Source organism: Poeciliopsis prolifica, unplaced genomic scaffold (genome assembly GCF_027474105.1).
Source record: "Poeciliopsis prolifica strain line A6 unplaced genomic scaffold, Auburn_PproV2 SCAFFOLD002, whole genome shotgun sequence".
NCBI lineage: Eukaryota > Metazoa > Chordata > Actinopteri > Cyprinodontiformes > Poeciliidae > Poeciliopsis > Poeciliopsis prolifica.
In genome coordinates, this window is record NW_026562377.1 from 2,424,910 (window position 1) to 2,485,857 (window position 60,948).

The 60,948-nt window shown below is 37.7% G+C and overlaps 1 protein-coding gene across 10 annotated transcripts; it reads right to left on the reverse strand.

Moving 5' to 3' along the window:
• Window positions 1-1,795: 1,795 nt before the first annotated feature.
• atp11b (ATPase phospholipid transporting 11B (putative)) lies at window positions 1,796-58,919 on the reverse strand. 10 transcript variants are annotated; one of them, XM_055046394.1, is made up of 33 exons: window positions 58,210-58,354; window positions 48,983-49,132; window positions 47,513-47,629; window positions 46,833-46,922; window positions 44,003-44,083; window positions 43,582-43,689; window positions 42,441-42,569; window positions 40,592-40,695; window positions 40,152-40,199; window positions 39,265-39,329; window positions 38,650-38,731; window positions 38,421-38,571; window positions 37,515-37,712; window positions 36,921-37,079; window positions 36,084-36,268; window positions 34,421-34,489; window positions 33,687-33,760; window positions 33,480-33,583; window positions 32,488-32,669; window positions 30,918-31,121; window positions 29,668-29,821; window positions 29,151-29,253; window positions 28,917-29,062; window positions 28,738-28,797; window positions 28,058-28,185; window positions 27,539-27,677; window positions 27,106-27,129; window positions 25,280-25,345; window positions 24,910-25,013; window positions 23,390-23,555; window positions 12,390-12,553; window positions 7,052-7,166; window positions 1,796-6,177 (listed from the first exon to the last, which is right to left on the reverse strand). In XM_055046394.1, the coding sequence occupies exons 2-32, from the start codon at window positions 49,079-49,081 to the stop codon at window positions 7,085-7,087; spliced, it is 3,585 nt and encodes a 1,194-aa protein (XP_054902369.1). In that variant the 5' UTR covers window positions 49,082-49,132; window positions 58,210-58,354; the 3' UTR covers window positions 1,796-6,177; window positions 7,052-7,084. The 10 variants fall into 10 exon arrangements, 9 of the variants coding, with proteins under 9 accessions (XP_054902369.1, XP_054902360.1, XP_054902347.1 ...); XR_008607056.1 differs by lacking the exon at window positions 1,796-6,177 and adding an exon at window positions 21,796-21,878 and having other exon boundaries at window positions 7,075-7,166; XM_055046443.1 differs by lacking the exons at window positions 1,796-6,177; window positions 7,052-7,166 and adding exons at window positions 16,316-16,388; window positions 16,553-16,617 and having other exon boundaries at window positions 12,466-12,553.
• Window positions 58,920-60,948: the final 2,029 nt, after the last annotated feature.

A 60,948-nucleotide genomic window follows, 5' to 3' on the forward strand; every position in this document is an offset into this window, starting at 1 on the left:
TACAACTGCCTGCATCGTACAACAGTCTGAATGCCTGCCATTGTTTTCACAAATTGGTTTCCAGTAAAGCCAGTATAGACGTGGCTTCTACTTGTTTATGTCAAGCTAATTTCTCTGTGAAAGTAAAACACAGACTAGCTGGGACTCAAAGACATGCAGGCATTTTTACAGCAGCTTATGTTGCATTGCAGTTACCTTGGAAATCTGAACTTTGGTCTGAAACAATTAATCGGATTAATCAATTATCAAAATAATCGTCAACTGATTTAGAAATTGATTGTTAGCTTAAGAATACAGACTCAGTAAAAGCCATTTGTTCAAAGAATGACACACTGCAGCAATTAAGCTAAGATTATACGTTTTGTATTTAGCATTTTTTAAAAGTTTTTTATTAACAAGCTTTTCATGTTACCACTGCTCATGTCAGCAGCTGAAACAAATTTTCCATTGTGAAACAAAAGGCAGCAATATAAATACTTTCTTGCCTCTTTTTTTACTGTATTAAATTGCTGACTTACAAAATTCTGTTTTGAATGGCGTCATAACTTACAACAGAAAAAGTATAAAACTTCTAGATGATTAACTTTTTTTTGGAAAGGAGGCCTACATGATGATGGGGCATCTTCTCCATGGTAAACATTAATTAAGACACACAGTTCCTCCATAATGCAGTATTTGTTTGCATCCTACAAATCTTACTTATGAAGTATGAAAGTTGATGTTCTTACCTTGTAAGTGTTCTTTGCTGCCATTCTTAGATCAATGGCGGCTGTCCACCGCCATTTTCTTTCTTTATCAAAAAGTTAAGATAAAATTAACTTTTTGGTTCGCATCCATATCTGTTTGCGTAGATCCAGACGCCATTTTTAAAATGTAATCAATTAACTAGTAATAAATTAACTAGAATATGAATTGACGCACAAATAGGTTGTTTTAATGTCCATCATGGCGGAGTGGGCCGCTTTCGTCACTAAGACTCTGATGTCTGATTGGCTGCTTTAAACAGCGAGGAAAAACAGTTAGCTAAGACTCCGAGGTCAAGACCTTTCCTGCAAGTGCATAAATAACTTCAACAATACAATTAGATATAAGCAGTTTATTTACCACACACCCGGGGAGAGCAACTCCGGCTTCGTTTTAGTCTGAAATGTAGTTAGCTTGTGTTAGCCAGCGTTAGCCGCTGTTAGCAAGGCTAACGTCCTGTCTTTAAGTCTGCTGCAGCAATTTTGGAAACTTATATTTCAGACCAAATTTGAATGATAAAGTTGCAGTTTCCCACCTAGAGTTTGTAATAAATAAATGGCAACTATTGATTGTAGTTATTTTGACATTACCAGTGAAAATGACCCGAGTCTACCAAACTGGAGGAGCAACTTCCTCCATGTTTGGATCCTGACATCCAATCAGATGTCAGGATCTCCCCTAATCCCGCCCACAATTTGAAGTTGACTGTTTTATTCATGATGGGCTTCAGCACATAAATTATTAAAATATGAAATTATTCTATCTAGTTTTTCAAATGAAATGAATACATTTAATTAAGGCACATATACTTACCAATTATACATTTTTTAAAAAATTAATCAAACTTCATGTCTGAAAACTTTTAATCTCAAAAACACTCCAACAAAATCCATGTGCAAAGTTTAACTGTCTGGGTCTTGCAGGTTTTTTATCAGTTTTTCTTGATAATCTGCCACTTAACATAAAAACTCTGAAATGGAATATAATTTGGATTTGTTTGGTAAATTGGCGTTTCCATCAGATTAGCAGTGAAAAAAAACAACTACAACAATTGTTCTCATAAAAATGTATTTATTTCGTAAATAATATTTCACCTCTAATGAATACAGACAGGAGGGACAGAATAATTTATCAGTGGACAGAAGTGATAACTCAGGACACGGAGCAGCACAGATCTGATGGCTTTGACATTTTCACTCTGATCCTCATGATTCAATTAAGGAAACGTTCATTTGATTCAACTTTAAAATGCATTTTGCTTGTTTGGGGCCATAAAGTTCAAACTTGGCTTGATTCTATTTCACAAATATCTAAATTTAATCAAAGATAACAGAGGGGAGAAGTCAGCAGCTGATAAAAAGAAGCACAATTTATTTCTGATGGATGATTAAATATTGAACGACAATCTTAAGTAATCTCCTAAATGTGTTCAAGACATTTTAAGGTCATTATGAATGCAATTTAAGACCCATGTCTTCCGAGAAATGTACCAAATAGCAAATAATTTGCCCTAGCCCTTGATAGAGATCTAGCAAACTCTAGTAACAACTAGCTGCTAACAAAGCTAAATACAATAGTTACTAGTTAGCGGTAGCATCAACCGTATCGAGTCACTGAACAACTCGAACTTTTGCCTGACAATAAAAATCTTACAAGAAAAGAAAACCCAGAATATACGAAATAAAAATGTTCACAAAATTCAAGAAGAGCAATTAATATATCAAAGGCCAACTTAAAAAAAAGAAGAAAAAATTATGACATTTTAATACAACAGAGTATTAAGGCCATATAAAAATAAATTATAAGTAATGAGGACAAAGCCAATGTTACAAAATTAAAAAAAAAACAACATGAGCATAAAGTCGTAAGAATGAGAAAAAGTGATTATTACCAGAAGTTATACAAATCACTTTATTGTGTTTTTATCGTCTTACTTTCAATTGATAAATTATAATAAGGAAAATAAAAATAAAACATTTAAGAGAATAAAGTCAGAAATCTGACGTATGCGTTTGACTCAATTCTCATAATCTTTATTTCCTTAGCATGACCCCAATACTCCATTGTACTTAAAAGCCTTAATTTAGATAGATTTAAACATTTTACGCATGTGTGCACAACTGGCAATATTTATTTGTAGCTTTTTTGGCCAGCAGCTCTACTCACTCTGACCACAAGGGGGCAATAGATCTGCAGTTTCATGTATGGTTCTGCCCTCCTCATGCAGAAAAAGGTCCAGCAGCAACATCAATGCAGAAACGAGACAAACATCCAGACCTGGAGATGGTTCTACAGTCCTGATGGATTTCTGAGATGGAGACATTTTGAAGCAAATCTTTTTGTTTTTCACACAGCCAAAAGAAAAGAGCTGGATTTCTGATCACATTGAAGAAGGAAAAGGAACGATCCTTGATCTCTTTCATCATTCAGATGCAAATACTGTGATAAAAGGGGAACCAACCATTTAAACAGAAGTGCTTAACAAGAAATGAGGAACAGGAAACGACCGCCTGTCAGATAAAAGATGCTTTTGAGTTGCATGATGGGAACTACAGCTCAAACGTTGCATCTTAAACTGAGCCATCATGTTTTTAAACTGTCCAAATCCATACAGTAAAACTAAAAAGGTTCAAATTTGAACAGCTTGTAAAAATTTAAACCAATTGAAATTAGAAAAGTGAAACTCCAGATGTTTTATGAAAAATGTGTTCTGTTGGTTTATTCAGCTTCTCCGAAAACAAGAATATCAAAACCTAAAATGCTTGACATTTCTCCAGCTGTTAGTCACTGCTACCATCTACAGAAAGGGTAAAGCCATAAAAGATAACTGCAAAAAATAACAACAAAAAAAAACTGGCTCTTTCAGGGTATGTAAGATTTATTAATGGATAGTTTAGTGGAAGGAAAACGTGTGGCAGGGAGAAAAAAAAAAAAGTCAAACTTTCTGCCGGTTTTATGAACTCAAGACATTTTAAGACCCTTGTAAATTAAATTTAAGAAATAAAATTACTAATTTTATATGGCAGTGTCACGCTTTTTTAATTTATTTTTTACTCAGAATGAACATTAGCATCGTACGGGCCAACAGAAACGAGAAAGTGGAGAAAACAAGCAACATCTGATCAACTGTCAGAAAATTCTCACAGACATAACAAAATTTAAGACGTGTTTAACAGCAAACTTTCAAAAAATTCACTAATTGAAGACATTTTCGATAAACGAATTCAAGGATGTGCAGACACTAAAAATGCCCTTTACACCTTTTTCCTTCCACTAAACTTTCCCTTAATGTAATTGGATGGATCATTCAGAGCAACTAGCTTCTTTAGAAACAATCTTAGGGCGGCTAATTGATGACAACATTTCTGTACTAAATGTTCTTTTTAATCGTCTTTTGTAATATTTTCGTTTTCTGTGAAACTGTTTTAAATGGATTAAATCACAACACTTCCCACCAATGGAGCATCTACATCTTCCTTCAGGCAGGCAAGATTGTAAGAATGGTTCACGTTAACTACAATACCCATGATGCAACTCAGTCAGCTGGTTCTGCTGTGGAAACATTGGCTTCAAGTCCACTTTAACAGCTTTCCAAAAGTCACAAAAATACTTTCAGGAGACTTGATTCAACTGCAAATAAACTTGATAATTTTATTGAACATCAATAAATGAAGGTCCATCCTGGTCGATCAGCAACTATGAGGTCAGCTGGTTAAAAGAGCATTTTAGTAAATTATCATTTAATTATTCAAACTGGACATTTGTCTTTAAACTCCATGAACCAATAATGTGATATATGCAAGAAAAACAACAAAAAAACCTTTTACAGCTATAATAAATACACCTTCGCATCATCAGTCGCACCTGTTTGTGTTTCTTACAGAAAGTAAACAACAATATTCAAATAATTAGCAAATGGAAACCTGTTCTTCCTGGGTGTGCTGAGGCTACTGGTGTCCAGTTTAAACCAGTTAGACGTCTTGGTGGGAATTAGTAGCCTTCAGGAAGCCTCAACACTCACATTCACACACAGAGGAAACGAATGCGGCGAAAAGAAAACAGCAAAAACGTGGCATGAATGATTTCTGAGGTGTTAATGAATTTCTTTTGAAGCAATGAGAAGCAAGAAAATGTGATATTTCTGATATGTGGTTTGTGGAAACGCTCAGCTTTTCTTTCTGAAGGAATTTTCCTGAACATGAAAACATTCTTCAGTCTACTTTCACCGCAAAAACGCAGAATATCACCAACTGATGTGGTTTAATTTCTAGTGCAAACATCTGAGTTCATTTAATGTGAGACAAAACTAACTTACAGGAAACAGAAGTTTGTTGTGAGTCGATTCCTAAACATTGATGAAAAAGTTTCACTTCTGACCTGGGCTGAGCTTGGCTGGCGTTGCTAGCTAACGGCGCAGCGCTGTTCGTATTTATTATTAAGGAATTATAATAAATATATTATAATAAATGTTGGAGCTTGTTGTAGCAAGCTCCAACATTTTGCCAACAAGTTAACTGTGAATCAGTTTTGTCTTAATTAAATATCTGCACTAGAAACTAAACCAAACTTGATTTTGTTTTTGCAGCGTTAAAGAGCATCAACGCCAACTTCCAAAAGCTCCTCGCCGTTACGCTTGTCGATAAATTATTTCTCTGGGAAACGTTCAGGAACCTGGTTATGCGTTTTCCCGCCTTGCATCTTTAAAATAATCCCTGCGGTTTGTGGTTCTGTAACTAAGAGGCTTTTGGTCGCTGGGCTGATGGAGAAAAGGCATTTTTCACTTCAAAAACACAAAATCCCATGAAGTATTTTGGTCTCGTTTCCAGCGCAAATGTTACTAATTTACAAGCAACTTTTCAGCACAATATATGAGCTTGTTTTAAGACAATAACTCTTTAATATAAAAGTGAGACAATTGAAGTTTTTCCATCTTAAATGTCGGTTTTACTGGAAGATTAGTTCCCTCACAACTTGCACTTTTTCATCAATATCAAGGCGTCGGAGTTAAAAACGCTCCCATATCTCCCTGAAGAGCCTCTAGTCAGTTAGGTTTGTCTCATCTTACGTATACTGAGATATTTGTATTAGAAACCAAAAATACTTGGTGAGAGTTTGTGTTTTTGCAGTGCAGGGAACAAGAACAAGGAAACAAGAGGCTCCAACAGGTTTGATCTGCAGTTCCATCACTTGTATTAACTATATGGCTTTTTTAAAACATCCGGCTCATCCGGGGGACGAGAGGGCACAAAATATTAACTACAACTATAAGAGCTTCAATCAGGCACAAAAATAAAGAGCTACACTCCAGTCTTGATCCGGGCGGTCTTTGGTACCACAGTAGTTTATGTTGCGGGTCCCGGCAGAACCTCTGGATGCTACAGAACTCGTTCCCGTCTCACCGGCAGTTTAAAGGTGCAGCAGCGGATCAGATTCCTGGAAGCAGCGGGATCTTCAGCTGAGCTTCGAGCATTTCTCACCGCAAAAACCAAACCTTGCCAAGCATTTCTGTCCAATTTCTACTGCAAACGTCTTAGATCACTTGAATTAAGACAAAACTAACTTAGAAGCAACTTTCCAGCAAGAAGTAGGAGCTTTTTCTAAGTCAATATTTCAGTAATTTTAATGAGAGTTCCACTTTATCTTCTGAAAAATGTCTAACAATTGAAATAATCTGCTTAAAATGGGCCAAACTAAGAAAAATATTAAAATAAAATGTTGAAAATAAATTTGGATATGAATGAAGTTAGAATAATACAACTTTATTCCCGTAGTTTAATCTTTCCATAGTGTGGCTCTGATATCGTATCGAACTTTTACGTCAATCAACATGAAGGCATTATTTACTTTATAAAAGCTCCTACATCTTGATGAGAACTTTCTTGTAAGGTAGTTTTGTCTTAATTCAAATGTACTAAGACATTTGCAGCTGAAACTTGACCAAAAACACCCGGTTAGATTTTGTGTTTTTGCAGCGTTAGCAACATTTGTAGAAAAAAAAAATAGTCTGGATAGAGTAAGTTTGCTAATATTCAGGTCTGTTTTCTGTTCAGAGGAAAGAAACCGATGTCTTCCTTGTTTTTAAATATGTTTCTCGGATCATCTTTCAGGAATCTGATATTTCCTGTCCGTGCGCTGATCGTATCTTCCGACGGGAGACGGCAAAACCAGGCCGACCCGTTTCATTTCCTCTGATGCTCGTCTCGTTCTTTCTAAGAATCGGTGAGCCGCAGGGACACAAAGACGCTACGGACCCGATCCTGGCTGGTTCCCACTGATTTTAAACTGGAGTGGGCTCGTAAAACGGTACCGGTGTGTGTGTTAGGGGTGGCGGCCGTGGGAGTCAACAGCGGCTGGCCTCGATGGGCGACAGAGTCAGGATGGTTCGGTCATTGGAGTAGAAGTTCTCTGTGTCGCTCCAAGACCTGGAAACAGCAGTGACTGAAGGTTAGGAGACAGGCGCAGTGTGTGTGTGTGTGTGTGTGTGTGTGTGTGTGTGTGTGTGTGTGTGTGTGTGTGTGTGTGTGTGTGTGTGTGTGTGAAGCAGGAGAGCTGAGGTGTCAGTAGCTATAAAAACCAAAAATGATCCCAATCAGTCAGGCTGGAGGAAGCAGAGCGGATGGGTGGATGATGAGTTAGTGAAGGGTGGATGAGTTAGCGGCGAGTTCCTGAAGTCTCTCCTCATTAAACCGTCGTTCAGCTTTTACTTCAGACGTACGTTTAGTGTGAGAAGCGTTAGCAACCATTAAAAATTAAATGAATCGGTAATTAAGCTTCTGCAGCAATTGGAAGTAATTACAACTGTAACTAATCGATTATTCAGACAATTAATCGGATACAAAATTGCTGTGTAATGCTGAGTTTTTCATTCACTTCAATTCCTTTTTTAAAATAAAAAGCAAACATTTAAATAATTGTCACTGTTTGAACAACAGGAATCAATAACCAGATCAATGCCTCCTGCACAACCAGCAAGATTTATGTGAACCATAAGTCAACAAGAGCCTCTTGTTGACCTCTTGTCTTTTCCAGCAGCCATTGTACAGCAGTAAAACCAGCTGCTGTGGTTGCTACGTGACAGGCTTCACTGGGGTTGCTCGGTAACAAATGACAGTTAAAAACTGGGAGGTTTTTGAAAGGGCTCATTTTCCAGACACCAAAACACAGCTGGTGTTTCTTTTAAGTGCTTGGGTTGATTTTAGAAGCAGTTGAAACTCAAATGGAGGCATGAAGACAAACAAAATGTGAATTTTGCTTAATAGTTCCCCTTTAAGAGTCGGTGAGGGGAAGAAGGAGGCCGGCCAGGGGCCTTCACCTGGCCTGTGACTCAGATGGTGAATTAACTGGAGGCGCTTACATCACATACGCTACATCAGCATCTCAGCTCGTCTAACGGAGGAAAACAAAAAACAAACATCTGAGCTCAGAAACCATCTCTAAGTTCAGACAGAAAGCTTCAGGGAACCGAGAACAGGACACGCCGATTTCTGGCATTAGCAGCACATGAATAATTAATCTGAGATTAATGCAGACTTTAGGAACAAAGGGACAAAAAACACAGAGGAGGAGAAGGAGAGTGACTGTGACATAAGCAGATCCAGGTGACATTGTATACAAAATACCACAGGAAGCCTCAACGCAACAAAACGGTTGGAGTGTTCTTGTTTTGTACTTCCTGTCGAATGGGGGTAGTTTTTCAACTCCGCTCGGCTGGAACATCAGGAACTATAAAACAAGCGCTCCCTTTGTGTTGGCCTCTTCTCAGAAGCAGACGTGAGGCTTCAGGATCCAATAAAAAGCAGTCAGTAGATGCAGGAAGTAACAAAAGAAAAGAAAAACCCTCCAGACGTAAAACTACACTTCCCAGAAGCCACATTCCTTCTCACTCCGATTTTCACCAAACTTTGGTTCTTAAAACAACAGGAACCGGTTATGACTCAGGTGATGCACCAGTAATACAGTCAATAAATAAATATTTCTGCTACATGGTTTGTTCAGTTCTGACACAAAGAATACTTTTCCGCTATGGCAGTATCAATTCACTCCAATTACCTTTTAAACAAACCATTAATAATCTGTTTTCACAATCTGAAAGGGGAATTGTAGATGAAAGAAGGTATTTGGTTTGCATATTAGGATACTACTCTTCCTCCATCTGCAGAGAGTTAGGAGAGACAAAGCAATGCAGAGGGATAAAACAACTGCAGATTCCATTTATTAACTTCATTGTTTCCATTATAGTAAAAAGCCGACCGCTGCAATATACATTACGTCCTCCGGTTTTTTCTTAAATCCTGTGGGATGGAACAAATTGGTTGTGATTTGTCACTTGGAGGAAACCAATTGGTTGCTTTGTGCCAAGGTCAGAAAACAAATCAATCAACCCCACAGGAGGCAATTCGTCTAAAGTGAATCATTCTTTAATGGGAAAATCTCAGCCTGAAGGTTTGTGTTTGTTTCAGAGAACTGACCCTGACAGCGACACCGCGCAGCCGCAAGTAGGGAAACATGTTCACCCACAAATACTGACAATATACATCTGCAGTAACGCACACAGAGAGATGCACCAATCACAAATGGAGACCAATTTCAGGTCTGCAGGTTTTTGTTTCGTTCTTTAAAAAACTGCATTCGTAAAACTGTTTTTACAGTCGTTTTAGCAGAGGAAAGGAATGTAAAGGAGTGTAAAGTCACTTTAGTACAAGTTTCTACTGGTAATTTAAACAAAGACAATTTTCCATCGATCTTTACCAAAATCAAAGTTGTTTAAACAGCTGATAGTTGGTTGATTTGCTCTGATTGGGGACCAAAGGTGCAGCATTTGTTTTATTTTTAGCTGCTGTGGTTCTCTTTCAAACGATCCAAATCTTTTGAGAAACCTGTTCCCCTCCTCGCCTGTGGGGGCGCTGCACCAGCATCCACTGAAGAAGACGCTTGGCGCCACTTCCTTCTTCACGACATATAAACAAAAATGGAGTAGCGACAGAAATTAGCGATTGTAGGGTTTCTCTTGACAATGACAATTTCTCCTGCTACCGCTAGCTCAGCACGTTTGTTTACCCAGAATGCTCTGTTGTAGCGCTCTTCCTGATTTGGAGAAGTCTCTGGTCTGCTTTGTGTTCACATATGCATTTCCATTAACCAAATTAAAATTACGAAAACACATTTATTTAACAGAAATGTGCCAATTTTGAGAAGTTTTTACACTTTTTTCTCAGCTGCATCAAAGTTTGTGTTGCGATAGAAAAACTTTTTTACCTCATGCTAATTTGTCAATAGCAGCAGAGAGCTTATTTATGGACACTGGACTCTGTGGACAATGTGGAAAAGTGTTTGCATCCGTCGTTATTTTAAGTTTTCTCTCTCACAGCTGTAAGAAAGACAGTATCAATAAAAATGACGAAAACTATGATCAATAATTAAGCTACAAACTGATCAAATTGGTCAAATTCTTGGGCATTCTTTAATTTCCACTGCATATTTTTTCCTTTTCTAATACACACATCAATTAAAAGAGAGGAAATTTGGCAACAAAAGACATGAATGTAACATCTTCATTACTGATCAAATCAATATCTGGAGTCCTGAGACATTTTGAGAAGAATCGACAGCTCAGCAGAAAGGGCTGATCACTTCGTCTGATCAATAACCCCACAGAGTCGCTGGGATTCAGGTGGACTCTGATAGAAACTGCAAACCGAGAGCTCAGCCTCCAAACCGCCAAGTAAAACCTCAACATTTCATAAAACCACCTGGATCTGCAGCGCTGATTAACTGAAAGCTACCAAGCTGCACTGAACGGACGTCATGCTACGTTAGCATCGTTCCTAAATATCAGCCGGGGACCCACAATGCATTGCTGCTCAGTGAAATAAAAACATTAATAAGAAAAGAGTCCACTTCCCACTGCTGTTTGTAGCTAAATATTTAATGTGTATAGTGTCAGTAAGCATTTAATATTTGGATACTTTATGATTATACCAGCCGGCCATTATCACTGCGATGAGGTTTCGGCTACAGATACAGTGTTGGCCGAAGCCGACCGGCTACTTCATGATGTAGTAATGTTGTCTGTTAAAGTGCATAACAAACTACAGCATTTTCCCTAAAAGACCCGCTCCCCGTCTGGACATCAGACGTTCGTTTGAGGAAGGATCACAGAAGAACAGGAGAATCAAGACAGACGACACAACAGATCACAGCACATGGCAGACAGACAAACGGCAAATACATTTGCAAAGGCGTCGGATTTACAGACGAGACACTCAAGAAGCTGCGTTTCCATCGAAACCGCGCAGAGTGGAATTTATTCGCTTAATGGGAGATACTGATTTCCAAATACTCAATAAAACTTTTACCATTTTCACTGTTTTTCAGACGCATCAAATTTTGTTTTTCACAAAACTGGAAATATTTTTTGTGTCATGCTGGTTTGATTCCTGCAGAAAGTTGAAAACTGGGTCTAACTGGGTTCCTTAGAAGAGATGCGCTGTTTACATTCATCGCTGCCATGATTTTTAATGATTTATTATGGGAACAAACCTATTCATGTGTGATTTTAATTTAAAATACATTTGCAAAGTTGTACTTTTTTTTAAATAAGTGGAAGTTTTCGCACATATTCATTGGAAACGCAGCATTACATGCATTTTTGCAAGGCACAAATATCAAATGTGCGAAAATGTCGAAAGAATACAGTTTTGTTCCGTTAAATAAGTTCAATTAAAATTACATGTGAATAAGTTTGTTGACGTGATAAATCATTAAGCAGCAGCGTCATCCTGCTGCTACTTCCTGTCACTGCCTCGTCCTTCTGCCAGCAGCAAGACCCGCTTCATCAGGTGATTCGTTTCATGATAAACTGGCCCAGAAGTTATTGCAATAAACGATAATAATGTTGTTTTGCAGTAACATAAGAACACATTGACTGGAACTGGAAGACATTTTAAATATCCAAAATAAATAAAACAGAAAAATATTTGAAGGAAGGAATCACGAATTTTCTGTTTTCTTCAAAACAGAAAATTGTTTTCCTTTTTTAACGGTGAGAAAAGGAAAACAATAAATCATGCTTATGGAAATCACTGAGCTTTAATTTATCATGCAATTAAATGTTTGATTTTTTCATTGCGACAGGCTTAAGAAGTGTTTCCACTGCAGTTTTGTGAATTACAGCTGAAAAAAAAACACTAGCACAAAAAGGTTTTTTCTAAATTGACTGGTTTCCATTAAGCAGATTTATTTTCATAATCCCAATTATTCCAGTCGTTCGGTCAATGGAAACGCAGCTGCTGATGTGCGAACCGTGATCAATAAATAAAAATATCGTACCAAAGTCTCCCTGGTCACAGAACAACCATCGTACTCTGAAGCGTTAACCTCTAAATTTTTGGTTTCATTGCCTTTCCGACTCCAAACTCCGCCGGATGTGTGTGTTTAATCATGCCGCAACAGAAGAAGTCTGTAAGTGTTTCATCTTCAGCCTCCAACTCCTTCCTAAAACCAGCCTTTAAAAACCACCGACGCTCTGCTTCCCCGCAGTGCGGCCGGATCGCGGGCTAAAACACTCGGCGCTGCTGCCCAAATCAAAAGACGGTTCATCAGGATTGATAATCATCGATTCTCGGCGACGCTGCAGTCCTCCCCACCTGTTGCTGCGGCTGGATGAGTGGCAATTGTTGACGCCGGCCTTGCATTGTCCCGTCATTTGTTCCAGGAGGCGGGCCAGGCGGGAACAGCCGCTTTGCCCATGTTGGTAGCAGCACAGGGACTCCACACAGCTGAGGGCCTGCGCCTGGGGGGCGGATAGAGACTGCAGGAGAGCAGAGACGGTGAGAGCAGGAGGAGCCAGAACAAATGTGTGAAAAACAGGAAGCATGGGTTAGTGAAACATCATGAGCAGAGGGAAGAGAACAAGACAGCAGGAGAGATTGGTGGATAAAAACGAGAAGAAAAAAAAACATGTTAGATCAAATAGATGCAGTTGAACAGTTTCTGTGATTGTTCAGTAAGAGTGACGGGAAGATGATGCTGCATGCTGTCTGGTGGCGATGAATTACAGGGAATACACACAACATGCAACAACAACACGGGAAAAACAGCAATGTACAAACTTTTACTCCTAAATAAATCCCGGAACGTATGAAGGAGGGCGATGGAAAGAAAATATAAAACTAAAATAATGAGAAAAGGTCGCATGAGAATAAAATAGAAAGAGAATAAAGTTGTAGTATTTAATATGAAATTGGAGAGAAGCTGATTTTACCATTTTCAAACTTTTACCTAATAGAAAAATCCTGTGAGACAAAAACTACATAGAATACAAGAGACTAAATAATCTCGTCACAACAAAATATTATCCCAGACAGGATCATCTAAATGAATCTGCATAAAAGTTAATTTATTTGAGTAATTCCATTTAATAAAGGGAAACTCATTGATTTACTCCACAGGCTGACACTTTTCAACTTTCATTATTGATTCCAGATAATGAAAATTCCTCTGTTATTGTGAATATAACAATAAAATGATTTCCATCAGACATTACAGAGATATTGACTGAATAGTGGTCACCTCTGCAAGGAGTTTAAGCCACAAATTTCGTTGGAAAGTTTGATGAAAGGAAAAACAAGCAGGACCCTCAAAACAAAGTCCTGTAAGTATCAATACCTGGTTCAATGACAATGGTTCCTTTACTGGCCTGAGCCCAATAAAGAATCTGTGGGGATTATTGTCGAGAGGAAGATGAGAAACATCAGAGCCAACAGTGCAGACGAGCTGACTGGCAGTTTTAAATCAACCAGGGCGTTCTCAACACGTCAGCAGGAAACAAAGCCTGATTACCTCCAAGGAAAGCTGCAGAGATGCAGCAATTTATGCAATAGGAGGCCTGAGGTATTCAGTGCATACAACACATAATTCATGGACAGCTTTCAAAAGACCTTCATTTCTGTTTTTTTTTTTTAAATCCTACTTTTCACCTTGCAGAAGACAGAGTTTATAAGCTAAAATACAACATTTTATGTTTGAAATCTGTCTTACACTTGACTGGTCCAAGAAATTTACAAAAAAAAAAAAGTCTAAAAAGTGTCACCAAGTTTTTTCATACATGTGCACGTAATCTGCAAGTCGAGTTTTATGCAAGTTTCAGTTACTCAGATTTAAGACTTTTTAAGACCACTGTGAATATTTTGTGTCTTTTAGCAGCAGCTTTGTGCTTCTCATATGCCATATTGCTCTCTAGCTGATTAGCCAGTAAATTAGCTTGCTGCTTCCAAGAGCTAACTAGCCTGCTAACTTCAGCTTGCTAGTCAACTTTCTAGTTAGATGGCTAGAGTATTAATTAGGTAACTAGTCAGTAGTTAGAAAGTTAATTGGACTTAACTCTAGCTAGCTGGTCAGCTACCTATAGAATGAACTAGCTAGCTAACTTCAGCTAGCTGGTTAACTCTTTAGCTAGAGAGCCATATGCTAGCTGCTAAAGACTCATGTGCTAGTTTGCTAGCAGTTTGCTAGCGGTCACGTTAACCACATGGAGTCATTAGCGAACGCAGCGAGTGAAGGCGTCTGTGCACAACTCAAACTTTTACCTAATAGAAAAAACCTGTGAGACAAAAACTACATAGAATACATGAGATTAAATACTCTTGTCACAACAAAATATTAGACCTGTGATTAGTGTATTTAATGTCAGCTTACATTTTCTTTGATAGATTTAAGACATTTTAAGGCCCTAATGCTCAATAATTTAAGACTTTTAAAGTCTTAAGCCCTGGGAATTTTACTACTGAAATTGATAAACATTTCGTTGATAAATGAAGTTTTAAGCAGTCGAGGAACTAAAACTAAAAGTTTATGTTAGCATTTATATTTGTGATGGATTGCTCCACATGGTTTAGATTTAATTTACGATGAAGTAAGGCCTTCTGATCTGATTAACAAGCAACAGCCTTTACTGGATGGGACTCCATGTTTTGTATGAAATAAATTTTGTTGCAAATCAGATTTATCTGAGAGCTTGTGATGCACGGGTAAACAAAGCTGGCCAGAAACATCTGGGATCAGATTGTTCGTCCGATCTGAGTCAGCAGCCCGGAGACGGCGGGCGGGCGGGTGATGTAGACGAGGCAAAGCCAGGATCACAGAGACGGAAAAAGGAACGGAGTCAGGTTACACTCTGGTTCCTCACAAAGGAATGAAACTGGGGAACATTGGCATTTAGTAATTCACTGTGGAAATTAATTACAGGAGGACAAAGAGGCAACAAATTGCCTTAATTATCCAAGTCCAACTGAAAGTAAATTCATATATAACCAAAAACTGAATTTCCAATTTGAAGATAGAGGATATCAGAGAGTTTTATCTGCTCTTTGAGGCCGTATCTGCTAAAGGTGCAAGCCACTGTCCTCTGATGTTTTGCTGCACCAGAAATATGAGACGCTGGCTTCAAGCCAAACTTTTGCTTCTTGGCTGCAGACAGCAAAACATAAACAAATCAAACTCCACATAATTTATTCTCAAACTAAAGTGCTCTTAGGAGGAACTGCAAATAGCACATTCCTCTGGTCAGGGTTCACTCACTCGGTGGCCATAAAGCAAACCAATCCATACACGTTAAGCACCTGCGTTTTTTTGCTTTAAATGCGACACATTTCCTTCGGTGAAAATCAAGCGCTGCAGGTCGACAGGCGACTGTTGGATTTAGCTTGCAGTAAAACCAAACCAATGGGATTCAAAGAGAAAACAGACTGAGGAGTGAAGTACTCTGAGTGTTTAGAGGGAAACGTGAAACTGCTGCTGCACGCGTTACAGAGCAGGGTGTTGCTAGGCAACCAACGAGTGGGTCAATTAGTCGACTCCACCAGCCTTGGTTAGCTAGCCCTGAGAGGTTGAGCGGCGAAAGCCGTTCCTCCGCCTACATCCCCCAGAATGCAGTGTGGTTCGGCAGAAGACTTCAGTGAAATTCATCAACATTCTTTGATTAATTTCCTATTGATATTGATCACAATAGATATTGTCATAATTTTATCAAATTCCTCCCATTTGGGACAAAAACAAAACTGTGGTCCAAAGGGAAATAGAAGTAATTTATTAACCCTAAAACAACTGAGTCCGCAGTCGGCTGCCTCTATGATTAAAAGCATTTAAATTCTCATTCTGGCACAAATTACGTCATTCAGGAGTTTTTTTGTCTTGTGTTTCGTAGTTAATGAAACTGCTGGTTCACTGGTGGTCAGAGGGATTTGCATTTTCTCCAAAACATTTGTTATTGCTTCACTTTTGCCAATGCATTTACTTGGCTCTTCGAAACAACAAACCAAACTTCATTTAAAAGTTAGTTTCATATTTTAACTTATTAAAAATCAGTTCTACAGTTTGATGTCTGTAACGTTTAGCTGACTACTGGAAGGAGGGTCAGAGTCAGTTTACCTGGCACTATGCCGTCCCTTTCAGATGTTTTCCTTGCAATTGTTTTGGCTTAAAATAGCTGATTTTTATTTTCAAGCTTCATATTTTCCATAAATGGTCACATAACTTTTCCTTTCCTTGTCTGTTGCTCATCATCCCTCCTTACCTGAGCTGACCCTGCATCACCGTCCTGCTGCTGGCCTCAGGTCTAATGTCTGCTCCCTGACTTTCCGCGCTTTCTATTTTAACAATAAAAAATTACTTTCAATATATGGAAAGCAACTGTGAGCACAACATCTGTACAGAAATTACAGATAACATTAGTATTCTTGTTAACAAGCTTAATATGAGATAGCACTGGAGAATAACTAGTCCTAGTTTAGCTAGGATCATCTCAACTTACGCCTTTTCTTTGGAAGCGTACTGCAACATTTTCTTTTGTTTGGCTCTGGCTCGTTGCAGCTTCAGCTTTCAAGGGATGTCATGAAACACAAAATTAAATCATAAGGTGCTCAGCGGATTGGTCAGAAAACATGGAAACGTTGCGATAACTGGTGAAAAGTCTGTCCAAAATTTGCCAAAAATCTGACACAATCACAACTTCCTGTGGTTGTAACATTTATTGTATCGGTTATTATTTATCGTGATGCATTTCTGATTTATTCTTGTCACGATAAATTCCAATTAATGACCTTTAAAATCCCCCAAAACTGTCAGGATTATTAGTTGTACCACTGTTTAGTGAAAGTAACAACAAATTTCAATAGATTTGACAATATCAATAAATGTAGTTACTGTTTGAAATAAATCACATATGGTGCGTTTGTTTAACTATTCGTGTTTGTTGGGCTGTGATTCGTGTGTCATGTAGTCACAGCCTTACAGTCACCTAAAAAAGAAATGAAAGATAGTTTGTATTGTCACTAATCAATATCACAAAGGCACCATAAAATATTGTGATAAAACTTTAAGTCCATATCGCCAACCTAAAGTGTAGGGATAATAGAAATATTGTTATTACGATTATTTATCGCAATAAATCCCAATCATGTTCATCCCACCCAATGTTAAACTATAAAAAATTGAAATAAAAATAAATACTTAAAAAAATACAAGGGTTTCATGAGAGACCAACAGATGATCCAGTGAGTTTCACATGGCTGAATGAAAACAACCAAGACGATGAAGCCGGCATGCCAACAGCATTCTCTCTTCGTCTGAAACCAAACCTGATCAATAACAGTGATTGGTGATCTGAGTCCAGGTTAGGGAACGTCAGGTACTACCATGGAGGGGCGTGTCTCAGTAGCTGCGTTGCCATCTGACATTTTGAAAGTTAATTTGCTTATAGAAACATGGGAACTCTGAAAAGCGGAAAGGTTTTTCTTTCTTTTTTTTTTGTCTGTATTAAAATGGTTTTATTTCACAAAACTGCAGTAGAAATACTTTGTAACATCACATAAATTATGTGATCATCCACCGGATATTAATTACTACTGGTGGAAACGACAAAGAAGATGACAAGAAGTGATAGGAGAATTATAGTTTGGTAGGTTTTTTTAGTGACTTAATGCGTGAACAAACTTATTCACGTGATTTTAATTGAGTTTCTTATTGAACAGAAACACCAAAACTGCAAAAAACACATTTTCTTAGACATTAGCAGAATATTGACAAAGTTTTGTACACATCTGCATTGGAAACGCAGCTACAGTCAATCACTCATGAAGGGAAGGATGAGTAAGTAGGACGGGTAACTGCCACACAGAGGCCTGGGGGGTGACCAGCGGTGCAGGTCTGAGGCAAACAGTAGGGCTGTGCAAGTTGCTGTAGCCGTGAGGAGGTGGACAGGGTTGGTTGGACCTCAGACCAAACAGGCCAGAGACGGTAAAATGGGGACAATGGGAGAGAATGCAGTACAGATCGGGGTACTACCTAGGGGAGCATGAGTCTGGGCCGGGGGTGGCAGGGGGAGGATAAGCAGCTAGCAGGTGCCAGTTGTCCTCCCCTGGGCTCCGCTGGGCTTTAACAGGGTCATATTCTGGGCCGACTGAACCCTCACCCTGCTCCATCTGAAGGACAAGACGCTCACAGTCAGTCCTGCTGGCTTATCGTCAGTCAACCAGGTGGACTGCAGGTAGGCCAGCGACATACCAACCAAACGGCACAAACGTATCCATGTTCGTCATTTTAGTCCTTTACACAATCTGTCCTCACTGAAACACCAAGCAGGGGACAGCAGCCACACTTTGAATCTGTGTGAAAGCACCTTGGACCAGCAGATGCGTTTTACGGCAGAGTGTTAGGGCCAGGAAGAAAACACTCATTACGAGAATAAAGTTGTGATATTATGAAACCTGAAGGCTCAAAATGAGGACAGTTGAGTGAAGTTATACTTTGGTATTGGTTTTACAAAATTATTGTCCTCGTAATTCCACTTTTTAATGTTTTTCTGGTAAGCCTGGCTCTAATACTCGATCGTAACCTTCAAACTGACAGTCGTCGTTTTGGGATTTAATAAAAGACTAAATAACAGAAGAGTGGATACAAATTCAGTGCTGCTCATGAAGCAACTAGCAGATGACTGGCTGAGCTGCAGTTTGGGAGTTTAACTGATATGGGGAAGAAGTTTTGGTCTTGAAGATCTGACCTCTGCCAACACAGCAGCTGAATGCAAAGCAACCTGTTATTTCACAAAGGAAGGGTGTTTGTTTACTTACTGGTAAAAGTGTGTCAACCAGACTGTTGCAGTCTTCCTACTTGATCCTGACAGATCAATATCTACTGCTGCTTTAGAAAAGGGCTTAAAGAATTTGACAAATAACTGAAGGACTTTTATTTCCCACAACAGAAAGAACAATAATGGAAACTGAGCTGCGAGTTGTGGAGAGTTGAAAGAAGCTAAAAAACTAAGCAACCAATGAGCTTAAGGCAATTAAAAAATTCTCAAGGGAAAAAGGGGATGAAGGAAAATCTACTAGCATCTGAACAAATGAACTTGCTGCAGAGCCATGAGGACCCATGAGAGCCTTCTGGGTCATATTGTCTGAAAGAGATAACTACAGGTGCACCAATTGTTGTTTTCTGCCAATTGCAAATAATTTCCTTAACTGTTATAAGTTCTGAAACGTCACTAAATGTAGGCCGGTCATGGTAATAAATTTTATTAGGTAATAAATTGTCCCAGTAATTGTTCAAATAAACAATAACATTGTTTCGAGGCTACTTTCAATTAACAAATTGAAAATAATAGTGGAAGTTTGCCCTTTCAAAGACCATTAATTTCAGGAATAACATTTATCACTGGAATTGGAAGATATTTTAAATATCCAAATCAAAAACAATAAACATAACAGAAGTTAAAAAATAAAATAAAATAATTACGATGCATCTGCAGACAAAATAGCCCTTCAAAGTAAATATTAGTCATCAGAAGTAAAATGATCAAGTTCATTTTAATTAATTAATTGATTAATTGCTTATTGTGAAGTTGCTAAGTTGGCAAGAAAGGAGAATCTGACTGATATTCAGACCTTAGCAGAGATAAATATCCATCACTTATCAAGTGTCCATCACTTCTGCGGCCGACAGATCGGTGCACCCTTAGAGATAATGAGACTGAGCCGCCGAGCAGATGTCTGAAAATATTTTCCCATAGAAATTTACAAACATGGTTTGAAATATCCAAATTAAACAAACCAACTTCTTCAACTACAAAAAGTCCCAACATTTTCTTCAACAAAACCTAATGCTACTCTGAGCATTTCTCTTAAAGATTGCAACACATTGCAAAGATGTATGCCATTGTTCAAAAGATTCCCACAATGACAGCAATCTGTCATGCTCCTAACGGTGCAGGATCATGCTGCTCTGTAACCCAAACCAAGTTGCTCATGCAGCTTCAGTGAGCCATCAGTCCAGAGGTGTGGATCTGTCCAAAACATGCAGGACGACGACTCCGAGGAGAACAGGTCGTCTCAAAACGTGGAATCTGTCCAAAGCGTAAAAAACAAGCCTGGGATGCACCAAGACATAAAAACGACCATGTCTGCTGATAAAACTACAGCATGCCGGGTCAGAGGTCAGACCTGACCATATCCAAACGTACAGCAGCAGAGTTACAGTTTAGAGACGACATGCCCTCACGGCACGAGGTCCACGATTTCACAGGATCAGAAAAATGAAATAAAAGTCAGTACACAGACACTCGCTGCGTTTCCATTGAACATGTAACTGCGCAAACTGTAATTACGAAAATAAGTTTGCTTCATGGAAACGCAGCAATTTAGAAAAAAACTGAGAACTCGGAAGTGGAGATTAGATTTTTGGCTGTATCAATTTAGGTTTATTTCGCAAAGTGGCAATTTAAACACTTTTCTCACATCTCATGAGTCACACGATCATTAGCCAGATGTTACCACTGCCGGAGAAGACAAAGAGGAAGTCAGTAGAGGATCACGGTGCAGCCTCTTTATAATGACTTATTATGTGAACAAACTTATTGACATGTGATTTTTATTTGTTTCTTATTTAATAGATGCACCACAATTGTGAAATAGTTTTTTCAATACTTGCAGAATATCAATAAAGTTTTGCACACGTTTCAATGGAAACAGTTAATAATTAAGTTTCCATTTACCTTCAAATTGTGCAACTTGGTATAACAATAAATCTGTTTAACAGAAACACAGCAACTTTGGAAAAAATTAATTTCTGTAAAAACTTTTTGCATTAGGATAAGGTGATTTACCAGCTTTATCAAGATTTGTGTATTTCACATGTTTCACATCTCGTGTCGTGATAAACAACCGGATGTTACTACTGGTGGAAAAGACAAAAAAGGCAACAGGAAGTGGTTGGAGGATCATGGTGCGGAATGATCTTTTAATGACTTTTTGCATGAGCAAACTTATTCACGTGTGATTTTAATTTAGTTTCTTATTTAATGGAAACAATGCAATGATGAAATTTAGTTTTTTTCCCCAACATTTTCATCAAAACAAAGCTTTGCGCATATTTGTAATGAAAAGGCAGCTAGTCAGGGTTTTCATGAGAACAAAAACTGACTGATTCACTCATTCACACATGCATTTGCTCATGCAGTGGGTGGGTTGTGTCATGACGTGCTGTGAAGAGGAGTCGTAAGACACAAACGCCTCAGCATTTTTCTATGATGCAATCCATGCAGAATCCAAGTCTCTCATTCTGCTGCAGCACCTGAAACTGGTTGAATTTTCCCCGACCCGAGCGACAGAGAATGCTGGTTGGCTTGTTTGGATCATGCTGACACAGACACAACAACGCTAGAGAAAACGCTGGAGGACGACGGATGCCGAGACTTATGAATGAACATGTGGAGGAGCACTCGTTCTGCAAAGCAATGTTTCTCTCTGAATTTCATGGCGGTCTTACTTCCTTAAGTAAACCAATTTCTAAAATACTGGAAAGTAATTTAGCAAAAAAAAAAAAAGAACCTAAAAGAAATACACTTATTTAACTAAATAAGATGCAGTTACATAACATCATTAATAATAGAAATATTGCATTTGCATGAAGCGCTCCTGCAGTTAGTTTTTTTTGTTCCCCACGAATGGATTCATTTAAGATGGATGAAGTCCACGGCTTAATGGATCTCAAATCTTCTACCTAATTTTGCCCAGCTGGCCCTTGGCTCTGGACAAAGGCTGCAGAGCGAAGTCGTCGCCTATGACCACTCGGTTGGAATACATCTACACCGGGAGAGCAAATACAGGGGCAAGATGAAGAACACACAGACAGAGAGGTTAGAAATCCAGCTCTTTCTCTCCCACACACGACAGTCACATTCAGACACAACAGGACGGAGACTGAAGCAGAAGCTACAAACGGCACACAGGACTGCAGAAGTTGGCTCGTTTTCTTTTCTGAGAAACAAGCTGAGACGATAAATCATGTCCAGATGGACGAATCAATACAGAAAGAGAGCAGAGGTGACACTGTGTGCTTCTCAGTGCGCTTGTCTGTGATCAGATGGCAGTCATGCAGAGCGAACATAAACATGATTACGTTCCTGTTCAGAAGCAGAAAAAACAAGGCTAAAAATAAACTAAAACACAGATCACTGCACAGATTTTGTATTTCTTATTTTTTAAAACTTATCATATAATTGTTGCCAATTTTGTGCTCTTTGTAGGAATATAATTTATGTATTGCTATATAGCAGGGGTGGGCATTTATTTTCATGTTTAGCACTTATTGTGAATAAGTTCTGAGAGAAAATTTGATTCTTTGTTGTTTTAATAAATGTCAATAATGTTACAGGAAAAATAAAACAGTATTGTTATTAATATTTTTACTATTTTCTCTCTGTCTGTCTGTCTATATATATATATATATATATATATATATATATATATATATATAAATCACTATGATCTCAGTAAATGGCATCCTGAGGAATCTATTAAAAATAGGATTTTTTTAAGAACAGTATTTGTGTTGCAATAAATGCAGTCATGCACTCACCTAAAAAAGTTCCCTTTTCTGTTTTACTATAATTTATATTCTATTACAATGTCAGCACAAAATATTGCGATAAAATTCTAAGTCCATATCGCCCACCTCTGCTACATAGTGCAGCAGATTATTAAATATTTCAGCAAAATCTTTCACATGAGGTTAAAAACCCTAACATGGCACATATGTTCCCAGAGGATTACTTAAAATCAACAAACTGGTAGCCACTGAAAGATTCAGTGACATAAAGAGCAAAAAGAGCAAAAATAAGTAACATTTCATGTCAATAATCACTTTAAAAGGCTCAAAGATGGCAGCCATTTTGAAAAATGGAGGTAATCTTGAACTGGCTGGTGGAAAATATGAAAAACATAACAAGCCTGTTTCCACATCTGAAAGATTTTTATAGATATTAGAGAAGCAAGCTGCACTAACATGTCTAAATATGGTAATAGAAGAGATTTTAAAGAATACAAAGTGTCTTTTCCCTTTCTAGTGCAATTTCACTTAAATTCAGTAACATTTAGAATTTAATATGTTCAAACATTCACAAAATATCCTGTAAAACTTCTTCATTTGTAATCAGCAGCAAAATAAAAATGGTGCAGCTGATTTTCACATACAAACCCAACAAAATGCATAAATCATTCAGTAAGGTTAAGGAAAAATCTATGAATTTAGAAAAGTAAAATGTTAGCAAAGCGAACTGCTTTCCTGCACGAAGCATCTGGCAGCTGGTAATTACCTGGCTCTTCTGTGTGCTGGTGGGACACAGGTGTCTGTAGAGAACCTTCCTCGTCATTTCAGGAAACAGGCAGGTGAGGACGATGATGACGATGGCGAACCAGGCCGAGCCGCAGGACAACAGCTGGACGAAGACAAAGTACATGTCCTGGGTGTGCAAGAAGGGCCTGGAGGGGTTCAAACAACACAAATGTTAAACTGGAATCACTTCCTATTTATTTAAAAGAACTACTTTATTCAGCCCATCCAGGAAGTTGAGATAACAACTATTAATGCAAATTTGCTCATCGTTTGCAGATTTTGTGCAGACTTAAAATCACCGGTCATTGTAACCTTTGCACAAATCACCTTAATGTTTTCTGTACTTCCCTCTTTTCTGACTGAAACGCGGCTGAGTTTTGACCAGTCCCGTCAGAGCCCTTCTAATTAAACTTCCTGTTTCAGGACGTTTCTCATAAAATAGAAGCATAAACATCATGTAGGCACTGATTGATTGCAGCTTTTAAACCTACAGAGAAGATCAGCAGACAGGATTTGCCCTTTTCACTGTAATTTCAGGTCCAACCATCAGTTCCAGTTGTGCACTTAGATAATGTCATTATGTCCTAAGGGCAGAGCTTAACGACCAATACAGATTCGATCAATAATAAACCCAATATGGTGGCGATGGCTCCCAGACGTCTGATGGGTCCAGACTGGCTCATGTGGTTTAAACTGGTTTTACTGGTTCTACCAGGTGGCAGATAATTAACCAGGATTAAATCTGAGCTTCAGATGGTGTGAAAATAAACCAAAGTTTTCCTCACTGTAGCACAAAGAAACATTAAATTTACTGTTGCAAAGTTGGTCTGAGAAAAAATTATGCCAAATTACTTTAAATTATTTTATAAAATTTATTAAATTCCCTCCCAGTTAGAAAAAAAAGGAGGTCTGATCCAAATGGACCAAGTAGGTAAAACCAATGACAGTAACTGTTCTGCAAGATATAGGAACTTGCTGTAAATAAATATTTCCTTAATATTGATAAAAAATACCTGCTCAATTGGCAGGTTATTTTATTTATAACATGAGAAAAATGTCTTGCTATAAGTTCAACTATCACCTTTTTGAAAAATCAACATTAAGAAATTATTTACATAAAACAATTTTAAATAAACAAGCTCCTCTATCTTATAAACAAGTTAGTCATAAGTTCATTTTTACTTAATTCAAGCGTACTGAAGTATTTTTGCACCAGAAAATAGACAAAAGCGCTTTATTTTGCAGTATGCGCTCTCCGCTTTGTTCTCAACTGAAATAACTTACACAAAAATCGTTCAGTCTTTGACGTTGAAGGCCAAGGCTGTAATTAATAAATGTGGCAGAAATCCGTCTTTCCAAATAAAAAAATTATTTGAAGGAACATTAAAACTCTTGTCTGAGATTATTTTCCTGAGCTGATGAGACCAACTCAACTTTTTAAAATAAAAAGATTTCAAAACTTAACAATGAATATGAGCCATTTAAAAAAAATATTCTCACCAGATGATGCCTCCGTAAAAGAAAGAGAAGATGAAATAGAAAGCGATTGAGCCCCACGTCACAAAATGGTTCATCCAGGTCCAGAACTGAGTCTCCAACGCGAGCTGGGAAAATAAGTCACGTTCAGAAATTGATGCAGGAACCGTCGGGGTTTGGCCTCGCTCCCAACAACCTATTACAAATTATCTGCTGGAGTTAATGGCCGCTGACATCATCCTCCTCACCACATACATCATCCCTGTCTGCACAGGTTACTAAGCTCAGAGACAGTGACGATGATTCAGACCAAAGTAAACAAACTGGTGGTGTAAAAACTTCCTTAAACTGGTCATTAATTCACACAATAAACCGTTAATTGCTTGGCGTTTACCTTCAGCGTGACGGTGATCACCATGACAGTAAAGACGAGCGTGCCGAACGTCCAGTTCCCAAACATCTGCAAGAAGCGACAGGTTGCGATGTCAGCAGTCAGCTGCAGTTTGTCTTCAGCTGAATAAACTTTATGATCAGAAAGAAACAGAAGCTCAGCTAACATGCACAGAATCCGTTAGTGGTGGAATATCTGCTAAGTTTACAGCCTCTTCTGTTTATTTAGATCACAGACGGTAAAAATCTCAGGTGCAGTTAATTTAACTTAAAGTACTATTTTAGAAAAATTTAAATGAAAACGTGTGGTGTGGTGACAGGGAGGAAAATGTGAGCGGATCCACTGCCTAGATTTGGATATTTAGAAGAAAAATCTTCTTAAAGGCTTAAAACGTCTCAGTCCAATGTTCAGTTTATGCTTTTTGTGCCATAATTTTCAGCTTAAACAACCAAAGACAGTCAATGTTCTGCAAACGGTTTTTCTCAGTTACAAAAATTATTTTAGGAGTGCACAGATTAATCAGAATCGGCCGATATTTACACGAGGAATCGATCTAATTCACTGATCTCATCTTCCTCCACAAAGGTCTGTAAATCAGCTACTGTCTATGAATCACTGTTGCCGTTTTAGTGACTGTCAGACCACAAAAAACAACAACAAAAAACAAACAACAAAAAATCATAAAAAATCATGAGCTGAAATCGGAATTGGCAGGTCAGACTTTTTAAAAACTGCTGATCGGCCAGAAAACTGCAATCGGTGCACTCCGATCTTTTTTATAAGGTTAAAGTTATGGCTTATTTTTATTTAAAGTTCATTGATCAAAAATCAGTTTTAAGAAATTATACATGCACTTAACTTGTAATTAGCATGTTAAACTATCCATACTCCTTGAACCTTCTAGTTGTTTGTCACACTACAAAAAACAAAGCTTAAATGTCAAGCTTAAAGAATCCATGGTGTGTCATTTAATCTCAGTAAAAATGACAAAGGTGACCTATTATGCTTCCTTGAAAATGTCAGGAAACATCTACGGCCTACACAAAACATGTCATTACAATGTTTTGCAGAAAATCGTTCTTGAATAATGAAATTTTAGTCGTTTTTAATACAAATGAGCAGCTGCTGGCCACGCCCCCCCTGCCCCCCCGAACTCAATGTTTACACTCGCACATGAAAATGGCTGCAAACAGATGTACAACTATGCAATCGCACATCTTAGAAAAGCAGAAGTAGAGCTTCCTACACAACCAATCAAGAAAAAAGCAAGTGGTTTCTGGTTGGTAAGTCAACAACAAAACGCTCGTCTTTTCCAGCAGCCGTTGTACACGGTGTCGAAACCGGCTGATCAAACCGCTCCGGTTGCTAGGTAACGGGCTAGGTTCCGCTCGGGTTGCTAGGTAACGGTGCAGTTAGCAAAAAAAACAAAACAATTATTCTAAAAAAAATAAATAAATGCACCTGGGTTGTTTTTAGAAGCAGTTAACATCCAAATGGAGACATGGAAAGAGGCAAAAAATTTATTTTGCATAATAGGTCTCCTTTTAAATATTTCTAGATGTAAAATCTTAAATTTTTTTTCCACTTTGCAAACATGTTTTACTTTGTGCAAAAATTTGAAGTCAATAAACTGAAGCTTGCAAATGTATTGTGACAGAATTTGCATAGAATTAATAATAAATTGAGTTCTTTAACACAGAAATGAAACTGAATCCATATTGAAGAGAATTATTGACAACATCTAAAGAGTAAAAGGGATGTTGATGAATCCTGGAGTCCTCCTATTAACCTCCCAAGGACATGCATTCAACTGTAGAGCAGACTCTTACCAGCTGCCTGTTAGCTCGCAACATCTGAAGACATGCACAGCAAGAAGGCAGAAGGAAAAAAGCGTAATCAACAAAAGATGGAAGGAGAGACAACCAACAGGGAATAATCAAAGTGAGGGCATTCAGAAACAGCAAACTACCAACTGAAAGAAAGATGGAGAGAAATGACGCGGGGAAAAAAGAGAGAATGAACAAACTGTCGAATAAAAAAGGGAAGAAATAGAGAGATAGAAAACAGCAACATCAAGTCAACAGTTGTGAAATTGCAGCAGGTTATTTCTACATCCAATAATAATAGTAATAATAATAATATCACTGAAAGCACACAAACACAAATATCCAAGCTGAATTTATCACCAAGGATTTATGGCTTGAACTACTGTTTTCCAGCTTAACAGAAGCAGCTGCGGAGAGCGTTTTTTGGCAAACAGACCTGTCCGTTGCTCGTGAGTGAGGCGTCCTCTCCCATCAGGATGTAGGCCCCAAAGAAAAACACAAAGGCGTGAGTGAAGCCCAACACCGTCCAGTGCAGGAACGCCCGGAACGACAGCAGAGAGTTCTTGCTGATGTCTCTGTGGGAGTCGCACAAATAGCAGTTTTATTCCCCAGCGAGCTTCATTACACTGCAAAACAGAAAATCTTACCCGGTATTTTTGTAGCTTTTAGTGAAAATATCTTGGTACAGTAAACTAACTTACAGGTAACTTTCAAGCAAGACATAGGAGCTTGTATTAATCCCTTAATCTGGATGTAAAAATACTACTTCCATTTGCAGATTATTTCACTTAGGAAATTTTCCCAATGTTATAAGTGAAACTTTTTGATCAATATTAAAGAATTATTGACTCAAAACAAACTCCTGAATATTGCTGCAAATTCACCTGTAAGTTAATTTTGTTTTGTTTTCAGTATACGAAGATATACTCCATGCTGCGTAGACACAAGGCCTCACCTGTAGAGGCCAGGTTTAGCCTGCAGGACGTCGGGGTGGACCAGCTGCTCAAACAGACTGTACACAAGGATGGGCAGCGAGGTGAAGCAGATGTTGTACAGCGTCAGGTAAACACTGTCATACAGAGTCTGGATGGGACACAGATCATTTCAACAGCAGATTATTAGACAAACAGGGCAACTAACTGTACACACACACACACACACACACACACACACACACACACACACACACACACACACACACACACACACACACACACACACACACACACAGTTTGGGTGAATGGGAAAAGAACTGGAGCTAATAAAAAACATTTATAAAGGTGCATGCACTTCCTAAAGAAAGGTAGGACATTATAATCTGATGCTTGGATCTGATGGACTCAGTTCGAAATCGCAACATTTGTTATGGTTTCAGTTGTTCTGCAGTCAAACAAAATAAACCTCTTGCAAAACCTGTTCTTCTCCTTGCCTGTGGGGGCGCTGCATGAAGAGTTTGTTTTTTGGTTTGCATCACAGTTCGATTCATTCTTCCTCAGACTGGACTTTCAGACAAACCAACCAGTTTGATTAAAGCAAACTTAACAAGGCTGGTGTGAATGGAGCCTTACGTACTTTAAAAATGAGGAAAAATGAACGAGATGTTGATTAGAAACAGAAGAGGAAAATAAGACTTACTTGTTGTGAAAACAAGCAGAAGAACTGGTAGAAAAACTGTGGCGTAGTAAAACACACATTCTAGAAAAAACAGAGTAAAAAACATAATCAGACATACCGGAGAGAAAACCGATTATTATAATTTTTAAATTTAAAGCCACTGAAATGCAAGCAGGGGGAACAGTGTTGGTAAATCCTACCTTGTAGAAAAAGTACTGTACAAGAGTAGCTACTCGAATGTAGTAGAAGTGGCCGTGGACCAGCAGGAGTTTAGCCAGGAACTTAAACCTGGCGATTGCATAGTCACTGTTTCTCACGGCCTGACGACCCTCCTTTCCCATGATGCCTGAGGGTTTGGACAGGAACAGCTCAGACATCTACAGCGCAGCTTCAGGTCGGGCTTGTGGTTTCGATGTGTGTGTGTGTGTGTTTACCTATGCCTACATGAGCTTCCTGTATCATACTGACATCATTGGCTCCATCCCCAACAGCTAATGTTATTGGCTTTTCTGGAGAAGTCTTTAGCAGACGAACAACCTGAAAAAAATGTAAAAAATTGGCCTAACCTTCATATTGTGTTGAATTGAATTCAAAGTTAAAATAAATAGAAGCTGTAAGACAAGATGGCCGCCCTGACATCACTCTGAACTATGGAAACCCAAGAGATCAATTTAATAAAAATGTAATCAATTAAAATCTATTTCATCCATCTATTTTCTACATTAGTTAAACGTGACAAAAAAAACAAAGTTCATGCAACAGCTCTTGTTTTCCAGTGTTGCTGTTTTTTCATTTAAACTAACAATATGAGATTAGAACAAGTTTCAGCAACAAGTGGGTCCAGAAAACATGATGAGATTCAGCAGTTAGACTAAAGTGTAATTCAGATACCTGAGCCGTAACTCATAATCTGTAGTTAATCTGGAGTTTTTTCCTGCAGTCTGCGTTTACCTTGGCTTTTTGCAGCGGGGCCATGCGACAGCAGAGCACAGCTGAGCAGTTTTTACACACTTCCATGAATAGCCTCTCATGTTCCCTCAATGCTAACGACAGACTAGCGCCGTCGACCACCAAGCCGTGCTGGATGACGTGGTCTTCCTTTATCCTGCAGACGAAGACGAGGAAGACAGCGGCACACAAAGCACGACAGGGAGTGAGTCAGAAATATTCATACGCTGGATTCTACTGTTCCTTCATCAAAAAATAATATTTTAATACTGAATGTTATTCCTGTTCATCACAAAGTTGGAACTGTAGAAATGTTGTGCATAAGTCAGGTTGGGTCTTGAGACTCGGGTGATACGGCTCGACAAATACAATTTTAGTGTTTTTCTTCCGTTTTTAAAAAAAAAAAAATTATTACATAAAAATACTCTTAAAAAGTGGTTTTAATTTCAATCATCTTTTAGGCCAACAAGAATTTTTGTTTAATTATTAAAATAAATCCATAAAATTAGCAGAAAAAACAAAATTTTCACAGAAAAAGTGTGATAAAAGTTTTACTGAGGTAAAAGCTTAAACCAATCAGGATCTGTTCTCAAAATAGACAATTATTTTAAAGTCCTGCTACAGATAATTTGCTACTGACGTGTTAAAAGTCTAAATATTTTTCTATTAATTATTACTCATTTTAATTATTTGTGCTCCAGTTCTTATAAAATTACAACTTTATTGTGGTGATTTTGATTTTATTCTTACGCCATTTAGAGTTTTTTTGTCATATGACTTTGGTCTTATTTTACTATGACTGTATTTTTGTGACATTATGACTTTATCCTTGTAAAATGTTACCCTAATATTCAATCATACAGATGTGAGTCCAAAGTGTTGAAAAAAAAAAGAAGCGGTAAAAAAACAAAGATGGCCGCCCTACCGTCACTCTGAACTATGAAACCCACGGAGGGCAATGGAGGAAAAAAAACAAGATTTTCAAAAAATTAAACCTTCAAAAACCAAAAATTTAATTAATTAATCCAATTGATTTATCGCCCAGCTCTAACTGAAATGATAAGAAATAAAACATATTTAGTTGCAGTTTATATTATTAAGTAAAATCACCAGGAGGCATGAAATTAGTTTTGTCATTGTAAAATTAGCCTTGTAATTTTCTTCAAACCTGATTAAACACATAAAAACCTGCTTGTATTTATGATTTACTAAAATATTAAATGATAATAATAGCAGAAGGAAATGGCAGGCACCTTCGGGCCAGCCTGCGGAGCTGCTCTGCACACTCGTTGTCCGAGCGCTGCTTCAGAAGCTCCAGGATGTTCATGGTTCGGTGGAAATGGCCGCACGACAAGCTGACGCTGACCGCCGTCTCGTGTTTGTCCCCCGTCAGCACCCATACTTTGATTCCCGCCAGACGCAGGACTTCGATAGTCTCTGGAACTTTGTCTTGAAGCCTGAGCAGCACAAGGAGGAGAACGTGTTCAGCGTTCATCACGCAGGGACATTAAGCACTTTCCAAACATTTTCAACGCCAGTTTTCAAACTTTTCCCGCAACACACTTTGGGGATTAAAAACAAATCAACTAAAGAACACGGGTTCTTTATCACAATAATAAATATATAATTTATTACTGTGATATCTTGTGATAGAACTTTGCATTTCACAGTCGGGACGATACAGATTAAAATATTAGAATTTTGTTTTAAAATGTTTTTCTTACACACATCTCATACACCTGACTGTCAAGACAAAAGTAACTGACCAGTAACTTTTCAGCAGGTTATGGGAAAAATTAAACCATGCAAATGGAAATTATTGCACTCATTTTAGTTTATTATGTGATTAATTGATTTATTGCGAAAGGTCCAATTACAAGTAGCAAGAAAAAGAGGCTTATAAATAATTGGTCAACAACAAAGGAAACGTTCTCGCCCTGCTGGCATTTCTTTCGCTTATAACAAAACGTTTCCAGAATTTTAAAGTATTTCAAGCCGCGGTGAGAAACCTGCACATAATATTCTGCATATGTGGAAAAGGCCGAGTTCATTTCCCTGACTACTCACTAACGCTCCTTGAGAGAATAAGGACACTTTCTATTACATGCAGTGACTTTTCATATCAGTGACTGTTTTTTATTTTTCATACTAGCCTGAAAACTGAAGGGAATATTAGTCATGACTTTCATAACATCGGAGCCTTTGATTGTGACCGAGAGTGACCGGAGAGAGAGAGCAGAGATAAAGTGTGAGAAGCTGAGGCATGAGAGCAGATGGTGAGTGGACACACACACACACACACACACACACACACACACACACCCACACACACACACACAGACTCACAGTCATGTCTAGAAACTGTATAATAGGTGTTAATAAGTTCGCTTCAATCAAGCGTCTGGAGTTGCTGATTTAATCAAACCAGGCTTCAGACGTTTCAATCACGTTTGGTTTGGCGTCGTAACTTTTCCTAATTATATGAAGTGAGGCCAACTGGGATCACTGGAAAGCTTTTATGGGATCAGAGGTTGGCTGAAATGGGAACTCTCTGATTTATAATGAGAGAAACCAAAATTTAAGAGCAAACGTATGAAGATTTGTTCAGTCTGGTGTTGAAATATTAAAGAAAATATAAATTAAATCCTGATCTCTGGCTGATTAACTCCCGTATTTCTAATCAGATTGCTATGATCAGCTTTAATAAAATGAAATAAACTCGTTACATTCCTTTTCATGTCTTTTAGATGGGATATTAATGTTCACTGTAAAAACTCTTCACAGCAGCAATATTGTTGGGAGTCAAGTTCAAAATCTCCGTACTTGTCTTCGACGCCGGTCGCTCCTAGGAGGTGCAGTTTGCTTTCGATGTAGGCGAAAGCTTGCTTCAGTTTCTCCTCGCGCTGCTGCAGAGCCGTGCGAGCCGACGTCAGCTGCTTGTCCAGATCGATGTACTCCTTCGGACTCAAGTGGCGGCAGGCGATGACAAGGGTACGCAAACCTTTCTGCATCCGAACACAGAGACCAATAAGAACAGGTTAGATGGAAAGTAAAGAAAACAAAAAAAATCAAAGACATGTCTTCATTTTCAAACATGAATTAAGACGATGAGGTCATTTCATGTCAAAGGGCAAAAATCAAGTGAAGCAGATGAGACGAGATTCACAACGGAGGAGAAAAGAGAAGAAAAATTCTCAAATTATCACAGCTTGGGTTTAATTCAGCGAAGCGGCCTGAAGGCTTCATGACCACAACTCAACCCAGACCGCAGCACCGAATCTGGGGCTGACATCTGATGATATGATGTGGAAAACGGACGTGTGTGTGTGTGTGTGTGTGTGTGTGTGTGTGTGTGTGTGTGTAAAGAGCGTCAGAGCATAAATTAACAACCTCATCATCTCTAAATGCCAGGCTTACACACAGAAACAACAGAGGCATGACACAAAAATAGTCAAAAATATTCACGTTCGAGTTTAAAGGTTTAAAAGATTCAGAAATAAAAATCTTAAGATTTTAAGTGTGTGATTTTGAAACATCTACTTTCATAAAACAGAATAAAGTGAGTTGATCATTTTTATACTCCAACGTTACTCATGTAGGAATGAAACAATTAATCATGTAGAATTGATTGAATTTAGTTATCCATTAATCGTTAATTGGAGGCAGAAAGAGGAATAAACTCAGAAAAGCCTTAAATGAAAATCTGCAGAATCTGCCTTTTGTTTTTATGCGATTAAATCAATTAATCGTTAGTTTTTAGTTGCAGCCCAGTACTAATGCAGATATTCAGTCGAAAGAGAAAGACAGTGTCTCACCAAAGCAAACTCGTCCACATGCAGCCTGGTTTTTTCAACCTCTCCAGTTGTGGCGAAAGGCAATATGGCCGACTCGGCACCCTTTGTGAAAATCACTTTCCCTCCTTGAAGGGAAACAAACAAACATATTAATAGACTCATTATCCTGCCTGGTCTGTTACTGTCTTGTCTTCTTAACGCTTTGCGGCTGAAGCAGGTCAACGTTACCTGAGGGAGTCTCCAGGATGACGCTCATCCTCCTGCGGTACGGATCGAACTCCAACACATGGAGCAGTTTATACCTGAGGCAAACAAACGGGATGTTACTGACTGACCAAAAACAGCAAATAATCAATCATTCTGGTCATTAATCAAATACATAAAAAAAACACATGCTGCAAAATTTTCATTTAACCATTTTAAGCTTTTTGTACAATATTAGAAATTCATTAAAAGATGGAGACAAACCAATCAATAAACTTATTATTGACTAAAATCCAATAAAAAAACGATTCCTTTAGATTTATTTTACAGAGTTTAAAACGAGTGAAGCTAAAACTGCAACTTGAAGAGTTCTGGGTACAACATATTCAACGTCAAATGTTTTTTTATTGCATCTAAAATACTAAATATATACGTTTCTGTGCAGTTTTAGCTTGGCTTCTGCACTGGCCTGTTATTTTAACAAATGGCCATTTTGAGTCTATTCTCCAGTTAATGATGAATCAATTAATAAATTAGTTGACGATCAATATCAGACCTGCAATATACAAAAATTAAAATCCTAAAAATTATTTAGATCAGATCTAAATTTAAAACTGGAAATATTGATCTTATGCTGATTGATCTGTATGATTGAATTGATTTTTTTCCGTGAGACAGCCTGTGTTGTGAATTGGTGCGATGCAATTAAACCAAAGTGATCCGTTTTGATCGGCTGCGTGTTTGAGATGTCGGCTTACTTTTCAGATTTCCCAAATGTATTTATTTCCATGGTGTCCCCGCTGCAGCCTGTGAACGCCACGCCAAGTCTGAAAGGAAGGCAGCAAAACTTCATCTAAGACTCATTAACAGACAGAAATGTTTGAAATGTCCCAATCAGAAGGAACGATGCCGCAGTTTCTGGCCAAGAAAACAAAAAACAAAAAGAAAAAAAAAAGTATGGTTGCCATGGTGATCCCAAATAAATGTCAACAATTTAAAATGTCAGTAAATTAATTATAAAATCATTGCACGCCTGAGGTACTTTAAAGTCCTGACGTGTAAAAATTAGGGTGATGACCAGGAGGCTTTTCACCCTCAAAGATCTGAAGCTCTTTAAGAAATATTGAAACACAAGTGGAAAAAAACAAAACAAAAAAAAAACCAGTTTTGATTCCTGTAGTATCAATAAATACTTTTCCATTTATGATTTAGAAGGATAAAAATAACTTTACTTAATATTTACTAGAATGTGAAGCATGAGTAAAACACAAATATTCCTTCAAAATTGTTCTTTAGGTTTTTTTGTCTCATTCCATATTTTTGTTTGGTTAAATGAAAACAAATTTAAATGAATGTAAAGAATATTTCTGGACCTATAATATTTAGCTTAGCAAAAGCCAGTCTGACTTTGTCCTGAAATGTTTCCTCTCTATTGTTGTGAAACTAAAACTGGGTCTGTTTGTAGCTCAAATATGCTGGTACTCTGAACATGGTGGCACCATTTTAAAAGCGTCATTTATTTATACGTTTCCGCCGCAGGCCGTCGGCTGCGCGAGTCTCCAGACTGTGCAACAAATTACTGCCTGCATTAAATTTCTGTGGCACCAACATGAACAAGTGACTGAACACCAGGCTGTATCAGACACGATTAAAAAATGGCAGGCATAAGATGAAGTTTGGCTCCATGTCAAAGGTTAAGAGTTACATATTTCATTTCAGGCAGTGAAATAAAGATGTCGTGTTTTCGTCTACATTACTAACCTGAGCAGCATTGCTGCCTCATTTAAAGGCAAGGATATGAAACTATAATGAAACTAAACATTTTTCAAACGCATTATGTAATAAATACAAAGCCTGGTTATATTTTTAAGCTTTCATGGCTTAAAGGGGCAGCACTGTGAATGTTCCAGGCACATACACAATTTTATCACACAACCAGGTAACTGCCAGTTTTTACAGAAATGCTGTAAATATCAGACAGAATTAAGGGTAACGTATTATCCTTCGTTCAACAGGTTAGGATCGGTGATGGGTTAAACACATTCATGGCATTCTTTGCACAAAATCATTCTTTGATGAGAGAAATTTGCCTTGAAATTGGCCCCTGTCTCTTTAAGAAGCTCCTACTCTTTCTGACACTGGTTTCAGTGCGTCTGTGTGCCATTTAAAACAGCTTTTAGGAACGTTTCCAAGAGAAACGGTTCATACGATGATCTCAGCAGATGCACAGATCTATCAGATGTTTGCTAACTGCTGCTGCCACTAGTCTGGAGGAGCCGATTGGGGGAGTTGTATGGGAAGGCTGCTTTGTGAGACAGAAGCTTGGCTGAAGCTCCAACATAGTTGATTTTACATATTACATATTTTTATCCCCTGTAAGGTAGTAAATATTAGCAAAAAGATGAGTTTAAAGTTATTCACCTCCTCGCTGCCTCGACCAGAGCCTTCTCATCCGGCGAGGCGGCGTAGTACTCCATGTGGCTGAAGGCGAAACTGTCGGTGTGGGAGAATGGATCCCCTCCCAGCCAAGTCTCTGACTGGTTGTAGCTGATTTGGACGGTGTGACACAGTGACACGGCCTTGAGGAATAATAACTCCTCACGCAACTGGACGGAAACACGGTGGAAAAAGGGAGAGATTTCACATCTTGTTCTGTAACTACGGTAAACCGATTCAGAAAAACGCATATACACAGAAAGAATAGAGAATAAATTAGTAAACAGCATTTACAGCTGCAACATTCTGACCTGGATTAAGAGCTAGAAACTAAGATTTATTTCATGTCAGACCCGATTTCTAAATTTGATTTCTTTTTGCCTTCTTTTCTAAAAACAAAAATATTTTGAAAAGTGCAGCTTTTACTCCATCATTCCTTTTCTGACTTGTATCTGAATCAGGTTACAATAAATTTTGTTTATTTATGAGACAATAAGTTAGGATGATGTTTCTTTGTCAGATTAAATTTATTTCTTGAAAATAACCAGTGAGCAGATTTTAAATATATTTTTTATTATGTTCAAATTTCTGTAATAAAAATGTCCTAATTCTAAGTATCAAACCTTAACCTAATTATCATTATGAAAAAAGACTTAAAAGAAGCATCTCAATGACTTAAGGGACTGAAATAAATATCCTAATTTACTGAATGAGACTAAATGAAAACATTGACAAATCTGGACACTTTAGCACAAAGAAAAGGAAAATTCTGCAATTCGTTTCATATTTTTACTTTGTGCAGCAGTTATTGATGTGAATTACCAGCTGGGGTGAAGAACCGCTTGGTGACTCCCCCGTCCTCCCCTCTGGTACCAGTTTGCCATTCATCTCCCGGTACTTGATGCCGTTTATCGAACACTCGCGGAACTGCATTTCATTTTCTGTTAGCGTACCCGTCTTGTCTGTAAACACATATTCAACCTGCAGGGAGAAAAATAAATACATAAATCACAACAAATTCTTCAGAATCCATTTTATTTTTGGTATCAGTTGTTTTTACCTCCTTCTCATTTATTGCTTTTAGTTGTTGTGTTTTGTTTTGGATCTTTAAATGTCAATGTGGCTCTGTATGAGAGCACAAATTTGGATTATTATTACACCATTATTATCATTATCTTACTTGAAAATTGTGTTAAAATCGCAATATAATTTTTTTGAGGATTATGACATCTTCCCTTTATTATAAATTCAAATTTAAGATGTGTATGAAATGCAACTGCGCTGTTATTTTCTATAATGTGTGGTTTAAAAGAAACCAAATGTTGAAATAAGTAAGTGACAGACTAGAAAATTAAAATTCAGATGCCTGGATCCTGGACTGAAACATTTCTAATTTAGTTCTTTTCTTTTTCATACCTGTCCCAACTCCTCATTGAGATCAGACGTGTTGACCTGAGCTTTCTGGTTACTCTCCTCGTGGTACAGGTCCAAATCCCAGCTAATAAAAAAGGAGCCCAAAAACTTCTGCATCTCCACAGTAACGTAGAGCGAGATGGGAATGATGAAGTTATAGAGAACCAGGAACGCCAGGAAGTCTGAGATGAACTGAAGGATCTGGAGAAGGACCAGAGGAAATTTTATTTGTTATAAACATGAAATAAAAAACACACTGAGAAAGAAAAAGAAAAGGAATAAGGAAATAGAAAACAAAATATAGAGAAAAGAAAGAAAGGAAAGTCACAGAAAAGCAAAAGAAAAAAAAGAACAAAAAAATTAAAACATAGAAAAAAGAAAATTAAAACTAATGAGAAAATAAAAAAAGAAAAAGAACTAAAAAAGTTAACTAAAGAAATAAATAAAAGAAAAAGCAAAAAAAAAAAAGAAAAGAAATCACTGATCAATCCTATTATGAAATTAATTACTGTTTGTGGGGAACGAAAAAAGAAAACTGATTATGAGACAGCAGCACCAAGAATCAACTTCATATGTTCAAACTTGAATAAAATTTCAGATGCAAGTAAAAGAAACCACAATTATTTACAAAAGAAAACAAAAATACTTTGAAGTGTAATTTGAAATCAATTGTTTGAATACTGGGTCTTCCACAAACGGGGACGGCCAGCCTGCAGGTCTGAGGCACCAGAACCGGCAGATGGGCATCACAACGATTAGAAACTAGTTTTTGTTCTTCATTATCACTGAATCTGCTCTGTGTGCTGGGAGGTCTGATCACCATCTAATCAGAATGAAAACAGGTCTGGTGTGTTTTGGTGACACACAAGTGGAACAGCGTAGAAAACATCTGTGGCTGGTCAGACTGACCGGGCTGCTGTTTCTCTCCTGCTCGGTCTTCTGGTTGTAGAAAGGCTCGTTCCACTCGTCTTCGGCCTGCCAGGTGTACTTCAGGATGGTACTGAGGATCGCCTCCGACAGCAGGATGACCAGGTAGATGATCAGGAAGGTGTTCATCGACCTGAAACACAGCGGCTTCAGTGTTTACCTCCGACAGAAACGCTTCCCCAGTCAGCCGGGAAGAAAGAAAGCGCCATACTTCTCAACAGCCGAGCGTTTCTGGGACTTGCACTTGTAGTTGAGCGCCATCTTGGATTCCATCCCTGTATAAACGGCCACACCTGCAACAGCACAGCAGGTCGAGGTAATCACACCAACAAAACGGTCAACGAACACCAGATAATATCGCTCACAAAATAAGAGTTTCATATCAGCCAATATTGATAAGTATTGATTTGGTTTGTTTGTTATAAATGTCTGAAATATTGCCAAACTTGTAGCTTGACCTTTCACCCGGTTTTCTCTCCACCGGGTTGTTTATTTATTGAAAACAGTTCGGAGGCGCTGGGAAAAACCTGAAGCTGCTGCTGCGCTCGTTACTCGGCAGGCCGTTGCTAGGTAACCGCCGTTACCTGGCATGTTGTTGCTAGGCAACCCAAGAGCGAGCGAGTTAGTCGAAGCCACCAGAACAGCGTGGCTCGCTGTGAGAGGTTGAGCTGCCAGAGTCTGTCCTCTGCTATCAGTGAATATTCTACATGTTGAATTTGCTTTCAGACACATCATGTAGTGATGTTGATCACAGATAAAGTTATTCATTTATCTTTCTCTTTTCTGTGACAACGCATTTTTGCTTTGCTCTCTTTTCCAGACTCACCAAATATTTCTTTGGTATTTTTCAACCTGGCCCCTCGCAGCAGCAGGTTCTCTGGACCCAGCGGTCTAAAAACGAAAGAAAGCAAAGTGAACACAAATCCACAGAACTGGTTGAGAAAGAGGATACTCTAAACAAGCATTCCCATTTATCTTTAACGTTGGTCTAATCTGGCTCAGCAGGCTCGACCCACTTCAAGGCGTAAACGTTGGCATGTTTTCCATTGGTCTGATTTTTAGTGTCTCCTCTTCCAAAAGCGTAAAAATGTATCCAATCACTTAATCTCAGATATTGTTTTTATCAATTATTTTGGGCCAAATATACCGAGATGTTTAATCTTTTTAACTTCATTCTACTGCATCATAATGTTAATTTAACATAGTAATAAAAAGCCCAATTACAAGACATAAGCTGTAGTAGTAATCAAGCTAATAATTGTCAGTCTTATTTTGATTTATTTTATAATTTCCTGCTGGTACAATAAATTGGCAATTCATAGAAATACAGTAGATCAATCAGGCTGATCTGGGCTGACAGTTTGTTGTTAACTTTGATGTCTAAACTGACTATTATGGTTTAGATGGGGGTTTTATGTTCTCGGGTCGTTAGCACAAATGAGTAAAATATGAAGCAGGTTTTACTATATTGCCCTACTTTATTTCTCTAACCTCCATCTTGTTTTCAATTAACTCAAATATATAAAAGTAATTAGTTCAGATGTTTATAGAACAGAAAATGACAGTGTTTTTTTGCATCTATTAGAATAAAAAAGAAAGACTTTCCACCTGCTTATCTGTGATTCGAACCAATTAAGGAAATATGATCAATTACAACCTCTGGCTGATGGATTTGTTCAACTTTAGACAGAGGAGTAACTGGATAAAACTTACCGGACGATCTCTTCTTCTTGCTGCGTCACAGTTAAACGTCCAACAAACCTGGAAGACAGAAAACACATTTTACCACTGAGTGGAAACGCAAATAAATACAACTTCAGGCTGAGGAGAATTAACTATTACTACTACTATTTACAAAGCAGCATGAAAGGCAGATGTTTAGAAATCACCTCATTTTAGCATCCATCAGCTTTTATTTTTATTTTTTATTTTAAAAAATTGGTATTTGCCAAAATCAGGATCAGCAGGTCAGGCTTTTTAAAGTTCGGTAATCTGCGATTAAAACTGCAATCGGTGCACCACTAGTAGAATGATGTGTGGATAAAAGCGTAGATTATGAATAAAATGTATAAATAAAAGCATAGATTACCTGCAGAATGACATATAAAGAAATGACTGTACATTAGGTACAGAGTGACGTGTGAATAAATTACCTGTAGAGGTCGGCCTCAGGCTGCTGACACTCCACCACGGCGTCCAAGGCCTCCAGCTGGGACACCGACTGACACACCGACGTCTCTGGCACAGAAAAATGGGTCTACAAGAAAAACAAAGTTTAATACTGATGTCAAATTAGAGAAGCTTTTGAACAAGCTCAATGACAACTAACAAATACAATGAGGAAGATTTTTGTTTTTGTGAAGTAAAAACCATTTAATAAATGTTGGTAGAAGGCACAGTTAATCAATCAATTGATCGCACGATAGATTAAAATGAGCTTGATATCCGTCATTGTGATAATTAATATTTGTTGAAGGCCAAAATTCTTAATCAGAATCCATTTTGTTTATGGTTTCGGTTGTGTGTGGAATTTACTTTTATTTAATGTTTTTGTGTTTTATTTTGGACGTCATCGTCCAGTTCTGTACAAAATTATAGCTTATTGGAGGGTGAATTTGTATTATGTCATTATCGATATTACTCAAAACAATAAATATAGTTTATAACAGTAATTTCTGGAACGTCCAGTAAGATGTGTAATCGTGACCTACCATAAAACAAACCACGCTTGTGTGAATTATATTTCAAAAAGAGTAAATAAATGTGTGTGTAAATAGTAAAATGAGGTATGACTAAAAGTGAATAGCATAAGTAGATTTGAACAGATCGATCGGTCCTGATCGGTTATAACCGATATTTCACATGTGGAACTGATCTTACTTTCCTCTGTCTGAAAATCAGCTGCTGCTCTTTTGAGCTGACTGGTTAATATCAGTCATCTAACTGCTGCCAACTTTGCTTTGCTGCTTTATTTAGAGACTTTTCAGGACTTTTTCTCTCTTTCTAAGCGATTAGCCACAAACATTTTCTGTGTTATTGAAAACGCTGCCAAGATGCCAAGATAATGTTCGTCGTTATCTTGATTTTATCTGTTCTTACTGTGCAGGTAAACGTATTGTGTCTTTTTTAAAATGTAATTTATAAGTAAAATGGAAAATAAAAACTTTAATTTCAAGTTCTTACACGTTTTAATTCAACATGAGTTTATTTCAAACGTATAATCTTTCAATCTGACATTTCAGGATTCTGGACTTTCCTCCTCCAAATGCATTACACTAAAAATCAAACAAAACACACACAAACAAGTAACTGAGGCTTCCATTAGATCATTTATCTATTTATGTTCTTCGATCACATGAGGAGGTCAAAGTTAACTCTGCATCTAATCGACTTTATGAAGGAGTCGCAGGTCAATAAAAATCGAGATGAAAGGTAAGAGAAACTCAAAGAACAGAGTGAAAAACAGACCAGCAAAAAACACAAAACGTTACCAAATATTTCTAAAGTAAATGTCTTAATGGACTTAAAATAAGACTAAACTAACTTACAGCTAATTTTTCAGCAAGATTTGGAGTTTATTGTAAGTAAATAATTCCCTAATATTGATTTTAAAAAGTGCTGTTTGCATTTGCAGATTATTTCACTAAAAACATAGAAAATGCTGATGATGGTTTTATATATTTAATAAAGCATCATTTAAAAAACCAAGACATTTTATATGCATTACACTGAAGAGTTTGTGTTTCCTGAACAACATGCGTTTGTGCTTTTAGCATTAAATGCATCTAGAGGATGAGGATCATGAACACTACTGAGTTACAGACAAAAACCTAAATCACCAGAACTCTATAAGTGATGTTTTATTCTAAAACATCAGAAACACACGATCGTCTTCCCACACTTGTTTTCCAGAAGACAGACCTGTTCATTTGAATGGCCCTGGAGAACGCAGAGGCGTCCAACATGCAAAGACGTTGATTTGATTACAGGCTGCAAACAAACCTTAAGGTTGGTTTCTCCATCAAGGCTGGCGGTGGTGATGTGACAGGTGCCGTCCACACGATCCGACGACAGCAGCACCAGGTCAGCTGGGAACGTCTCATCCTTAGCAACACGGACAATGTCCCCAACCTGAACATATAGTTAAAAAAAACACAACAACAAAGGTTGGTGCAAGCCCATATTTTTCTTTAGAAAGGTTTTTGTTGCACTGTTGTGTAGTGCTTATTGTGCTGATGAAATATGTTGCGGCATCATAAAGTCACAATAAATACACCGATAGTTTACAAGGATTCAACCTGTTGCACAAATCTTTTAGCTTTAATTAATGTTATAAGTATTTTAACAAATGATATAAAGGCCTAAAATGTTGACTAATGAAAAGACAAATTAAAACTTATCTAAATGATCAAATCAGAACAAAAAACATAACATTTTGTAGGCAAAAAATAAAGTGATAAAATTATAATCCAGACTACAGTTAATCTGTGTTCCACTTAATCTAAATCAAAAGCATGATTTGATTTAAAGGGGAAGTGTTATGCATTTTCCCAGCCACATAGAGATATTTTATAAAAAGTATATATATATATATATATCAAACACAAATTAAAACAAACTTTACTTCATAATTTAACTCTTTGAAAATGGGTCTCTGTCTCTTTAAGAAGCTCCTGCTTTTTCTGAAACTCTGCCTTCAGGAAGTCATACCAAGATGGCTCCTCCATTAACCCTTTAACGTTTTGCCAAGCGTTACTCTGAGCAGTTCTACCAGCTGTTTGCTAATTGCTTCTAGCTAGTCTGAAGGAGCTGAGCCTCACAGCAGAGCTAGGCCATCCAGGTGTTTTGCACAGCTAAACAGTCTCCAGGTCTGCTTAATAATCAGGGAGCAACATCATAACATGATGCAAAGCTCAAAAAAGTTAACTTTACATAATACTGCCCCTGGGAGTCGGTGCTTTGGACGTTTTGCAGTTTTCTGGAAGTTTGATCCAGATTACTGAAGCATAAACATTTAACGCTGCTTCTCCCTGTTCGGTTCTAGTTTGGGGGATGCAGAGGAGAACCAGAACCAGAACCTCAACTTCAATAAATGGTATAAAAAATGTTTGTTATAGTGTTGTTGTTTTTTTTGCCGTCTCACCCTGATATTTTTGGATCTCGTCTGGACCAGACTCCCACTGCGAACCACAAACACTGGAGCTCCGTTCACCTCGTTGTCCGCTTTGTGCCTCAGCCAGTCCTCATAGCCCTGCGAAAAAAACGTAACTTCAGCATATTTAACAGTTCCAGTGTTAAAAGTTTAATAGAACTTAAAGTTTATTCATCTTTCAGAATGTTTTCTTCCGTTATCATATCGTTGTTATATAATCACTTATCGCTATAACTTCTGGTACAATTACATGTCCACCAAAATGTGTTACTTATTTATTCCTCATTTTAAGTGTACTAACATATCTGAACAACAAACTAGACCAAATAATATAGTGCAATAAAGCATTTTGGTTTTTGTTCCACATTTTCAGCACAAGCAAGAGGAAGTGAAGGTTTACTTCTGTTCTCACCTGTTTAATAGCTGTAACTGTGATCACAAAGAGGAGAGGCAGCCCGCTGGTAACTGGGGAAGTCGGAGTGTCTATCATTAACTGCAAAGAAACAGAGAAATGATGGGAGTGGAGGCGTGAATGGGGCCGTGGAGCAGAGCGCCGCTGAGGGCGTGACCTTTCAGAGAAACGAACCAGAAATGCAAGAGGAGTAGCGGCTGCCGCATCGAACAGGAAATCTCTACAAACTTCCCTCCAGTCTTAACTAGCACAGCTGAGAAAGTGGCCACACATGCACATGTTTAAACTCCGCTTTCTTAAAGTCGCTGAAGAGTCAAATGTCCCAACAGAAACAACAGTTGGGACACTTCATATGATACTTTAGATTTTGTGATCTAAAGTATTGTTAGATTTTAAATTCAAGTGAATTTCTAAAATAATGTGACAGTCCAGCTGTAAGTGCAAATGTAAAACCATGGCAAGTATTTTTGTTGAGCTTTTAAAGTCGTCTGTCCTGGGCGCATGAAGGTGGTTTATGAAACAGGAAATGTGCAGAGTGAAAGCGACTGAAACAACAACAAAAAAAATACAGGTTGTGAGTTTGACACGCCTGGTTCTGCAGAGCTGCTCGACCACCAGCTCTTATTTAATTTCCTGCAAAGCTAGCACCACCAGTACCTGATACATTTTCTAACACTTCCTTATTATTGTATTTTCTGTGTGTATTGGTGGAAAACAATGCGTTTTATGTCTGTTTTTGTATTATATCACAATGAAATGTTTTTAAAATACCACACATATCTCCACTTTTACATTAAAAAGATCTGCAAAGGGTAAGTATTGACTATTATTTCTATTTTATTTTCCAAGTAAACATGTTCCTTAGTGGATTTGATATGAAATCATCACCAGATGTTGTTTAGTAACAACCCACCCAGGTCCGTAAGTTAAGCTACAAGTAATAAAATTAAAAGGTAAAAGAGGGAAGTATTGAATGAACACATTTGGTGAAATGTATTTACTGCTTGGTACAAAAGTTTTTAAAATGGCTCCGGTACATAGAAACTATTCGCCTGCATCCAGGCGGGATTTTAATTCATTCTTCTAACTCCTGAATGTTTTGCCGTTTGGCTGAAACATGAAGAGATTTCTAAAATAAAACTGCTGCCATGATGCGTCCGAAAGGTCGGTGGACGTTGGCGACGTCGTTGTATCGGAGCTTTTCTCGCCGTCACTTCTTCCCGGTCGGCCATGTTTGTTTACTCTGAGCTCATGTTTGGTCTCGAGGTTTATCAGGATTTCCCATCTGACCTCTGAGCGTTGGTGGATGAAATCAGTTTGTGGGCAAAAAGCAATAAATCAATTAATCACATGATCAAACTGGATAATAAAAGTCTTCAGTCTGGTGTTTTGGTCTCGACTTGCCCCTTTTCTGAAGGATCATTTGTTCACAGAAACTTCCTTATCAACTTATTTGTTGTTTCTGTTTTATTTATTTTGTATATCTATAATGTTTCCAGTTCTTGTGTTAAATGTTCAGCAGAATTTAAAGTTTATCTCTAAGAACATGTTTTTGCCTTGTTATTAAGCCATTATATTACTTGAAATTATTCTCATAACAATATTATCATTCATTGCAATAACTGTTGGGACAATTTATCATCCTCCTAAATTTGTTAATGCGACAGGTCTGTGAGGTTTACACCAAACCTGCTATAGATCATTTATCCTCATGTTTTTGGTCTCTGGGCTTTTAAAAATCTTTAATCATCTTTGATAATTATTAAAGACAATAAGATCTTGCAGGGGACGCCTGGTTCTGGCTGTTTTGGAGTAATGAGGTTCTCTTACACATCTGCATCATGATGCAAACAGCTCCGACTGGAACCTGCAGTGGTTTAGAAAGTCTTTCATAATCGATACCATCAGCATGATTTGCAACAGCAGCAAAGATCTCATTGGTTTTTCCCATTATGAGACGTTATCACTTTGGTGCCTTTTTACAGGCCATCATCAAAAATCCACAGATTATTGACTCCAAGAGGCTGAAATGTTTTCTAATTACTAGCAGATTTCAGGGTTTTTCTTTCCTCTTTCCATTTTGTCACACATAACCCAATAAACAGGGAGGGCCATAAGTTTCCATACATGTAAAATGTGTATTTCTTCCTTTATTGTGCCTGCAAGTATTTTGCATGTTTATGTTAATTAGGTGAAGTTATTACCAGATCATTTTCTAATTTTGACAGATCACACAGTGGCATTTATACCCAACGCAAAAAATCAACAACCAATTCAGGTGATCGGCAGAGATCGGCCTCATGGTTTTTTGCTTTCGGTATTGAAAGCAAAAACCAAATTTGACCCAAGAGGCTCAAACTGTCCATTTCAGAAAATGTCCCCTTCACTTCTCACTTCAGGACAAGATGTCTTCAGTTTCACTGACAGCTTGTGTGGGTGAAAAGACCAATCCTGAGACGAAGCCAAGATGATTTCTTTGGAGCATCAGGGCCACGGCAGAAGCATCTGAAAGCCAAATCCATCGTCTATGCAGACTGACTGATTCGCTGTGAAGGCACGGTGCTTTGGGCCAGACGCAGCGACACAAATATTACCAAACATGTGGGTGCAGCGTTTGGTTTTTTTATGTTTTTTAAATGAAAACACAGCAGACCTCTCTCCTTCCAGGTCCTCAGAGTTAATGACACGTTCACTGATGCACGCACACACACACACACACACACACACACACACGTTAATGTGAGCAGCAGAGGAGCTGAGGTCACACATGACTCATCACCAGCTGACGGAGGAAAACACGCACTCGCTGAACCGATGTGTGTTAATTTACCTGCACAAGGAAGATGATGAGGAAATAGAAGTTCGCTATCCTGCGAAACTGCTCGAACAGATTCTTGGGGACAAAATTCCAGACTGTGTACTGAGAGAGAAAAATTAAAAAGGTTTGAATATCTGGATCACACCAAAATAATCCAAAATACACTTTAAATCACTCTTTCAGCACAACATTTAATGTTTTCAAAATCCTTTTCTGTGAAAATGAAAACAGGTCAATAGATCAGACATGAAAGTCTCAGTCTGTTGGCAGCCAGCAGGCAGACTGGACAGTACGGATTAATTAACTTTCCAACATACAAGTCTTTTGTTTACGCTTTGCTCTGCCATCGTCAAATAAACCTGGAAACATTCATTTTAAATCAAACTACAGGCTAATTAATCCTACATTGGAGATTTCCCTGCATCATTCGTCCTTTTACCGGAGCTGCTGTCACTGCTCAAACAAAATAAAATAAAATCAATGTAAATCAACTTATACTGAAGGAAATAAAATATTTTTTCTATCAGCTTATAGTGAAACAACAAACCAGGACACAGTAACAAAGCTAAGTCTATGTCAGAGACTAGCTACGCTAAGGGATAGTTTAACAGTCTGGATCAGAAAAGCTAATCGGCTAAGAACGGTTGGTCCACCAAAATCCTAATATTTATGGCTGTAACAGATTCTGATACCTTGCATGAGATGATTTTGTTGTCTGCGAAGTTCTGCGGTATGTAATGGCCAATCTCGGGGAAACGGTTTGCTACATAAACAGTCCTGGTGTCACTTTGATGAGGAGGGTCAAAGCCCTGACAAAACAGAGGCAGAAGGGAGGAGAAAACAACTTACTCTGGTTGTTCCTACGGCAGGAAGATGTAGATGTTAAAACACAGAACACACACAGCAGCCAGCAGTAAGTTACGAAATACACGATTATATTGCAATCAGAACCAAAGTGGCAAAACAGAAACAACAGCTACAAAAAATACAGTATAAACTAATTATTTTAGTTATCGATTATTTTATCGATTATTAGGACAATTTATTGGGAAAAAAAAACCTCCAAATGCAGCTATTTTTTTATATTTAACTGTTTAAACCTTTCATATACATTATTAGAAACACACTAATAATCCTGTTTTTTTTTTCTATAGGAAAATAAATATTTTACTGCCTAAAACGCATTCCTTTAGTAAACGCCAAATCACTTGTAGCAAAAGACGAATCTCCGGTTAAAAAGTACTTCTAACATCAACGTGAAAATCTTGGCGCTTTCTGCTTGTCTTAGCATAATCACAGCACATAGCTAATCTGATGCTAATCTTCTGGTTTAATCAATTCATAGTTGGATTAGGGAGGAACCGTTCCACTGTGAGGTTTAGTATTCGATAAAATAAACAACAGCTGAATTAACTTGAAAGTTTTCTCTCTTTTTTTGTTGCAAACACAGACATAAATATAACTCTGCACCAGTACAGCTCCCTTAAACACACCGACAGCTTCTCCAGCTTGGTCAAACGTGAAAACATCTTTAATTTGTCCACTCAGCTCAATTCGCAGCAAAATAGGTCATGTAGAAATAAATGATGAAGAAACGGAAACTGACAAAAATAACAGGTTGACTACTTTGGTGAAGCATGTGAAACATAAACAGCAACAGAGTTTCTGTCAAATGATTCAGAAAGTAAAATTAGGAATTCTAGATATAATGTAAAATAGATAAGGCATAACGTCGCTCAGAGCACAAAGTGTAGAATAAGACTGAATAGATCTGCATTTATAGATCGGGTATATTGTCTCCAATACCCGGTCTAGAATGTGTTCAATATTGAATCAGTACAGATATAAATATTGGATTGGTGCATCTCTAAAAGGTGCATTTTCTAGTTAATTAGCCGGTTAGTAAATTAATTGATTCATTTGGTCTCACCAAACCAACTCGGGTAATAAAATTATTGACGGCAAACGGCATCTCCCGGTTTTTACTTTGGATCAGTGATTTGCAGAAATTTCTCATCTGGTCAGAACTCTAAAGTCTCACAGGGTGGTAAAGAGCAGTAAAGAAACCGCTTCCTAAATGGTAAGACTGGCATAAAAGAATTTAAAAAAGCTACGCAGAGTAACATCCTGGTTATGAATGACCTACACTGAGACTGATGTACCTGATTCGCCTCTGTGCTGGGGACTGCTGCCGGTGATTCACAGGCAAGGCTCAATTTAAGATGAAGCTGAACTCGGAGGCTGAGGCGCTTGGGACTCATGATTTACTTTGGACACCAGAGTTTCTGTTTTTGAAGAACCTGCAATTGATGCTGTTGGATTTCAAAGGGAAGTTGTGAAATAAACTGAACGACTTGGCACCAAAACGCATGAAAGAGCCGCCGCTGTCGTCATAGCTACCCTCCTGACCGCCCGGGTCTTCTGGTTCTGGTCCGCTCTGCGTCCCCAGAACCAGAACCATATATAGAGAATCAGCAATCAGCTTCTATGCTCCTCTAATCTGGAGCAAACTTCCGGAAAACTGCAAAATTGCTGAAACACTGACTTCCTGGTTAGCATTACAGGTAACACTTTATAGGGGAGGGCATAAAACTGACATCACAAACATGGAGGAATCTCCGTCACAATATTTGTAAGTGTTGTCATGAAGTGTCATTTAGCGCACCGTGTTCTGGCCGGTTATTACTTGTGTTGCGCAGCGCTCTCACTTCCACTTGAGTTGTTGACGAAAGCTAAGTGTTAGCAGCACAACGTCCAATTTTCAAGTTTGACCGGGGAGGATTTTATTGACTGATGATAAAGTCTGGATTTTATTGTTTTCGGGGGACCAGTAAGCATCCTTAAAATGACGGGAGCGATGTCTGAAGTACGGCAGCTTTTCTCCTCCTGAACCTGCTGGTTCAGAGCAGTAAAGGTGCGTTTACACATGTGAGAAGAAAGACTGAACACGAAAGACAGACGAACGAATGTGTCAAATCCCGTCGCCAATATGAACACAAAAGCTATAAATGGCTGGGAAAGGTGAGAGGTCATCTATTGAATTGACTGAAAATGAACAAACTAAAAGCTGGACTATAGACATATTTTCATAAGCATGTTTGTGAGCCTGCCTTTTTAAGTTGAATATAATTTCATATTTTGTAAACTTTTCTAAGGTTACCTTAGAAAGTGAGCTATTATTGTTACAGGTACATTTTCCAAACTACATAAAAGTAACTGTTAGGGATGCTCAAATATGAAAACTTGGACTGATCCAATAGTAACACTGCTGTTATGCTAGATTTACCAATGTTTCGTTTGCCATTTTTTATCCAATTACTCAATTAATAATAATAATAATCGACAGATTACTCGATTATTCATTTACAACAGGCATATTTAAGTGTCATCATTTACTAAACAATGCAAAGTTGACAATGGACTGTTAATGCAACTTAGTTTTAAAACGTCATTATTTACCATATGACACTTTATGACACCAGTTATAAACATTTACAAAGACTCCTTCATGTCAGTATTGAGTTACCCAGTTGCCTTTGATCCCTAGTAACTGGCACATTGATCAACATATCTGGTACATATTTTCTTGATGATTTTTATTATGGTATTTGATAAAATGTGATGTTTTTGCTTGTTTTATAATTTATCATGCAAGTGATTAATTGCCTAGTTGCTGAAATGTGCGAAATAAACTGGAGTTGATAAGCAAAGTCATTCATTTCAGGGAAAGCCACAGATGGTAAAAAAAAAAAAGCAATTATAATCCTGTGAATGATTAAAACTTGCTCCTGAAAGTTCTTCATTAGTTACTGAACAAAAGCAAAGCTGTAGTTTGAAAGTATAAATTATAAACAGAGGATACGGAAAGACATCCAGGCCAGAAACCCAACATACAACAGAGCAACTGCTTGGTGACTCAGCTACATCAACAAAACTATTATACTATATCACATAAACGCATGACATCAAGCTCACAATATCCCCCCAGCTTCCCCCTGGAGGGCAACAAGCTGCTCTCAAACGGTGACTAGCGTTGGTTTTAGCTGCCAAGTTGTCAACACAACGCGCTAAATCTTAGGTGTACGCCTAACAAAAGCAGAAAGGATGCAGTGCTTTGCTATTAATTGTCAATACTATGACAACTAACAACAAGGTCAAGAAAAAGTTTTAATTTACCAAAAAAATAAATAAATAAGAAAAATAGCAGTAGAGAGGGAAGTAGGTCAGCCATGCTCCATGCTAGCTTGACTCTTGCAACCTCAACATGCAGATGTGCTGCAGATTTTAGCGTTTCGGTTCAGTTAAAACATTTTAAAAACGTGCACACCAACTGACAGATCATCAGTAGAGCAGGGCTGTAAGCTAGCTAATTAACCACCACTGTGTTAGATTAGAAACCTGATATATTAGAGGCATTGTTGTCAGTTGCTATGGCAACGAGTCTGCAGTGTCACCCGCACAAAGAGCGGGAAAATTTTTTTATAAAAGTGGTTTTGAGTTGTTCTTGAATGGTTTTTCTATTATTTTTCCCTGTGGCACACTGCTTACAACTAAAACCAACACCGGAGTCTCTTCAGAACTTCACTTGTTGACATCGCACTGAAGTTGCGCCAGGGTTTTGCTTTCATTCTTGACAGCCTGCTATAATTTCATTTGGCCGCCTGCCAGGACTATTCTCAGACTGAAGCATGTAGTCTTTGTGCTTTTTAAGAACAATTAGACGGGAACCTTTAAATCTTTATGAAACTTCATTAGCCCATTCTTAGAAAAAAGCAGCAATAACTACGCAAGGCGCAGTGACACTAAACAAAATTGATGCAAATCTGCCAAGTCAGACAAAAACTCATATTTCCATAAAGTTTTTCTCTAGGTTAAGGGGGTTCGTCAGTTTTATCAAAATTTGTGTATTTTGCAAAACTGCAATGGAAATAACTTTTTCGCATCACGCGAGTCACATAACAGGATGTTGCTACTGATGGAAACAACAAAGAAGACAACAGGAAGTAGTGGGAGAATGACGGTCTAGCATGTTTTCAATTACTTATCGCGTGAGGAAAACCTATTCTTAGATGCGTTTTTTTATTTAATGGCTAGTGTGACGTTTTGTTTTTCGACATTAGCAGAACATCAATAAAGTTGTAGTAGAAACTCAGCTACTGTCACAGAAATGAACTAAGCTGAAGGAGGACGCACATAAACCTGAAAGGCTGGGGTCAAAGATTATGCCAACTATGGCTGGACCAACAAAACAAAAACATACTGTTTCAAGATCTTAAAAAGTGGTTTCTGTCATTGCAACGCCACAACATTGAAAAGATATTTGCATATTTAACATCAACAGAGTTTGACAAATTTAACTTCTGAATGTGGCCATCAAGCCAAACTTCAGGAACTAAAGCAATGTTTCTGACCACAGCTTCTACAAAACATTCAGCATTTCAAAAATACCTCCAAACTCAGAAGTCTGATCTCTAAATGGGAACCATTTATTTTTTTTTGTCTCATCTACATTATTATAATGCACTTGTTACACGTTATATGTAAGAAACTATTTCCGTCCGTCCTCAAAACTTGAATAGATATATTTCCATATAGTGTTTCCTTTGGTTTTTTGATAGTTTGAGTCTGGATTCATTCTTTTCAGCAGAATGAGAACTGCTGAAAAGTTCTCATTCAAAAGACTTGTGGTTTGTGAAGCCATTTTGTAAATACGCATCTACCAAAGGAGCCATGAAAAAAATTTACCTCACTGCAGCATTTATTGCCAGTTTGCAACTTTACAGCAAAGAAAAAGAACATGGCAACCAGATAAAAATGTAATGGTCCTGAAAATCATAGAGATGCAAAGTAATGCGAAGGAAAATCATCTTTAAATATTTTCAAGAGTACAGAAAGAGGTGAATGTAGGAAGCATTATTTTTAAACTGTCTTCAATAAACTTTTTTTTATTAATCTTACAGTTTATTAATGGAAAAAGCTGAAAAAAACTTGTACTGATCAACAGTACTTTTGCACAACTGAATTAAAAGTAAACACACAGCGGCTGACATTAGACCTTCCAGACTCAGATGCCCACATCAATTTAAAGGCAGACAGATAATTACTCCCTGCCTAAAGCCTACAAGTCCCAGGGTGCATTAGTGGAGCCACCGCCATGACGATCAGCACAAAAAAACAACCAGAGCTGAGCTCAGAGTCGTGTTTAGACCAAAAAGTTTTCCATCTAAAACAGAAATCATAAAAATAAAAAAAGAATAGTGGCTTTAAACCTCATGACTGACAACTGCCACAATAACTGCAATGATGTAGAGAAATGCAACAACATGGCAAGACAAAGCTGCACTCTCTGAAACCAGCTACTTTATGCCATCCTTTATTGATACAGCAGTTATAAAACTTGTTCTGGAATGAATTGGGCTGCAGCCACCCGTAGTAATATGCTCATATTTTCTTTCTCTAGCGTTTCTGTACACGTAGCATCAATGGAGTGGTACAAGATTATTTTCCAGTTGTTTTACCGCTTTCTGACATTAGATTATTAGAGTTTTTACGACAATGTCCGTAAGAGATCCAGCAGGAAACTATAAGTAACAACGGCCCGTAGGAGGTGTGCAAGTCAGTAATATTACTCTTTATCTCACGGCTGTATAGCAGAACCAAAAAGATCCAACCAAGAAAATGTGTCAGTGTGAGTTTTCACAGCTGCTCATTACATAAGCTATGATTACAGAAGGTTTCTATGGCGTAAATGCAGAAGTCAACGCATAATGTCAGCTCTGCATATGTAGGAAGTTTGACATCAAAAGCCAGTCAAATCACCACTGACATGTTTCTCCTCTTTTCTGTGTCAAAGAGAAACTAAAGTAGACAGAACAAGCAGCAGGCGGACAGTCGCCCTCTGACAAGCCTTTTAATTAGGCCAGGTGTGCTAAGGTGCAATTTAATTAAGCTCTTAATTAACTGTGCAGGTCAGTAATCAGAGAGGGGTTAAATTAGCCGGGTTTATCTCAAATTACAGCCCAAACTCTCTGGTCAGGTAACGGCCGAGGATTAACCTCTGAAAACAGAAATAAAAATAAAGTTTGAAATTTAAACAGAGTCAAAGAATCAGTGGTTCCAACTAAAGCAGCAGGAAGTAGTCAAGGTCATTATATTTAACTAAAATGGACAAAATAATAAAAACTGAAACTGAGAAAACATTTCCATTAACTGAAATAATTAATGGGTAAAAACAATAACTGGAAATACAACCTGCAGTTTAAAACATCCTAAAATTGCAGAAATACTATCCTTCATTTTTGTGTTTGACTATTTATTGGCCTTTCGATTTTTTTTCCATACACACAAGCAGTTTACAGCAGGTGTTGGAAAATTACCAACACCTGTAAGGTCGCTGGTCTGCAAAATGGCAACGGCAAAAGTTGGGAGAAAACTCCAGTCTGTTGGTTGTTAAACAAAAACTGAATCCATTTTTTGAGAATACTATTTTTTCTGTTGTGTTTTGATGTTAACATAAACAATACTTTGACCTTTTTGAATTCCAGGGTTTCCCCTCAGTGTATTTTAAGCCTGGCGGGCCTCCAGGCTTTACTTTTGCCCCAGCCAGGCTAAGCATTGTTTATTTATGTTACCTTAATGTTTGCCTTTTTAAAGTTCGGGATTAAAGAGTTGGTGTTTAGGTTGATAATGTCTTCCAATAACAAAGTGACAATTTCAAATTTTCCATCAAGTCAGAAACAAGCAAGTTTTCTACACATAAAAATTAACCAAAGCATCAAAGTACTAAAACTACTACAACTAATAAAAACTAATCTAAATATTTAGATATCTAGATTGAGACTAGAAAACTCTCAAAAAAATAAATAAGATCATTTGAATTAGACAAAAAGTCACAACGAAACCAAACTAATGAAAGACCCAGTAACCCTGGAACTCGTCAGTGATTAACTGAACTCATTCTTTACTGTGACATCATGGTTTAAGCATGAGTAACTTATCTCACATATTCACACACCCGGCAACAGTCTCTCCATTTATTAACCGGATACTGAATGTCAATGAAGGCCTGTATTGACACAGGCTGTAAAACAAAGAAAAACTTGCTGCAACAAGCTTTAAGTAAATCTGCAACATTTCTAAAGCAAAATCCTGTAAATCTGGTATCCAACAATGCTTTACGACTTAAAGCAGCAACTGTAAAATGGCAACTTTCTGTAGTACTACTGTTAAATTTTAGTATTCTGGTTACTTTAAGATTATTATTTTATGACTTTAATAACTGTTTATGACTGTTGGCGATCACGGTACCGGCCGTGCTGTACGTTCAATCACAGCATTTTATTTGTTATTCCGGTTAGCAGAGTTGGTAAATATTTACTTGAGTAACTTTTGAAGAAATGTACATTTAGGAGTATTTTTCCTACATTAGTAATTTTATAATGAAGTTTTTCTACTCTTCAGTAAAATTTCTGAATTTTCTACCCACTGAATACAAAAAAACAAACATGTTTTAACTAAAAATTCATCAGACAGACACACACCTGCAATTTCTGTTAAAGTTTTTTAATGACAGAAACTGATTTAGAAAAAAAAAATTCTGGTTTTGATCTTTTTTATTACTTATATGATTTATTGTTGCTTTGGTTCTTAAAATACCAAAATTTCCACTTAACTTTAGATTTTGTTTTGTATGGTTGTGTAATCTTTGATTATTAAATGATTGATCATTTGACTAGTTACTCACTACTTGAGTTGACTTTTTACCAAATACGTTTTTACTCTTACTTGAGCAATTTTTTGGCTACTTTATAATTTTACGAGTACAAATATGTTGAAGTAGTGCTACTTTTAAGTATAATTTTTAGGTTCTCTTCCCAGCTGTTAGCAGTTTCAAGACCTTCTTGACTTTTGCAGGCTCCAACTTTTAAACACATTAGCATTTTCATTTCAAGGCTAATTTTTATACCACATTTCAGCAACAAAGCAGTTTACAGAGCTTTACACTGTAAAACCAATCACAGTAACCAATCATGAAAAAACAAGTAATCAACATAACATTTTGTCAAAAGTCATCATCAAAATCATTGATCCAGTTACGAGGAACCAAAAGCAGCTTTAAACCAGTGGGTTTTAGTCTAGATTTAAAGAAAGTCAGTGTTTCAGGCATTTTGTAGTTTTCTGGAAGTTTGTTCCAGAACTGTGGTGCACAGAAGCTGAATGCTGCTTCTCCATGTTCGGTTCTGGTTCTGGGGATGCAGAGCAGAACCAGAAGACCTGAGAGGTCTGGGAGGTTGCTGTGACGACAGCAGCAGGTCTTTAATGTATTGGGATGCCAAGCCGTTCAGTGATTTATAAACTAACAGAAATATTTTAAAGTTTATTCTCTGGAAGGACACTAGAACTGGGTGATGTGCTCTAACTTCCTGGATTTAGTAAGAACTCCAGCAGCAGCGTTCTGGATCAGCTGCAGCTGGAGGACTATTTTTAGACAGACCTGTGAAGACACTGTTCCAGTAATAAATGTGACTAAAGATAACGCATGGAGGAGTTTCTCTAGATCCTGGAAATGTTTTTCAGCTGCTAGAAGGCTGAATTTGTAACCATCTTTATTTGTCTTTGAATGTTCAGGTCTCAGTACTTCACTGCATGTTTCTAGATGTAATAATTGAAGTTGTGTGCTGACTCTAGAGCTTTTCTATTTAGGTCCAAAGATAAAATAAGTTTTTTCTGTACGGCAGGATAAATTTATGGCACCTCCATGCACCGATTTGTCATAAGTATTTGATTTAATTCTTTTTGAAGCTTTTGTGAATTTAAACTTTGTGTGTTTTGGCATAAAACTCATTTGAAAATGTTGCTAACATACCAAATACAATGGACTCAGCAAAGTCCTTAGAGGAGAAAGTAGCTACAATTACAATTGGGTCACCTGTAAAATTTCAACAGGGATGGTAATTTTTTTTCTCAATATTGCCAATTTTAAAAAATCCAACTAAATTCAAACTGCCTCATTTTTGGTTTGGCAAATCGATACAAATTTATCGACACAGAGGCAAATATGTGGAAGATCATTTCATATTTATCAGGCCAACAGTCACATGATTAGGCCTGTCGCAATAAATCAATTAATCGGCAGGTAAATTAAGACAAAATCAATACCATTTGCATAATTTTTCTCTTTCTACAAAAACTGTTTGATAAAAGTCTTCAGTTTGGTGTTTTGGTCTCAATTAGCCCCTTTTTGAAGGCAGGTTTTGCTTACAGAAACTTCCTAATTAATTTTATTGTTGCTTTGTTTATTTATTTTGGATAATTAAAGTGTCTTTCATTAAATGTTCATTAAAATTTAAAGTTTGTTGACATTGAGAATGTGTCCTTGTATTATTACCATTACCATCTCAAAACAACATCAGTTATCACAGTAACTTCTGGGACAATTCATCATTCAGAAACATTTCGTGACAGGCCCAAATATAATGAGCAGTAGCTCATGATAATGATTTTGCTGCTGTGTTCTAATGAGTGTGACAGTTTCTGATTATTGATTAACCGATTTTTATTTTGTTGGTTTAGCCATTACATCAAAACCTGCTTCCTTTTTGCTATTGAGGACCTGAATTTGGATTTTAAAAAATAAATAAATCACACTGATAACATCAACTAAATCTACTTACTTCCCAGGACATGCCAACGTCACCAATATAATGGTGTCATCCACTGTTTCTCCCTCTCCTAATAACTCTTTAATTTTCATAAACATAAAAAAGCACTTCTATGGGTTTCTTCCTGTTTAAGGGGAGATTTTCCCTTCCACTGTCGCCACGTGCATGCTCAGTATGAGAGATTGCTGCAAAGTCAACGATTTTGGTCCATTTGGAGTGAATGCTGTAGTCAATGACTTTCTGCAATGTTTTGTTTTAGTCAGTTAAATCACTGTAACTTCATGTCACTAAAATAAATGCAAAAAAGCCAATTATAAAATTAATTGAAGATTGGTTTTCTGTCAGCCTCCCAACTATTTACATATTCCACATAAACTGAGAAGCAGAAATGTGACATTTGTGTTGTTTTATCGCGGAAATGGGCTTCCATTCAAACAGGTAAAACACCGGGAGATTTTACTATCAATTCTGTTTGTTTTTTTTTTAAGTCTATTTTGTCTATTTTTAATCCATATGTGATCTCAATAAATTTGAGTATTAACAGTTAACACAACAATGGCCGTTTAAAAATTGTCTTGAAAGTTAAACAAACAAACCAAACGTTTTTAAATATTCTACTGAGGGAGAGCTAATGTGCAACCAACTGCTAAACTCGAGCTAGCTTGAAAAAAAAACACGTAGTTTTTAAGTGTTAAAAGTTTGAGAGGACTCGGTGTAACTTTACCTACTTTTACGTTGTTAGCCATCTAGTTGGTCCATATTCCACAGAAACCGGTCCAAGCTGGATTAAAATTGTAGGAAATTGTCACTTAAAACCGAGTTTAAACCTGAACGCGACTCGTTGTTTAGTTCCAAACAGCTGAGCTTCCAACCGCCGGCTAGCTCCGAAGGCAGACGTTAGCCAGCCGCAACGTCTACCTGACGGAAGACGACCGTGTTTTAAACACCTCGACAACAGCTAAAAAGGCTAGGTTAGCCTGCTAAAACCCAGACAAATAAAGTTCGTACATCTCTCCGAGAGCTGAGGCGTGCGTTAAATTTGGGATTTTGCCGGAAAGCGGCGCTAATGTGAGGCGGAGAAAGCATTTTTTTACCAGCTGCTGCCGTATCCACCGCAGCATCTTGACAGGATACGCTCCGGAGAAGCCAGCACAAGACGTTAGCCCCGCGCTAGCACCAAGCTACTCCGACGAAGCAGTCCAGAAGCCGCAATAGATCCTCCGAGAGGCAGCTCTCCTCGGTCGCATTGCGTGGCTCGTCCGTACAATGCGACTCCTCGTAAAGCAGGCGCTTTAAAACGTCCCCATTGCGCCAGACAGATGATTACAAGTGAAAGTGACAGAGGAGAGTCCCGGTGCTACATCTCTCTCTCTCTGCCCTGCCACGATCACTTTACAGGGACACACACGCCTACTGTCACACACCAACTTATGGCTCGGTGAGGCGCATACGCTGGCTGCTCTTTCTGCAGCCTGTGAACGCCCCCTGTCTGTAAAATAAAATATTTATTTCATGACAAACCGACACACAAAACGCCCACATTGGTAAGGAAGGAGGAACAGGAGGCACCAACTTCACTTTGTTGTTTACAAACGAAGTTAGGAAAAATGTGGTGTTCAGTCTCCTTCAGCATGTAACCTTTGTAAATACTTTTTTGTATATTTGTTGAAACTGTAGGTTAAGAGACAATCTGAAAATACTGGGGCCAGTGCTAAATAGAAGCAGCCAATCAGAACTAGGAGGCGGGTCTTAGCGCTGTTGATCACTATATTCTTCCCTGGGAGCTAGCATAGCCCGCTGCGAATGCTCAGGCTAGTTCCTATAGCCACAGATGACAACGAATAAACGATTTTCGTGTAATGAAAGTTCTTACAGGAAAGTCATTAGCACAATGAGAATAAGCAATTGATGGACAGCGCTAAGACCCTCCTCCTGGCTCTGGTTGGTTGTTTATGACCAGAGCTGTGCATTTCTTTAGCAATAGATTAAGGACTAGATGGAGAACTTCATTCCTGTCACAGATATCTATCTCATAATATACTATTGTGGTGACAGTTTTAACAAATATATAAAAACCACAGCTGCAGTATGTAGCTTTTATATAAAAATGTTTTTTCTAAAAATCTCTCAGGCCATTAATATCGGACAGTGATTATATTTACTAAACTTTCACCATGTTGTGATGGTTTAAGACAGATACTAAGTGACCCATTATTATTGTCTGAAGAAATTTCCCAAAAACAACCAATCAGAGCCAGGAGGAGGGTCTTAACGCTGTCAATCATCCTCATGTTGCAATTTACCAGAAGTCTGAGATTTTCATGTTTGAGTATTTTTGCTACAAATTATTGTTGTTAAAATTTTAATTTTCTTATTTAAAAAATGAAACTATTTGCATCTTGTAATGCATTTCTAATAATTTATTTTTTTAAAAAGGCCTAAATGAAAATCAGCAGAATGTATCAATTTTAATCAATTAAATTATTTTTTTTATTCTTTCAGATTGTGTTATAAAGTATGATAGACTTAAAGTCTAAATAGCTGCAGTATCTGTGAGATGTTTGTCCCACGTTCAGCTGTGCTGGATTTGACTGAAACCATGCAGTCGTTGGCTGCAGGAGGAGCTAATGCTAATGATCCGGTATAATCGATGTGTGCCAGCAGCTATATTTGGAGCAGAACAGCTGCAGCCGCCCGCCTCTATCTCTCCATCTCTCTTTAACTCTGTTTGGTGGATGAGTTTGGATGTTTTCCACTGATCCAAATGCAGTTATTCTTGCTTTATGAGGCGCCCCTTTCAGAAAATTGTTTTGTTTTCCAATTGGATTCCTTATGTGGGCGTCTTAGATAAAATATATGAAAGTATGGGGTTCAATTCAGGTTTATTGTCAATGTGATGTTGCAAAACGACTGAAGCGTTTTTTGTTATAGTAAGACGTGTTACAAACTCGGTTTAAAAAAGCAGATTTTCTCTGAAAATCCAGGATTTAATCTTCTGCCTGCTGCGTTTCACCCCATGTGACAGTCAGTGAAATCCCTAGTTTACACAGACTTACGTAACGACACTGCAGCGCCAACATCTGGGACCTCCTTTCCTTCTCACATCTGGGCTGGATTGAGCCTTCCAGGCGGGAACATGATACGCAGGTGACCTATCACTCTTACAAAATTTAAATTCAAAAGTGCTTCACAGACAGCTTAAATAATATAATTTAACTATGTTCATTACATTTTTGCACAAAATTATTCTTAGATAATGAGATTTTAGTCTGGTGAGTTGAGACGGTTTTGAGGACATCACAGATGGAAAGAAAAGAGGGAGTACATTCCTGCCAAAGCAAAACAAAAATCTGAAATTTTGTAGATTAGTCTCAAAATTTTTCTAGAATAAGGACATTTCTGAGAAAGTTTCAAAATTGAAAATTTTCAGAAATTTCTAAAAGTTGGACAATTTTGAATTTTGAAAC

What these genes read in the sequence shown, in the direction of transcription:
- atp11b (XM_055046385.1), bottom strand. Translation starts at nt 49,081, where the DNA reads ATGAGTCCCAAGCGCCTCAGCCTCCGAGTTCAGCTTCATCTTAAATTG. An exon ending in ATGGAGAAACCAACCTTAAG is followed by an intron (nt 40,696 to 42,440) that starts GTTTGTTTGCAG and finishes TTTTTCTTGTAG; the next exon opens with ACCCATTTTTCTGTGCCAGA. An exon ending in AGGAGAGAAACAGCAGCCCG is followed by an intron (nt 37,713 to 38,420) that starts GTCAGTCTGACC and finishes GTCCTTCTCCAG; the next exon opens with ATCCTTCAGTTCATCTCAGA.